Raw genomic sequence first — 72,089 nt, 5'->3', positions numbered from 1 at the left:
CTCTCCTTGTCCTCCCCATCCACCCATATGTCCCGTTGTCTCTCCTTGTCCTCCCCACCCACCCCTGATGCCCCGTTGTCTCTCCTTGTCCTCCCCATCCACCTCATATGTCCCGTTGTCTCTCCTTGTCCTCCCCATCCACCCCATATGTCCCGTTGTCTCTCCTTGTCCTCCCCACCCACCCCTGATGCCCCGTTGTCTCTCCTTGTCCTCCCCACCCACCCCTGATGCCCCGTTGTCTCTCCTTGTCCTCCCCACCCACCCCATATGTCCCGTTGTCTCTCCTTGTCCTCCCCATCCACCCCTGATGCCCCGTTGTCTCTCCTTGTCCTCCCCATCCACCCCATATGTCCCGTTGTCTCTCCTTGTCCTCCCCACCCACCCCTGATGCCCCGTTGTCTCTCCTTGTCCTCCCCACCCACCCCTGATGCCCCGTTGTCTCTCCTTGTCCTCCCCACCCACCCCTGATGCCCCGTTGTCTCTCCTTGTCCTCCCCACCCACCCCTGATGCCCCGTTGTCTCTCCTTGTCCTCCCCACCCACCCCATATGTCCCGTTGTCTCTCCTTGTCCTCCCCATCCACCCCTGATGCCCCGTTGTCTCTCCTTGTCCTCCCCATCCACCCCATATGTCCCGTTGTCTCTCCTTGTCCTCCCCTCCCACCCCTGATGCCCCGTTGTCTCTCCTTGTCCTCCCCACCCACCCCTGATGCCCCGTTGTCTCTCCTTGTCCTCCCCACCCACCCTTGATGCCCCGTTGTCTCTCCTTGTCCTCCCCATCCACCCCATATGTCCCGTTGTCTCTCCTTGTCCTCCCCACCCACCCCTGATGCTCCGTTGTCTCTCCTTGTCCTCCCCATCCACCTCATATGTCCCGTTGTCTCTCCTTGTCCTCCCCACCCACCCCTGATGCCCCGTTGTCTCTCCTTGTCCTCCCCATCCACCCCATATGTCCCGTTGTCTCTCCTTGTCCTCCCCACCCACCCCTGATGCCCCGTTGTCTCTCCTTGTCCTCCCCACCCACCCCTGATGATTCGTTGTCTCTCTTTGTCCTCCCCATCCACCCCATATGTCCCGTTGTCTCTCCATGTCCTCCCCACCCACCCCTGATGCCCCGTTGTCTCTCCTTGTCCTCCCCATCCACCCATATGTCCCGTTGTCTCTCCTTGTCCTCCCCACCCACCCCTGATACCCCGTTGTCTCTCCTTGTCCTCCCCATCCACCTCATATGTCCCGTTGTCTCTCCTTGTCCTCCCCATCCACCCCATATGTCCCGTTGTCTCTCCTTGTCCTCCCCACCCACCCCTGATGCCCAGTTGTCTCTCCTTGTCCTCCCCACCCACCCCTGATGCCCCGTTGTCTCTCCTTGTCCTCCCCACCCACCCCTGATGCCCCGTTGTCTCTCCTTGTCCTCCCCACCCACCCCATATGTCCCGTTGTCTCTCCTTGTCCTCCCCATCCACCCCTGATGCCCCGTTGTCTCTCCTTGTCCTCCCCATCCACCCCATATGTCCCGTTGTCTCTCCTTGTCCTCCCCACCCACCCCTGATGCCCCGTTGTCTCTCCTTGTCCTCCCCACCCACCCCTGATGCCCCGTTGTCTCTCCTTGTCCTCCACATCCACCCCATATGTCCCGTTGTCTCTCCTTGTCCTCCCCACCCACCCCTGATGCCCCGTTGTCTCTCCTTGTCCTCCCCATCCACCCCATATGTCCCGTTGTCTCTCCTTGTCCTCCCCACCCACCCCTGATGCCCCGTTGTCTCTCCTTGTCCTCCCCACCCACCCCTGATGCCCCGTTGTCTCTCCTTGTCCTCCCCATCTACCCCATATGTCCGTTGTCGCTCCTTGTACTCCCCACCCACCCCTGATGCCCCGTTGTCTCTCCTTGTCCTCCCCACCCACCCCTGATGCCCCGTTGTCTCTCCTTGTCCTCCCCATCCACCCCATATGTCCCGTTGTCTCTCCTTGTCCTCCCCACCCACCCCTGATGCCCTGTTGTCTCTCATTGTCCTCCCCATCCACCCATATGTCCCGTTGTCTCTCCTTGTCCTCCCCACCCACCCCTGATGCCCCGTTGTCTCTCCTTGTCCTCCCCACCCACCCCTGATGCCCCGTTGTCTCTCCTTGTCCTCCCCATCCACCCCATATGTCCCGTTGTCTCTCCTTGTCCTCCCCACCCACCCCTGATGCCCTGTTGTCTCTCCTTGTCCTCCCCACCCACCCCTGATGCCCCGTTGTCTCTCCTTGTCCTCCCCATCCACCCCATATGTCCCGTTGTCTCTCCTTGTCCTCCCCACCCACCCCTGATGCCCCGTTGTCTCTCCTTGTCCTCCCCATCCACCTCATATGTCCCGTTGTCTCTCCTTGTCCTCCCCATCCACCCCATATGTCCCGTTGTCTCTCCTTGTCCTCCCCACCCACCCCTGATGCCCCGTTGTCTCTCCTTGTCCTCCCCACCCACCCCTGATGCCCCGTTGTCTCTCCTTGTCCTCCCCACCCACCCCTGATGCCCCGTCATCTCTCCTTGTCCTCCCCACCCACCCCTGATACCCCGTTGTCTCTCCTTGTCTTCCCCATCCACCTCATATGCCCCGTTGTCTCTCCTTGTCCTCCCCATCCACCCCATATGTCCCGTTGTCTCTCCTTGTCCTCCCCACCCACCCCTGATGCCCCGTTGTCTCTCCTTGTCCTCCCCACCCACCCCTGATGCCCCGTTGTCTCTCCTTGTCCTCCCCATCCACCCCATATGTCCCGTTGTCTCTCCTTGTCCTCCCCACCCACCCCTGATGCCCCGTTGTCTCTCCTTGTCCTCCCCATCCACCCCATATGTCCCGTTGTCTCTCCTTGTCCTCACCACCCACCCCTGATGCCCCGTTGTCTCTCCTTGTCCTCCCCACCCACCCCTGATGCCCCGTTGTCTCTCCTTGTCCTCCCCATCCACCCCATATGTCCCGTTGTCTCTCCTTGTCCTTCCCACCCACCCCTGATGCCCCGTTGTCTCTCCTTGTCCTCCCCATCCACCTCATATGTCCCGTTGTCTCTCCTTGTCCTCCCCATCCACCCCATATGTCCCGTTGTCTCTCCTTCTCCTCCCCACCCACCCCTGATGCCCCGTTGTCTCTCCTTGTCCTCCCCACCCACCCCTGATGCCCCGTTGTCTCTCCTTGTCCTCCCCACCCACCCCTGATGCCCCGTTGTCTCTCCTTGTCCTCCCCACCCACCCCATATGTCCCGTTGTCTCTCCTTGCCCTCCCCATCCACCCCTGATGCCCTGTTGTCTCTCCTTGTCCTCCCCATCCACCCCATATGTCCCGTTGTCTCTCCTTGTCCTCCCCACCCACCCCTGATGGCCCGTTGTCTCTCCTTGTCCTCCCCACCCACCCCTGATGCCCCGTTGTCTCTCCTTGTCCTCCCCACCCACCCCTGATGCCCCGTTGTCTCTCCTTGTCCTCCCCATCCACCTCATATGTCCCGTTGTCTCTCCTTGTCCTCCCCACCCACCCCTGATGCCCCGTTGTCTCTCCTTGTCCTCCCCATCCACCCCATATGTCCCGTTGTCTCTCCTTGTCCTCCCCACCCACCCCTGATGCCCCGTTGTCTCTCCTTGTCCTCCCCATCCACCCCATATGTCCCGTTGTCGCTCCTTGTCCTCCCCACCCACCCCTGATGCCCCGTTGTCTCTCCTTGTCCTCCCCACCCACCCCTGATGCCCCGTTGTCTCTCCTTGTCCTCCCCATCCACCCCAAATGTCCCGTTGTCTCTCCTTGTCCTCCCCACCCACCCCTGATGCCCCGTTGTCTCTCCTTGTCCTCCCCATCCACCCCATATGTCCCGTTGTCTCTCGTTGTCCTCCCCACCCACCCCTGATGCCCCGTTGTCTCTCCTTGTCCTCCCCACCCACCCCTGATGCCCCGTTGTCTCTCCTTGTCCTCCCCATCCACCCCATATGTCCCGTTGTCTCTCCTTGTCCTCCCCACCCACCCCGATGCCCCGTTGTCTCTCCTTGTCCTCCCCACCCACCCCTGATGCCCCGTTGTCTCTCCTTGTCCTCCCCATCCACCCCATATGTCCCGTTGTCTCTCCTTGTCCTCCCCACCCACCCCTGATGCCCCGTTGTCTCTCCTTGTCCTCCACATCCACCTCATATGTCCCGTTGTCTCTCCTTGTCCTCCCCATCCACCCCATATGTCAGGTTGTCTCTCCTTGTCCTCCCCATCCACCCCTGATGCCCCGTTGTCTCTCCTTGTCCTCTCCACCCACCCCTGATGCCCCGTTGTCTCTCCTTGTCCTCCCCACCCACCCCTGATGCCCCATTGTCTCTCCTTGTCCTCCCCATCCACCTCATATGCCCCGTTGTCTCTCCTTGTCCTCCCCATCCACCCCATATGTCCCGTTGTCTCTCCTTGTCCTCCCCACCCACCCCTGATGCCCCGTTGTCTCTCCTTGTCCTCCCCACCCACCCCTGATGCCCCGTTGTCTCTCCTTGTCCTCCCCATCCACCCCATATGTCCCGTTGTCTCTCCTTGTCCTCCCCACCCACCCCTGATGCCCCGTTGTCTCTCCTTGTCCTCCCCATCCACCCCATATGTCCCGTTGTCTCTCCTTGTCCTCCCCACCCACCCCTGATGCCCCGTTGTCTCTCCTTGTCCTCCCCACCCACCCCTGATTCCCCGTTGTCTCTCCTTGTCCTCCCCATCCACCCCATATGTCCCGTTGTCTCTCCTTGTCCTCCCCACCCACCCCTGATGCCCCGTTGTCTCTCCTTGTCCTCCCCATCCACCCCATTTGTCCCGTTGTCTCTCCTTGTCCTCCCCACCCACCCCTGATGTCCCGTTGTCTCTCCTTGTCCTCCCCACCCACCCCTGATGCCCCGTTGTCTCTCCTTGTCCTCCCCACCCACCCCTGATGCCCCGTTGCCTCTCCTTGTCCTCCCCATCCACCCCATATGTCCCGTTGTCTCTCCTTGTCCTCCCCACCCACCCCTGATGCCCCGTTGTCTCTCCTTGTCCTCCCCATCCACCCCATATGTCCCGTTGTCTCTCCTTGTCCTCCCCACCCACCCATGATGCCCCGTTGTCTCTCCTTGTCCTCTCCACCCACCCCTGATGCCCCGTTGTCTCTCCTTGTCCTCCCCATCCACCCCATATGTCCCGTTGTCTCTCCTTGTCCTCCCCACCCACCCCTGATGCCCCGTTGTCTCTCCTTGTCCTCCCCACCCACCCCTGATGCCCCGTTGTCTCTCCTTGTCCTCCCCATCCACCCCATATGTCCCGTTGTCTCTCCTTGTCCTCCCCACCCACCCCTGATGCCCCGTTGTCTCTCCTTGTCCTCCCCATCCACCTCATGTGTCCCGTTGTCTCTCCTTGTCCTCTCCATCCACCCCATATGTCCCGTTGTCTCTCCTTGTCCTCCCCACCACCCCTGATGCCCCGTTGTCTCTCCTTGTCCTCCCCATCCACCTCATATGCCCCGTTGTCTCTCCTTGTCCTCCCCACCCACCCCTGATGCCCCGTTGTCTCTCCTTGTCTTCCCCACCCACCCCTGATGCCCCGTTGTCTCTCCTTGTCCTCCCCATCCACCTCATATGCCCCGTTGTCTCTCCTTGTCCTCCCCATCCACCCCATATGTCCCGTTGGCTCTCCTTGTCCTCCCCATCCACCCCATATGTCCCGTTGTCTCTCCTTGTCCTCCCCACCCACCCCTGATGCCCCGTTGTCTCTCCTTGTCCTCCCCATCCACCCTATATGTCCCGTTGTCTCTCCTTGTCCTCACCACCCACCCCTGATGCCCCGTTGTCTCTCCTTGTCCTCCCCACCCACCCCTGATGCCCCGTTGTCTCTCTTTGTCCTCCCCATCCACCCCATATGTCCCGTTGTCTCTCCTTGTCCTCCCCACCCACCCCTGATGCCCTGTTGTCTCTCCTTGTCCTCCCCATCCACCTCATAAGTCCCGTTGTCTCTCCTTGTCCTCCCCATCCACCCCATATGTCCCGTTGTCTCTCCTTGTCCTCCCCACCCACCCCTGATGCCCCGTTGTCTCTCCTTGTCCTCCCCACCCACCCCTGATGCCCCGTTGTCTCTCCTTGTCCTCCCCACCCACCCCATATGTCCCGTTGTCTCTCCTTGTCCTCCCCACCCACCCCTGATGCCCCGTTGTCTCTCCTTGTCCTCCCCACCCACCCCATATGTCCCGTTGTCTCTCCTTGTCCTCCCCATCCACCCCTGATGCCCCGTTGTCTCTCCTTGTCCTCCCCACCCACCCCATATGTCCCGTTGTCTCTCCTTGTCCTCCCCACCCACCCCTGATGCCCCGTTGTCTCTCCTTGTCCTCCCCACCCACCCCATATGTCCCGTTGTCTCTCCTTGTCCTCCCCACCCACCCCATATGTCCCGTTGTCTCTCCTTGTCCTCCCCACCCACCCCTGATGCCCCGTTGTCTCTCCTTGTCCTCCCCACCCACCCCATATGTCCCGTTGTCCCTCCTTGTCTTCCCCATCCACCCCTGATTCCCCGTTGTCTCTCCTTGTCCTCCCCATATGTCCCGTTGTCTCTCCTTGTCCTCCCCACCCACCCCTGATGCCCCGTTGTCTCTCCTTGTCCTCCCCACCCACCCCTGATGCCCCGTTGTCTCTCCTTGTCCTCCCCACCCACCCCTGATGCCCCGTTGTCTCTCCTTGTCCTCCCCACCCACCCCTGATGCCCCGTTGTCTCTCCTTGTCCTCCCCATCCACCTCATATGTCCCGTTGTCTCTCCTTGTCCTCCCCACCCACCCCTGATGCCCCGTTGTCTCTCCTTGTCCTCCCCATCCACCCCATATGTCCCGTTGTCTCTCCTTGTCCTCCCCACCCACCCCTGATGCCCCGTTGTCTCTCCTTGTCCTCCCCATCCACCCCATACGTCCCGTTGTCGCTCCTTGTCCTCCCCACCCACCCCTGATGCCCCGTTGTCTCTCCTTGTCCTCCCCACCCACCCCTGATGCCCCGTTGTCTCTCCTTGTCCTCCCCATCCACCCCAAATGTCCCGTTGTCTCTCCTTGTCCTCCCCACCCACCCCTGATGCCCCGTTGTCTCTCCTTGTCCTCCCCATCCACCCCATATGTCCCGTTGTCTCTCCTTGTCCTCCACACCCACCCCTGATGCCCCGTTGTCTCTCCTTGTCCTCCCCACCCACCCTTGATGCCCCGTTGTCTCTCCTTGTCCTCCCCATCCACCCCATATGTCCCGTTGTCTCTCCTTGTCCTCCCCACCCACCCCTGATGCCCCGTTGTCTCTCCTTGTCCTCCCCACCCACCCCTGATGCCCCGTTGTCTCTCCTTGTCCTCCCCATCCACCCCATATGTCCCGTTGTCTCTCCTTGTCCTCCCCACCCACCCCTGATGCCCCGTTGTCTCTCCTTGTCCTCCCCATCCACCTCACATGTCCCGTTGTCTCTCCTTGTCCTCCCCATCCACCCCATATGTCCCGTGGTCTCTCCTTGTCCTCCCCACCCACCCCTGATGCCCCGTTGTCTCTCCTTGTCCTCCCCACCCACCCCTGATGCCCCGTTGTCTCTCCTTGTCCTCCCCACCCACCCCTGATGCCCCGTTGTCTCCCCTTGTCCTCCCCACCCACCCCTGATGCCCCGTTGTCTCTCCTTGTCCTCCCCATCCACCTCATATGCCCCGTTGTCTCTCCTTGTCCTCCCCATCCACCCCATATGTCCCGTTGTCTCTCCTTGTCCTCCCCACCCACCCCTGATGCCCCGTTGTCTCTCCTTGTCCTCCCCACCCACCCCTGATGCCCCGTTGTCTCTCCTTGTCCTCCCCATCCACCCCATGTGTCCCGTTGTCTCTCCTTGTCCTCCCCACCCACCCCTGATGCCCCGTTGTCTCTCCTTGTCCTCCCCATCCACCCCATGTGTCCCGTTGTCTTTCCTTGTCCTCCCCACCCACCCCTGATGCCCCGTTGTCTCTCCTTGTCCTCCCCACCCACCCCTGATTCCCCGTTGTCTCTCCTTGTCCTCCCCATCCACCCCATATGTCCCGTTGTCTCTCCTTGTCCTCCCCACCCACCCCTGATGCCCCGTTGTCTCTCCTTGTCCTCCCCATCCACCCCATATGTCCTGTTGTCTCTCCTTGTCTTCCCCACCCACCCCTGATGTCCCGTTGTCTCTCCTTGTCCTCCCCACCCACCCCTGATGCCCTTGTCCTCCCCACCCACCCCTGATGCCCCGTTGCCTCTCCTTGTCCTCCCCATCCACCCCATATGCCCCATTGTCTCTCCTTGTCCTCCCCACCCACCCCTGATGCCCCGTTGTCTCTCCTTGTCCTCCCCATCCACCCCATATGTCCCGTTGTCTCTCCTTGTCCTCCCCACCCACCCCTGATGCCCCGTTGTCTCTCCTTGTCCTCCCCACCCACCCCTGGTGCCCCGTTGTCTCTCCTTGTCATCCCCATCCACCCCATATGTCCCGTTGTCTCTCCTTGTCCTCCCCACCCACCCCTGATGCCCCGTTGTCTCTCCTTGTCCCCCCACCCACCCCTGATGCCCCGTTGTCTCTCCTTGTCCTCCCCATCCACCCCATATGTCCCGTTGTCTCTCATTGTCCTCCCCACCCACCCTGATGCCCCGTTGTCTCTCCTTGTCCTCCCCATCCACCTCATATGTCCCGTTGTCTCTCCTTGTCCTCTTCATCCACCCCATATGTCCCGTTGTCTCTCCTTGTCCTCCCCACCCACCCCTGATGCCCCGTTGTCTCTCCTTGTCCTCCCCACCCACCCCTGATGCCCCGTTGTCTCTCCTTGTCCTCCCCACCCACCCCTGATGCCCCGTTGTCTCTCCTTGTCTTCCCCACTCACCCCTGATGCCCCGTTGTCTCTCCTTGTCCTCCCCATCCACCTCATATGCCCCGTTGTCTCTCCTTGTCCTCCCCATCCACCCCATATGTCCCGTTGTCTCTCCTTGTCCTCCCCACCCACCCCTGATGCCCCGTTGTCTCTCCTTGTCCTCCCCACCCACCCCTGATGCCCCGTTGTCTCTCCTTGTCCTCCCCATCCACCCCATATGTCCCGTTGTCTCTCCTTGTCCTCCCCACCCACCCCTGATGCCCCGTTTTCTCTCCTTGTCCTCCCCATCCACCCCATATGTCCCGTTGTCTCTCCTTGTCCTCAGCACCCACCCCTGATGCCCCGTTGTCTCTCCTTGTCCTCCCCACCCACCCCTGATGCCCCGTTGTCTCTCCTTGTCCTCCCCATCCACCCCATATGTCCCGTTGTCTCTCCTTGTCCTCCCCACCCACCCCTGATGCCCCGTTGTCTCTCCTTGTCCTCCCCATCCACCTCATATGTCCCGTTGTCTCTCCTTGTCCTCCCCATCCACCCCATATGTCCCGTTGTCTCTCCTTGTCCTCCCCACCCACCCCTGATGCCCCGTTGTCTCTCCTTGTCCTCCCCACCCACCCCTGATGCCCCGTTGTCTCTCCTTGTCCTCCCCACCCACCCCATATGTCCCGTTGTCGCTCCTTGTCCTCCCCATCCACCCCTGATTCCCCTTTGTCGCTCCTTGTCCTCCCCATCCACCCCATATGTCCCGTTGTCTCTCCTTGTCCTCCCCACCCACCCCTGATGCCCCGTTGTCTCTCCTTGTCCTCCCCACCCACCCCTGATGCCCCGTTGTCTCTCCTTGTCCTCCCCACCCACCCCTGATGCCCCGTTGTCTCTCCTTGTCCTCCCCACCCACCCCTGATGCCCCGTTGTCTCTCCTTGTCCTCCCCATCCACCCCATATGTCCCGTTGTCTCTCCTTGTCCTCCCCACCCACCCCTGATGCCCCGTTGTCTCTCCTTGTCCTCCCCACCCACCCCTGATGCCCCGTTGTCTCTCCTTGTCCTCCCCATCCACCCCATATGTCCCGTTGTCTCTCCTTGTCCTCCCCACCCACCCCTGATGCCCAGTTGTCTCTCCTTGTCCTCCCCATCCACCTCATATGTCCCGTTGTCTCTCCTTGTCCTCCCCATCCACCCCATATGTCCCGTTGTCTCTCCTTGTCCTCCCCACCCACCCCTGATGCCCCGTTGTCTCTCCTTGTCCTCCCCACCCACCCCTGATGCCCCGTTGTCTCTCCTTGTCCTTCCCACCCACCCCTGATGCCCCGTTGTCTCTCCTTGTCCTCCCCACCCACCCCTGATGCCCCGTTGTCTCTCCTTGTCCTCCCCATCCACCTCATATGCCCCGTTGTCTCTCCTTGTCCTCCCCATCCACCCCATATGTCCCGTTGTCTCTCCTTGTCCTCCCCACCCACCCCTGATGCCCCGTTGTCTCTCCTTGTCCTCCCCACCCACCCCTGATGCCCCGTTGTCTCTCCTTGTCCTCCCCATCCACCCCATATGTCCCGTTGTCTCTCCTTGTCCTCCCCACCCACCCCTGATGCCCCGTTGTCTCTCCTTGTCCTCCCCATCCACCCCATATGTCCCGTTGTCTCTCCTTGTCCTCCCCACCCACCCCTGATGCCCCGTTGTCTCTCCTTGTCCTCCCCATCCACCCCATATGTCCCGTTGTCTCTCCTTGTCCTCCCCACCCACCCCTGATGCCCCGTTGTCTCTCCTTGTCCTCCCCATCCACCCCATATGTCCCGTTGTCTCTCCTTGCCCTCCCCACCCACCCCTGATGCCCCGTTGTCTCTCCTTGTCCTCCCCACCCACCCCTGATGCCCCGTTGTCTCTCCTCGTCCTCCCCATCCACCCCATATGTCCCGTTGTCTCTCCTTGTCCTCCCCACCCACCCCTGATGCCCCGTTGTCTCTCCTTGTCCTCCCCATCCACCTCATATGCCCCGTTGTCTCTCCTTGTCCTCCCCATCCACCCCATATGTCCCGTTGTCTCTCCTTGTCCTCCCCATCCACCCCATATGTCCCGTTGTCTCTCCTTGTCCTCCCCACCCACCCCTGATGCCCCGTTGTCTCTCCTTGTCCTCCCCACCCACCCCTGATGCCCCGTTGTCTCTCCTTGTCCTTCCCACCCACCCCTGATGCCCCGTTGTCTCTCCTTGTCCTCCCCACCCACCCCTGATGCCCCGTTGTCTCTCCTTGTCCTCCCCATCCACCTCATATGCCCCGTTGTCTCTCCTTGTCCTCCCCATCCACCCCATATGTCCCGTTGTCTCTCCTTGTCCTCCCCACCCACCCCTGATGCCCCGTTGTCTCTCCTTGTCCTCCCCATCCACCCCATATGTCCCGTTGTCTCTCCTTGTCCTCCCCACCAACCCCTGATGCCCCGTTGTCTCTCCTTGTCCTCCCCATCCACCCCATATGTCCCGTTGTCTCTCCTTGTCCTCCCCACCCACCCCTGATGCCCCGTTGTCTCTCCTTGTCCTCCCCACCCACCCCTGATGCCCCGTTGTCTCTCCTTGTCCTCCCCATCCACCCCATATGTCCCGTTGTCTCTCCTTGTCCTCCCCACCCACCCCTGATGTCCCGTTGTCTCTCCTTGTCCTCCCCACCCACCCCTGATGCCCCGTTGTCTCTCCTTGTCCTCCCCACCCACCCCTGATGCCCCGTTGTCTCTCCTTGTACTCCCCATCCACCCCATATGTCCCGTTGTCTCTCCTTGTCCTCCCCACCCACCCCTGATGCCCCGTTGTCTCTCCTTGTCCTCCCCATCCACCCCATATGTCCCGTTGTCTCTCCTTGTCCTCCCCACCCACCCCTGATGCCCCGTTGTCTCTCCTTGTCCTCCCCACCCACCCCTGATGCCCCGTTGTCTCTCCTTGTCCTCCCCATCCACCCCATATGTCCCGTTGTCTCTCCTTGTCCTCCCCACCCACCCCTGATGCCCCGTTGTCTCTCCTTGTCCTCCCCACCCACCCCATATGCCCCGTTGTCTCTCCTTGTCCTCCCCATCCACCCCATATGTCCCGTTGTCTCTCCTTGTCCTCCCCACCCACCCATGATGCCCCGTTGTCTCTCCTTGTCCTCCCCATCCACCTCATATGTCCCGTTGTCTCTCCTTGTCCTCCCCATCCACCCCATATGTCCCGTTGTCTCTCCTTGTCCTCCCCACCCACCCCTGATGCCCCGTTGTCTCTCCTTGTCCTCCCCACCCACCCCTGATGCCCCGTTGTCTCTCCTTGTCCTCCCCACCCACCCCTGATGCCCCGTTGTCTCTCCTTGTCCTCCCCACCCACCCCTGATGCCCCGTTGTCTCTCCTTGTCCTCCCCATCCACCTCATATGCCCCGTTGTCTCTCCTTGTCCTCCCCATCCACCCCATATGTCCCGTTGTCTCTCCTTGTCCTCCCCACCCACCCCTGATGCCCCGTTGTCTCTCCTTGTCCTCCCCACCCACCCCTGATGCCCCGTTGTCTCTCCTTGTCCTCCCCATCCTCCCCATATGTCCCGTTGTCTCTCCTTGTCCTCCCCACCCACCCCTGATGCCCCGTTGTCTCTCCTTGTCCTCCCCATCCACCCCATATGTCCCGTTGTCTCTCCTTGTCCTCACCACCCACCCCTGATGCCCCGTTGTCTCTCCTTGTCCTCCCCACCCACCCCTGATGCCCCGTTGTCTCTCCTTGTCCTCCCCATCCACCCCATATGTCCCGTTGTCTCTCCTTGTCCTCCCCACCCACCCCTGATGCCCCGTTGTCTCTCCTTGTCCTCCCCATCCACCTCATATGTCCCGTTGTCTCTCCTTGTCCTCCCCATCCACCCCATATGTCCCGTTGTCTCTCCTTGTCCTCCCCACCCACCCCTGATGCCCCGTTGTCTCTCCTTGTCCTCCCCACCCACCTTTGATGCCCCGTTGGCTCTCCTTGTCCTCCCCACCCACCCCATATGTCCCGTTGTCTCTCCTTGTCCTCCCCATCCACCCCTGATGCCCCGTTGTCTCTCCTTGTCCTCCCCATCCACCCCATATGTCCCGTTGTCTCTCCTTGTCCTCCCCACCCACCCCTGATGCCCCATTGTCTCTCCTTGTCCTCCCCACCCACCCCTGATGCCCCGTTGTCTCTCCTTGTCCTCCCCACCCACCCCTGATGCCCCGTTGTCTCTCCTTGTCCTCCTCATCCACCCCATATGTCCCGTTGTCTCTCCTTGTCCTCCCCACCCACCCCTGATGCCCCGTTGTCTCTCCTTGTCCTCCCTATCCACCTCATATGTCCCGTTGTCTCTCCTTGTCCTCCCCACCCACCCCTGATGCCCCGTTGTCTCTCCTTGTCCTCCCCACCCACCCCTGATGCCCCGTTGTCTCTCCTTGTCCTCCCCATCCACCCCATATGTCCCGTTGTCTCTCCTTGTCCTCCCCACCCACCCCTGATGCCCCGTTGTCTCTCCTTGTCCTCCCCACCCACCCCTGATGCCCCGTTGTCTCTCCTTGTCCTCCCCATCCACCCCATATGTCCCGTTGTCTCTCCTTGTCCTCCCCACCCACCCCTGATGCCCCGTTGTCTCTCCTTGTCCTCCCCATCCACCCCATATGTCCCGTTGTCTCTCCTTGTCCTCCCCACCCACCCCTGATGCCCCGTTGTCTCTCCTTGTCCTCCCCACCCACCCCTGATGCCCCGTTGTCTCTCCTTGTCCTCCCCATCCACCCCATATGTTCCGTTGTCTCTCCTTGTCCTCCCCACCCACCTCTGATGCCCCGTTGTCTCTCCTTGTCCTCCCCACCCACCCCTGATGCGCCGTTGTCTCTCCTTGTCCTCCCCATCCACCCCATATGTCCCGTTGTCTCTCCTTGTCCTCCCCACCCAACCCTGATGCCCCGTTGTCTCTCCTTGTCTTCCCCATCCACCTCATATGTCCCGTTGTCTCTCCTTGTCCTCCCCATCCACCCCATATGTCCCGTTGTCTCTCCTTGTCCTCCCCACCCACCCCTGATGCCCCGTTGTCTCTCCTTGTCCTCCCCACCCACCCCTGATGCCCCGTTGTCTCTCCTTGTCCTCCCCACCCACCCGTGATGCCCCGTTGTCTCTCCTTGTCCTCCCCACCCACCCCTCATGCCCCGTTGTCTCTCCTTGTCCTCCCCATCCACCTCATATGCCCCGTTGTCTCTCCTTGTCCTCCCCATCCACCCCATATGTCCCGTTGTCTCTCCTTGTCCTCCCCACCCACCCCTGATGCCCCGTTGTCTCTCCTTGTCCTCCCCACCCACCCCTGATGCCCCGTTGTCTCTCCTTGTCCTCCCCATCCACCCCATATGTCCCGTTGTCTCTCCTTGTCCTCCCCACCCACCCCTGATGCCCCGTTGTCTCTCCTTGTCCTCCCCATCCACCCCATATGTCCCGTTGTCTCTCCTTGTCCTCCCCACCCACCCCTGATGCCCCGTTGTCTCTCCTTGTCCTCCCCACCCACCCCATATGTCCCGTTGTCTCTCCTTGTCCTCCCCGCCCACCCCTGATGCCCCGTTGTCTCTCCTTGTCCTCCCCACCCACCCCAGATGCCCCGTTGTCTCGCCTTGTCCTCCCCACCCACCCCTGATGCCCCGTTGTCTCTCCTTGTCCTCCCCACCCACCCCTGATGCCCCGTTGTCTCTCCTTGTCCTCCCCATCCACCCCTGATGCCCCGTTGTCTCTCATTGTCCTCCCCATCCACCTCATATGCCCCGTTGTCTCTCCTTGTCCTCCCCACCCACCTCTGATGCCCCGTTGCAGTTCAAGATGAAATCTCGGTTCCATCTGTGTGTTACCCCATTGCCCCTTTGTCCATCTGTTTGCCCCCCACTGCCCCTGTGACCACATTTGTTGTCCCCCCACCCTTTTGTCCATCCATATGCCCCCCTGTGTCCATCTGGGTACCCACTCCTGCTTTATCCTTCTGGTCCTCTCCCTCCTCCTTCTTCTTCCTCCTGCTCTATTATCTTGTGCCTCTCCCTCCTCCTTCTTCCTCTCCGTCCCCCCTCACCCCACCTGCCCTCCATCCCATCCTTTCCCGCCTTCTGTCAATCTCTGGAACTACCCCATTTGCCATCAGGCATAGTAATTGTAGTTGCCTGCCTTCTGCAGCCATCTTACCCGCCCCCCTTTTTATTTCTATTATTTAAGCACTTACTCCTATCACTGGCCCTTGACCTCTGATAATAGATTGTCTGTCCCACCCTCCTTCCTCTTGTTCTTCTCCCCTACCCCCTGCACTACCTTGTTCAGTCATTGACCCTTAAGGGAAAGAGAAGTGACTCCCAGGGCAGGAGAAGTGTCCTAGGGCAATGTCCTTAAAATGGTGTGCATGTTTTGGTACGTTAAAGGGAATCTATGTGCGCCGCCCATAATTCAGCAGAAGAAAATGTCGACTGCAATTACAGCAATGACATCTGCCCACCTGGCTCAGCTCACAATCCTGAAAACCTCACCCCTCCACCCCCCCCACTTACCTTTACTGCAGAGCACTCCTGTGTGTGCAGCCAACATACTTGTGCCCCTGCGGCGTCAGCTCTTCCTACTTACGTGGGCCGGTACAAATGCTGCTGGGTGCTTTTTTAAAATCTTATCCCCCGCTTACCGTAATGGTAAGCGTGGGACACCCCTGCAACCCCAGACCCTGTTACTGCTACCCCTGCTCTGCTTGGGCACAGTAATGAGGGTTGGGATTTTTGTGCCGCGCTCAGGCGCAGTTTTAGTAATGTCACAACAATCGTGGTGACATTTTGGTACGATTACCGTTAAAGGGACTACATCTCCAGTGTGAGGTAGTCATTGGAAGAAGGTAGGACTGAAAGGTGTGTAGTTGTTGAGTGCAGAACCGCTCAATAAAAAGGTGTGTGAGATTTCGATGAGTGTATGGGACCATTTTCAGGTGTGAGTCAATGGAAAAAAGTGGGACGGCGAGTGTGAGACTGTTACCTTTAATGTATGAGCATGAGTGGTGGATGGATGCTTGTAAAGGAAAGGAGATGTATTGTAAAGTGCCTGGTGATGATGTTATGTTATTTTACAACTATTTATAGAGTGCACGATCGCCCAAGGGCATCTTAGCGCTAGACTAGAGCAAGGGCTAAGGAGAGAGACGATTAGAACAGGGTGGTTTTCAGAAGATGATGGAACTGACAGTGATGTTCAATGCTCCCGAGCGAGAGTGGCAGGTTGTTTCACAATTTAGCAGCCCAACCGAGAAGGCACGTTCACCAACGCCTGATTGTTGGAACCTGGGCACTTTAACAAGACAGGCGTCAATGGAACGAAGGGCACGACTGGGAAGATCGGGAGTAAACTTCTCTTGTAAAAATACAGGACCTTGTCCGTGGAAAGCCTGATCTACGATACAAGCAGACTTAAACATGAGCCTCTTATCAACTGGAAGCGGTTGTAGGGCCTGCAGTGCAGGGGAGATAAGGGCCCATATGGGGATCCAGTTGCCACATGGGCTGCCAGATTTTGGAGCAGTTGCAGCCGATGTATAAGAAAGAGAGATCGGCCAGGAAGAGAGCAACACATTAATGAATCCGACTCAACACTAAGGGGACCACAACCCTGAGGCCGTAGTAGAGTCAGAAGATAACCACAGATTCACCAGAGGATGCTTAAATGGTAGTGTCCAGGCTAACATATGAGCCTAATCTGCACCTCCGTAGAGAGGGAGGCAGAAATCTTAACTACCAGATTCTTAATATAAACACATTGAAAAGTATGGGGGATAAAGCAGATCCCTGTGGAACTTGTAAGAAAGGCATGGCATCAATGTAAGAGAGACACAATGATCACAGTTCAAAGTGTTTATCCAACTGCAAAATGGGTGAAATGAACGCCTAATCTAAACCTAAATCTAAAATGGGAGCAAGCTACGACCATCAAATAATAATAATACAGTGCCAGTGGAGTATAGTGAAATAAAAAGGGCCTATACTAAGAAAACCTCTTGCCAATCCATACTGCTACGCTACAAAAGAGTGTGGGATAATGTTCACAAGATAAGAAAGAAGTGTTCACAAAGTAAAATGTCAGGATGTAATGGCTGAGGTCTCCCTTCCCCATGTTTTTAGCATGGGACAAGGCGGGACTCTCGAGCACAACACACTCCTGGGACTCCTAACGGGGCTTTTAAAAAAGAAAACACACACACATGGCAACAGTATACATGTAGAACTTTATTTACACACACAAATACACACAATTAGGAAAGGGAAGGGGTAGCAAAAATTGAAACATATACAGGGGAATTGGAGTTTTGCACAGGCTGGTCATCAGGGGAGGAAGGGATTTTCTTACAGGGAATGTGTGTGTATGGTAGGCTGGGGCAGGGGGTAGGAGTACAGGTGCAAGTGGGACAGTGGTATTTTATATTTTCCATTATTTGCCTTTGAACAAGTAGTTTTAAATCTGCAAAACGGTCATTCAATTGGTCGATTTTTGCCTCCCAGCTCACTAGTTCATTGGCCACATTTTCAGTATGGGTTTGTATGTGCTCATGCACTTGTGTAGTAGCTGGTGCGTCCGGGCCATTCCCTTCATTTCCTGTATGTACTGTTAAACAAAAAAACATGTTTCAGTTACATGCGAAGCAATGTGTATTAATTCTCTTACTTTTTAAAATGCACTGTGTACCATTGAAGTTACTGGGCCTCATTCCGAGATCGGAGGTAGTTATGGCGCTATTAGCGCCATGACTGCCTCCAATAACGGTACCGAGTCTGCCCTGGTTCAATGGGGACTTACCGGTCTATTCCGACCTTTGCGGGACCGGTAAGTCCCCATTGAAAATGGCAATCCCCATTCCCATTTGAGCACCCATAGGGCTCAATGGGAATGGGGAGGGTGCTAATAACGGCCCGGCGCATGCCAAGGCCGTTATTTGCGCCCTGGTCCTCTAACGGGAACCTCACCGGTGCCCGGTATCCCTTTGCGCCAAGGTCGGAATGAGGCCCACTGTCTTCACTCATTTCATCAAGAGGGAAATTCTCCTCAAGCCACTCCAGGGTGCTTGCCATTTCTTTGTAAAAAAAAGAGAAATACTTTTTACGAGACATGTACACAGGACAAACTGCACAGTTATATGAAAAAATATAGTGTACTTACCACATTCTAGTACGGTTCTGCTGTCACTACTTTGCACTTGTCCCGCTGACATTTGCCTCTCAATTTGTATGTACATCAGCACTGAGGTAATATTGTTGGAAGCACAAGTTATTTTCCTGCTTGGTGCATTCCATTATGTTGCACATCCTACGCAACTGCATTGCTGCTTTTATAAGTACAGATTTTGTATAACCTACTTCATTTTTCCTTATAATTCACTCATGTGTTGCTCTTTAAACATGTTCAGTTTCTTTGCTGCATGCTGCCATAATGTAAAACAACCCCTGAGCTTTTGGGCAGTGTGGATGCTGCCTGACGTCCGCGGACAGTCACATAGTCTGTGGATCCTGTGGTTATCAGCATTGGGCCATGGGGTTCAGTATGTTGTATGGTACATCTACACAAATTAAGGTTATCCTGGTAAAAACTATGAAATTCATTGAAAAAACATTGTTAAAGGGAAGTTATGGTTAAGTTGCGCTTATAAAAACCTATCAAATTCAGTGAAAATACATTGTTAAAGGAACATTATGGTTACAGGTAAAACCAACAAAAAAAACAGAAATTCGCTAGTTAAGGTAAGCTAAGCAACCATAACTCGTGCCACCACTGTCCGTGCACTGCTAAGACTAGCAACCATGACATCAAAGATGACATCACAAATGTCATTGATGGCATCACTGATGACATCACATGTCTGGCTCCTTGTTTTTTTTCAATGACATATCTAGGCCAGGTGGTTTTGTTTACTGACAGTCAGAAGCTGAAAATTCAAAAGGTACTGTATTTGCAGACGTTACCCTTCAGATATGTTCTTACAATACTTTCCTTAGGGTTCAGTTGCATCTTGTGATGCATATACTTAGGGGAAGAAGCAGGCCTGAAACACAGTTATTATTTCTGTACATCACACCTTAGTTTTTTGTATTTATATAGCGCTACGAACCCTCAGGCATCTGAATGCTGTTTATTATTACCCACGGTGTGTGGTGCTCATTTATCGACCTCGGAAGGATGAAAAGCTGAGTTTGGCCCCGCCGGGATTCGAACCTGCGTTAGCAGGCTCTGCACAGATGTCAAAACGAACGCTCTACTCGCTGTGCCACTTGACCAGCTCTGTGTGCCACTAGTAAAAAGAGCCAGAGCAGGAGGATCCAGCTTCCCTTATCTCGCACCATCACAATGGAATGCCCTACCTCCCACAATCCGAGGTGAGCCCTCCCTCATTGCCTTCCGGAAAGCTATGAAAACCATCCTCTTCACATAAGGTCACCATGTTCGCCAATCAACTGTCAGTAATGTAATAACCAAGGATGCATGAGCTGTAATGACTAATCTTTCTGTAGCAGTCAAAATGTGCCAACGACTGCTACCAATCCTGTACCCCCTGTAACTAAGCTTCTGCAAGTAACAGTGCCACAATGCCCCTGGGCTGTCTGCGCGCTATATAAATATAAATAAATAAAAGTTCGAATCCTGACAGTGCCAAACTCAACCTTTCATCCTTCCGAGGTCAATAAATGAGCACCACACACACTGGGTAATGATAAACAGCATTCAGATGCCTGAGGGTTCGTAGCGCTATATAAATACAAAAAACTAAAAAGAATTAAAAATTAATTGGCGATGTAGTACGTGTTATCTGAAGTGGGTGGCCCCCAGAGTAGAGCTATTAGATAGGGGCTCTCCAATCATGATTGGGGCGCATATATGAAATATATGTTCCTGTAGTGTTCTGTATATACAATGCACAGCACATGAGGGAAGCGCGTGCTGCAGCAGCGAGGTCGAGAAGGGAAGATTCCATCTTGGAAGGCACGGAGAAGTCAGTTGGAGAGGTGACAAGGAAGAGAGAGACTACATTTCATGTCCCCTAAACAATATATTAACTTAACGACAGTCACGTTGTAATTATCATTGTATGGAAATAAACATACATTTAACTCCATTTCAGTAGCCCCTTTTCTTCAATTCCGTAGTAGTGTGAACCAATGAACGTTAGAGACAGATTTGCAAAGTGTTTGTTATCATGAGATCAACAGTGACAAATCAGCACTTCATAAACTGTTGCAATCTATTGAAAACTTGGAGAACTTGAGTGACAGCTTGTCTGTTAATCTTGTTTTCTCCCCCAGCATTTTGTGTATTGAGATAACGGTTGGGTTACTTTGCATCCAGCATACTCCATCCTCTGTCACTTCTTTTGTTGGCAAATACCCATATCAAGGGCTGTGTCATTTTTTGGGCCTGGTGAACAAACTGCTCGAACCTCCAAGCCTTTTGTCGCTATCCAAACGATGCTCGAATTGACCCTGGTACTCTATTCAAACTGCATCCTTCAAGCACAGCATCGGACTGACTTTTCTGCACATTCCGTCATCAGCTCCTCTGCCGTCAAATTTCGACTATTAAACCAAAGCTGTTGACCTCCAAGACCTGCATCTCTTGAGCATCTATTCGAACCACACTGAACTTCATTGACACATACTTGCCTGCTGGACTACTACAACTGCTGCAATTCAATCCATATTCAATAATCGCACAACGCCAAGAAGTCTGGTTCACTGTTGTTGAGCCGCCAAGACACTGCAAAGTTATTATTGCCTCATAACTGCCCCAAGGTCCATTGTGGGGGCAGAGATTGGCTGGGTCACTTTAATCCTCTTTAGATTTTAAGAACTTATCCTTTATGAGTACATTGTGGTTTCTATCTGCCTTTCTCCCTCTGTCTCATTAGGAGAGTACTGCATCTTGCTAGCGTGCATGTTGTGTGTTCTTTCTGCAGCGGTGGGTTTTTGTAGTGTTTTCTATTTAGTTATTATTGCATATGGGTGCTTAAAAAAGTATATATATTTTGTATAGAATCTTGATTGGACTTTCCTTTATTTCTGATGGTGGTACTTTGTTATTTGTGTTGCACACCCCTCACACTCCTCTTGAAAGTATAGGTTTCAAGCGCTAATCCGGAAACACGTACGCCAGCAGGAAGCAGGCATAAGCGGCCCCGCGCAGCATAAAAGTGCGCGCTAACAACAAACAAGCTCAGACGCTACGATGAATATACCGTTCCTCGCAGCAGTGGTCATGGGACACCGCAGGAGGAGGAGGATAGCCAGGCCCCGCATTTTTTTTACCCAGGACCATCCTTTTTGGGATGCCTGATGACCAGGTGTATGGGAGGTACAGGTTTCCACCACACATAATCCTAGATCTGGTGAGGGAGTGGGAGGATGACCTCACACCACCCACCCTGTGTTCCCAAGCACTGAGCCCCTTGGAAAAGGTGCTCAATGTACTGAACTTCTTGGCTACTGGTTCATTTCAGCGGACAAGTGCCATAGTGGGGGGTGTGTCACAGGCCACGCAGTCACGCTGCCTACACCAGGTGTTGGCCATCATGACTGCACGCCCCTCAGTACGCAGGCACATGTACATACCCAGAACACCTGCAGAAAGGCAGGCTGTTGTCCAGCAATTTTACGGGGTGGCACACTTCCCCAAATTCCTAGGTGCCATTGATTGCACCCATGTGGCTCTATGTCCACCCAGGGCAACTGAGCATATCTATCGGAACCGCAAGCACTGGCATTCCATCAACGTGCAGGTTGTATGTGATGCCAGGGGAATCATGACCTCAGTATATGCCAACTATCCAGGGTCCAGCCATGATAGTTTCATATTCAGAATGCCACCCCTAAACCGGCACCTGGAAGCTGGGCGGCATGGCGACACATGGCTTATTGGTGAGTATAAATGCCTCTGCAGATGCATGCATGTCAGAAACTGAGAAATGGGAAAACCCCACTAATGACAACCATTATCACCTCCCCAGGGGACAGTGCCTACCCTCTGAGCACCTACATGATGACGCCAATTTGGAACCCCACCACACCACCCGAGGTAAGATACAACATAGCCCATATTGCAACCAGGGGAATAGTGGAGCGCACATTTAGAGTGCTCAAGTCACGCTTTCGCTCCCTTGACCGCTCTGGTGGGCAGCTGCTATATGCGCCCCCAGTAGTGTGCAGGATCATAGTGGCAGCATGTGTCCTGCACAATGTTGCAACCGGCGGGGCGTGCCGGTGGACATGGTGGTGCCCCCACATCCCCAAACACATGCACGCCCGCTGCGCATGGGAGGTGAAAGGGCAAGTGGTGAGGCAGCCCAGACCCAGCTTGTGGCAAATTACTTCACCTAAAATCCCACCCCTGCAGAGTGCACACAGGCCTGGCACATACCAGCTCACAGTCAGTGATGATGACAAAAGGGACAGTCAGCTGTCACAACCATACCAGCTTGAAATTTTTCCACCTGGAAGTGCTACATTGTGTGCATCCCTAGCTACTCAAAGACACCCAATGCTGTGTCACAAAAAGGCACTAATTCATGCAGCATGAATGACTACCCCCTTGCAAAATACCACATCAAAATAGTGGCATGTCACCCAACACCTCCCCAACACACCATGGCATGGCATGCAATGTGAAAGCAACCAAATGAATGCACAACACATGACACAAGTGTCACAAAGTGCACTGTCCTAAATGGAAACAGGCCACAGACAATTTCCTCTCAATAATGAATAAAAAAACAACACACATGAACAAATACTTACCAGCACGAGAAAGCATCAGTACATGTTCAAACAGTGGCAATATATGAGAATTAAAAATCAAAGTAGTGCAGGTGTCACAACCTCACTAAGGCAGCACATCGACCCCTTCTAACTGCAGAGTGTTGGTGGTAGGCAAATGTTTCAGTGTACTGCATACAACATGAACTGCATCTGCAAAGTAGACGGGCTTGTTAAGACACGAAGAAGGTACATGTATATAAGGAAAAAGTAATGGATGTAGAACCATACATAAATCCACCATGCAGTGGAGATTACTACAACAATACCCACCAGGGATGTATACACAGTTTTGACTACAGACTGTCCACACAACTTATGGGAGCCCAATGACACTGTGTAAGTTACTGTCACTTGGTCACACCCTTTGCAAGCCCATGGAAAGGGGAAGCAGGAGGGGTGTGTGTGTCAGGAACCCAAGCATCTAACCCAAAGACAGGACAAGCCTGCATGTGCCGTTCTGGAATACACAGTGGATGCCTACGGGAGCCACACAAAGCAACAAAAAAAAAATGGCCATGTGCGGACCGGGGGGAGGAGGGGTCTGGGTTTGAGGCCTCCCAGGAAGGACGAGGGGGCGAGGTAGAGGGTGCACCCCAACACCCACATGCGTGGATGTTGAGAAAAAACAAAAATACCTCCATGGGCTCATGGCCTGCACGGCTACGCTACAGTGGGAGAACTGCCATCGCTGTCATCACCCGCTGGTGGTACATTAGAAGGTGGGCGTCATATGGGAGGCAGACCACATAAAGCCCTGGCATGCTCCTCCATGGCAGCAAGCATGCGGGTCTGAAAGGTTTGGTTCTGCAGGATGATGATACGGAGATCCCCATGCAGCACCTCACGGGTAGCACGCATTTCTGCCTGCATGGCCTCACTTGATGCCCGGATCTCCTGACGGGTTGTCTGGAGCTCAGCTGAGAGTGTGCGTGTCAGCTGCTCTAGCTGCTGCTCTGACCTTGTACTCCGGGATACCTCAAGTTCACCCAGAGTATTTCCGAGGGAGCTGTGTTCTAACCTCAGGGCTTCCCTGTGGGCCTGTTACTCTACAGATATGGCTGTCCACAGAGTCTCCAGTCCAGCCCGTCGCTCCCTGTCGGACGCCAACATGCATCAAGTGCCTTATCACCTGCAAAAACATAAAAGAAGAGTAATCAAAACAGGCATGAGCACCATAGCCCACACACATAGGCATGACAAGGCAGACATCCAGTACATAAATGACACATGTCACACATGACAACAACTCTGGCATGCATGCACTGTCAATGAGTTGGAAGGGGAGGCAAAAAGCAGACACTGAGGACTCCAAGATGGAAAAGCAACACATGTGCTGCATGCTGGATAGCACTGGCATCACACATTAGCCTGTGAGTGGCATGTCCAATACACATACATGACACATGCCAGCACACAGATGGCACGTAGCATAGCCATGGCAGATTTGACAAGGACACCCAGATGGTAGCAAATCAGTACTGGCACTCATCCATGTGAGATGGACATCATGAAATAAAACATGCAAAATAGTGTGACAAAACACGCATGTGCCACACGCTGCAACAAAGCCAGTGTTCACTGATGCAGTGATGGCAGGCACATGGATACATCAATGGTTGGTGACTTCGACATGAGAGGATACTATTGTCATGTTGATCATTCAAACTGGCAAATGATAGTGTGCAGGCAATGTGTAGGTGCACATTACTCAATCAGCCTGACTGTTCAAATCTTTCCCCTAATAAGTCAAGAAATGTGGCCCATTGTGCGGTGTAATCTATGACAGAAGTATGTCACATTTGGGACAGTAGGCACAAAAATGTCTGGTAAGAATGGTAAGGATTTCATCAATCAGGCAGAATGAACAGGAAAACAGTATGAACAATGTTGTGGCAAGATGACAGTTGAAGGGCAAGTGCAGTAATGTGGTGCAAATTATCTACTGCGGTCAGAAGGGAAACTTGAAAACCCTAACCGAAGGCTGGGGTATGGTTTGGAGGCACCACATGCATGACCAATAGCAGTCATGACTACACAGCTTCACCTGGCACTCAATCACACCACATCACCCAAGCAACATACACATGGATTGCACACACATGCATGGTCACTCACCGGACATTGCTTCAAGATCTGGTAGGTCTCCCATGCCTTGGATCTGCTCCTCTGTGATGAAGGCTCCAGCGACAGACTCATGTTCAGTGAGTTGTTCCTCCTCTGGTGGAGACCCACCGCCAGTCACCAGAGTTGAAGCCAGCTTGTTCTTTGCTCTGCGTTTCAGGTCATTCCACCGCTTAGAGCAATCAACGGCTGTGCGCTTCACAAATCCAAGGGAACTAATGTGGTCTGCGATGGTCTGCCAGTGGGCCCTACCTTGAGCAGGCGTAGTCTTGCACCCTGCAGTCACCACCATTTCGCGGCCATGGGCCGACACATAGCCCACAAGTGCATCTAGTTCGGCATCATTGAAACTAGGCTTCCTTGACGTGCCGGAGTGGGGAGCCATGTCTGGGGTCCCAGCCTGTACCGCAAGAGCACCCTTCTTCCTCTTGGAAGGTGGTGCAGACCCTGAGTGGCTTACGCCGCTCTGGTTGGTAGGGGCAGAAGCGCAGGTGTACTGGGCACTGGAAGTAGCCAAAGGCACGATGACCAAAGGTCTCACTGCAGGCATTGGCTGCTGGGTGATGTTGGCAGGACCAACCTCGGTGTGATGAACTTGGACCGACACTGTCCCGGCTGGGAGACTCAGAGCTGGGGTGGATTGAGCTGCAGCTGCCCCTGCAGCCTCCTCACCCTGGCTACTTGGGGCAGCAGATGACATTGCTGCCCCAGATCCACGTGGCCTGGTGACAGCAACTTTCACCGCCACACGTGGCTTAGACTTAGTGACACGGAAGTCAGCCTGGGAGTCATGCTGTGCTGGTTCGGTTGACAATATGGGTCGGGTTAACAAGGCCTGAGCTCGGATGGTGTCAGCTACATCTCCCTGAACCATTGGTGGGGGGGCATAGGTGTCCCTGATTGGTCCTCCACACACTGGCCTCTTGGGCCACCTTGCACATCCTAGCCACGTCTCCTACCGCGCCCACCTCTTTGAGGTCAGCCACCTTTGCCTCCCTTACTGCTTGGTCGCCTCCTAACCATGGCACTGATGTTGTTGTGCATATGGGAGTTGCAGTAAACAATTGTCCTGGGCAATTTGGGTGAAAGGGGTAGGGTACTAGATGGAATACATACCCTAGTGCTCTAGCAAGGCTTACTGTGACCCCTGGGGGAAGATGACGGGTCACGCAACGCACAGGCACCCCGAAAACAATATTTAACGTGCACGCAACCCCTGGTAGACCACGTGCATGGAATGAAGAACCCGCACTACGCTGTGGCACCCAGAATCACAAAAATAAGTGTACGCGTGGTACACGCAGCCTACAATGACCTCTGAATGGGTATGTGACACACGGGGGCAACCACAGTTGAAAAATACGTGCGCGACTCACCGTCTGCCTGGAAAAATAACGTGAAAAAGACGCACGTGTGCGCGTTGGCAACACCCCCGCCAAAAGAAGAATTGAATGCTGTCTGAGTATACAGGGAGTACGAACTGGAACCGTTGTGAAGTATGATATGATATGATACATGATATGACATTTATAACGCGCCTATACACAAGTGTTTCTAGGCACGACGAGGCAAGGGGGGGAACAAGGGGAGGACAGACAACGATCCTACTGGGCCAAGTGTCATTCGGATCGCGCAAGTGCATGGGAAGGGGGGAAAAGGAAAAAGTGTGCGGGGGAAGGGAGAGGGGAAAGTGCAGTACATGGAAAAGTGGAATAAATAAGAAATAAATAACGGTCAGCTGGTGGCAAGTGCAAGGAAGTGCAGACAAAAGTGCTAGTAGGGGGACTGTAGGGATACAGAACGGTCCCCAGGTGCAGGGGTTGCCAGGGAGGCAGTGCAAGTGGGCAAATTGACGGGGCCTGGGCCAGAGATCAGAAAGGGTGGCCAGGTAACCCGGGCAGTTTCAGTCAGAAAATCAGCAGGGCAGAGGGGGAGAGAAAGCAGAGGCAAAGAGGAAGGTTTTGAGGTGCTTCTGGAACCGGAGATGGTTCTCCTTGAGTTTCAGGGAGGCAGGAAGGCTGTTCCAGAGAGAGGTCCCAGCCGAAGAGAGTAATCTTTCACCAACTTGTTGCTTGGATAAGCGACTGACACTGAGGGAGTTGGAGGCGGATGAGCGAAGAGCTCGAGAAGGAAGATATTTAGGAAGAGATATTCCTTCCTAAGTAATCACATGTGAACCTACAAGAAGTACAAGAATCACCCGCTCGCTCTCCACAAAAAGCACGTACAATAAAATGGCATCCTATGTGTACCTTTTAACCCAGCCCACACGTGCAACGTCACTTACGCGCGTACGCGCTAAGGCCCTTTCCTCCAATTGCACGCAGTGACACCCGGACGTGCAGTTTTTGCACGTGTACAATCAACATGCACCCGTGTTGAGGGAAACACCCTTGCGCGTCACGTCACAGACACGCTTACGCACTAAGGGCATTTCCTCGAATTACACGCAGACGTGCAGTTTTTTCACGTACCAAATCACTCCGTATCAAGCTGGCCACGCACCAACACACGGAAGACCACGCTCCTGCCCAGAAGGACATTTTCCTGCCACCCATAGCCCTGAGCACGCTCCCACCTGCCATCTGCTGCTGCCTGCTGCCCACTTGCCTTGCTGTTTGGTGCCTGCACGTCAGCCATCTGCAGGGGTGTGGTTGCTGTGACCTCCCCTGCTGGAACAGAAGACTCCCGACTGGTATACCATCGCTCCACAGCCCAGCCCCAGGACCCAGTTGCCCACCCACACCTGCCTCTGGGGTTGCCATGTCAGACACAACACCATCTGGCACCACTGGCAACCCCTAGCCAGAGAGGCAGAGGGCTACCAGCTTCAGTGCCAGTGAAGTTGGTATCCTGGTGGAGCAAGTCCTGGGGCAGTATGATGCCCTCTTTGGAATTTCACGCGCCGACAATGAAGGACGGAAGAGGATCTGGATGGACATCGTGACTGCCATCAACGAGGAGGGGGTGGCAGTCCGCGACATTCAACACGTCTGGAAGCGCTGGGAGGACTTCAGGTCCAGGACCCTCAAAAAGGCCCGGCGCTTCTTGAAAGCAGCCGATGCTAAGGGGTGCCGGGTCCACCTAACCAACAACCAGATGCGGGTCCTGCAACGTATACGCCCAGCGCTTCACCTCCAGGTCCTTGAGAGGCAGACCCGTCTGGAGTCAAGCGGTAAGTGTACATGTGTACTGATTGGACACTGTGCATGTTGAGGTGTGGCAGGAGTGTGCAGGTTGTACATATGTCTGTGTAGGGCCATGTATGCATGTGTATGTACAGGGAAATGAGCCTGCCGCATGTGAGTCCTCTCATGTGTGAGACACATCGATGGTGTATGTGTTGGTAAGCATGCTGCCCAAATGCAGGTGTGGGTGCACACATTTTTACATTTCTGTGTATGTACAGTGGCATGGTTGTGGTGTCACACATGGATGGTGGTTCCACCTGCATGTATCTGCACTATGTACATGTGCATGTGTGTGTATTTGACAAGTGTGCAACTGTGATACACCATGGATGCATGTGACACTGACATGTAGGAGGAGTCTGATTGCCAGATGTGACATGGATGGCAATGTTATCACTGCGACAGGTGGTGGAGATGTACAGATGCATGTATGTCTGGTGGCATGTGTGCATGTGTTCTGCACTCCCAGTGTTGCATGTGACGTGAGGCTCACCTTCGGCTGCTCATGCTGTTGTTTGTGTATGGATGGTGCTGCCTGGTGCAACATTCCTGTTGATTTGTTCATGTGTGTGAGTTGAAATGACATGTGTGTTGGGGAGTGTGATGCCATGCCTGAAGTTTGACACTGCCACTCATGTACAACTGTGATGTGTTTATCAGACCATTGTACAGTGCCCTGATGCCTGTGTTCTATCACTCCCTGTCTGCACCATCAACTGATGAAGAGGGCGGAGAGGGGGCTGTGGAGTAAAGCGGCAGGGATTCCACTGCCACGCGGACACAAAAGGCCTGGCTCCCCTCCCAGATTGTCATCTAGCCGGGGAGTGAGGAGTCTGGTGCCGCGTCCCAGGCCGCAGCTGCCGAGGGGAGGTCCAAGAGGCGGAGGTTGGAGGTGGACTCCTCGGCAGCAGAAGGGGCAGCTGAGACCCCACAGGGTCCGTTGGAGGAAGATGGCACATAGTCATCCAGGTTGGTGGGGGGTTTGGTTGAGGAGGAGGCCATGGAAGGGACAGACACGGGGTCTGGAGGGGGGGATTCCACTGGTGCTAATGGTGCAGTCCAGGGGCAGGGACAGGAGGCAGCACAGGCTGCCACGGAGGTGCCTGTGTGTAGTCCTGTCCCCGATCCTGTGACTGCATCATCCCGCACCAGCAGGGATGCCTACGTCCAGACCCGTTCTCAGGGAGGGGATGAGCGCACAACAACTGGCCTTCATCTCCCTGTAGATGTGGCAATCCGGGACCGTGTTGAGCCTGTCCTGGCTGGGGTGGCGTTGCATCAACGGGGCATGCGAGATGACCTGCAGTGTTTTTGTGAAGACACTGCACATCATCTCGGATGCCTCTTTGACCGTGTCGACCTACTGGGACGGGTCGCCAGTGCTGGATTCCTCCGTCTGCTAGACCTTCTTCCGAACCCCTCCTCACCTGAACCCTCTATGCGCCAGTCGTCCTCCGTGCCATCTTCCGGCCCATGTATCACCTGGGTATCCTGTGGAGCTGCCCCTGACTCAGCGGTCAGGCTGGTAGAGGACCCATCCCTGCCACAGTCGGGAGTCGGAGGTCCAGCAGGGGTGGCCACACCAACAACTGCACCCCAGCAGGAGGAGGACGTGCAGGCATCAAGAGCCAGGGCACAGGCACAGCAGCAGCAGGCTCTAGGTGGGAGCGATGATGGCTTGGGGCCATCAACATCAGAGGGGCAGGCATCGGCCGGAGGGCAGGAGGACCCTGGATTGGGAGTGTCTTCTGTGTGGCAGTGGTTGGGCCAGAGCATAGATGCAGAGCGGTGGCGGGGGGAAGAGGCACGGCTCACTATGGTCAGGGCGCAGAACTCCATGTGCAGGGCGCTGAGGCGGGCCGAGTGCCTCGAGGCAATTCGCAGGGAGTTGGAGGTGGACATGGCGTTATCCCTGCAAAACCTCTGGGCCATGATACATGCCTGCCTCCAGGACAAAGAACAGGAGTTCAATGATGCCCTGGCCCGGGAAATCGACAAGTGAGCCGTAGGACTTGCCTGCCGCCATTGTATATAGTTAGTTAGTGTTAGGTTTCATTTATGTTTTTCTTTCATTTGGGGCGTTGGACTATGCCCCACCTTTTTGTAGATAGTTCTTTATTAGGTGTCTTTTTTGTAGGTTTCATTTCAATAGTTGGGCTCATGGACCCTGGATTTGTTATTTGTATATAGTTGAACAGTGGTTTTTCATCATTACTTTTTTTATTTGACCATGGAGCAATGGATTTTACTTATTTCTTTCCCTTTGGATTTACTTTGTTGGACGGAGACTTTGGACACATCTTCATTTGGATTTATTTGGATTCTGATTTCATATATTTTATTAATTTGGGACATGCTGCATTTTATTTCTTATTTCCATTATTGTGTGTTTTCATTTAATTCCCTTCATTTTGTGTTCAATACATTTTTGTTTCGTACTTCGATTTGTGGTATTCTCTCATTGGTTTCATGCATGTCACAATGTGGGTTTTCACTTTTACTGCCACCCATTATGTGTGTGTGTAACGGACTTGTGTTGATGTACATACTTGCCATTTGGGCTGTGTCATGTAATGGGCATTTCAATGTGGGGTGCATGTAATGCTTGGTTGGGTGTTTGGACTGGGGTGGCATGGGGTGGTATTTGGGTGGCCATAAGGGCCAGGAGTGTGGATCGTGATGACGTGTTGGGTGACAGGGACATGAGTCGGGGCCTGCTGGCAGGTGCCCGTCACTGCTGGGTGGGTGGGGGTGCAGGGGGACATGAGTCAGGGAGTCGGGGCCTGCTGGCAGGTGCCCATCACTGCTGGGTGGGTGGGGGTGCAGGGGACATAAGTCGGGGCATGATGGCAGGTGCCTGTCACTGCTGGGTGGGTGAGTGGGTGGGGGGACATGAGTCGGGGCCTGCTGGCAGGTGCGCATCACTGCTGGGTGGGTGGGGGACATGTGTGAAGTCTCCCAGGGGCATGGTGCCATGCGGCCTGCCTGTGGGGAATGCCCAGGGGTGATGGGCTGCCTGCGGGGCATGGGGAGTGGAGTAGGGACACACCAGGGAGGGACCACACTGCCAAATCGCATGTGTAACTCCCTGCGCACACTCCAAATACACGTACCCCGCTCGCACATGGCCTATCGTGTGTAATACTTCCTGCGCACCCCCGAAATACACGTACCCCGCTCGCACAAGGCCTATCGCATGTGAAACTTCCCGCGTACCCCCGAAATACACGTACCCCGCTCGCACAAGGCCTATGGCTTGTACAACTTCCTGTGCACCCCCAAAATACACGTACCCCACTCGCACAAGGCCTATCGCGTGTAATACTTCCTGCGCACCCCCGAAATACACATACCCCGCTCGTACAAGGCCTATCGCGTGTACAACTTCCCACACACCCCCGAAATACATATACCCCGCTCACACAAGGCCTATCGCGTGTGAAACTTCCCGCGCACCCCCAAAATACACGTACCCTGCTTGCACAAGGCCTATAGCGTGTGAAACTTCCCGTGCACCCCCAAAATATACATACCCCGCTCGCACAAGCCCTATCGCGTGTACAACTTCCCGCGCACCCCCGAAATACACGTTCCCCGCTCGAACAAGGCCTATCGCATGTGAAACTTCCTGCGCACCCATGAAATACACGTACCCTGCTCGCACAAACCCTATCGCGTGTACAGCTTCCCGCGCACCCCCGAAATACACGTACCCCGCTCGCACAAGGCCTATCGCATGTGAAACTTCCCGCGCACCCCCGAAATACACGTACCCTGCTCGCACAAGGCCTATCACGTGTGAAACTTCCCACGTACCCCCGAAATACACATACCCTGCTCGCACAAGCCCTATCACGTGTACAACTTCCCGCGCACCCCCGAAATACATGTCCCTGCTCGCACAAGGCCCATCGCGTGTGAAACTTCCCGCGCATCCCCGAAATACACGTACCCCGCTCGCACAAGCCCTATCGCGTGTAATACTTCCCGTGCACCCCCGAAATACACGTACCCCGCTCGCACAAGGCCTATCGCGTGTAACACTTCCCGCGCACCCCCGAAATACACGTACCCCGCTCACACAAGCCCTATCGCGTGTAGAACTTCCTGCGCACCCCCGAAATACACTGTGCCGGCCCAGTAAACTTGGGCAGGGTTAGCGCGGCCCTTTGCGCTTCATTGGGGATTTTAATGCCTTTTCCTGTGCAAGGGGCATTCTTGGGGGCATAACTGGCGCTGCGGGATGTTCTCTGCGCCAGCGCTCAAAATGGCTTTGAAATTCCATGAATACGCGGTGTGCCAGAATGCTGTTTAGCGCACAAGGCTGGTGCACACTGGTGCATGCTGGCGCACGCTCCCTCTCTGCGCTGCTCGCGTGCGCTGCCTGTGCGCTGAAATCTATGAATTACCCCGTTAATAGGCTGTCAAAAGACTATTTTTGTATCAGTTAAACTGCTTGTGTTATGCTAAATCAATACTGTAATGAGTGTGGTTATTTGTACCGACCTGTGTATTCAGATTGGCTCTACTTGTTCATGATATTAGCTCTGTTATTTGTTCAATACAAGGCGATTCTATACAGATATATAAAAACTGCTTTTCAATATTTTTTTAACTTTGTTTTTTAACGTTGTTTTTATTAACATCTTGAACATACAAACAGGTGCCCAGTGATCCCTGGTGAACATACAAACAGGTGCCCAGGCGATCCCTGGCACTAGGACATCAACAGAGAAAAAAAAGTTTTCTTTTTCCTTTTTTTTTAAACCGTAACCCTCCCTCCCCAACCCACCATCCCTTCCACCACTCCCAATCCCCCCCCCCCCCGCACAAAAACATTCCAAGTTCCGAAAGATTTCTGGTTATAGAAGCTGTGGGAAGGACGATAAAGTCCAAGCTAAAACCACATTCATTGGTTATGACCGACAGCTTATCGTAGATAAAGATAGCGCTTAACTTATTAAGCCATTCTGCTTTGGAAGGGGCGAAGGGGCTTTTCCATTTTTGAGCAAGTGCCAGTCTCCCTGCTCTCAACATCGCCCCTACAACTTTCGGAAAGCCATCCAACTCGGCGTCCGGCATGGGCGTTCCCAAGAGGACCTCCAGAGGGAGCAGGGACGGACAGGTGCCCGCTATATCCTTGATCCAGCCAAGTAGTTCGGACCAGTACACCTGAATCACAGGGCATTCCCACCAGATATGCTATCAAGTGCCTCGTTACGAGCACCTCCTGGGGCACAACAGGGATACATTTTTGAACATTTTGGACAGAGTAACCGGGGGGGGCGGAGCCAAGAGTGGAGTACCTTAAAGCAGTGTTCCATTGCCGAGGTGTACAACGCCCCGGAGAAAATGGTTTTGAAAATTGCCCTCCATGTTGGGTCCTCCAAAGCCATGCCCAGCCTCCCCTCCCATATTTTCTTAAAAGGCTGTCTACCCTCCAAATCCACCATAACCAATACATTGTAGATCCTGGAAAGGGAGCCCTGCCTTGTCGGGGATTCAACTAAGAAATGTTCAAAGGGGGAGAGGGGACGGTACGAATCAGAGACCCACCGAGAGTGGGTAAGTATTTCTTTCAGGCGTAGATACTCAAAGACAGAGGGAGAGTTGTCACCCAACTTTTCGGACAATTGACGGAAGAGTTGGGCTGCCTTCTCTAGCCTTGCAATATTTTTGTGAATAACCACATATAAGCGATCACTCAACTAAAAATCAAACAATGCCTACTTGGTCCTTGATAGTCGTAGAGACAAGAGATCACGCTTCGTGTCTAGATGAGTTTCATTCACGTAGCACCTTTATTATCTGAAAGCAATAAATGACCTATGAGTCTAATTGATAACCTTGCTCTGATCATACCACAACACATTGCATTGAAAGTATATTGATGTGTATTTAAGCACAGCTAGCATCCAATTTGTCAGATTCTAGATCAATGCTAAAAGGCATGAAAGAACACTGGAAGTTCCAATGGCTTGCAACATGAGGGTGTAATAACTGCAATAACATCTCACTTCTGCCAGGCAGCTTTATGCTTAGAAGACTGTTCTGATAAGTAACAGAAAAGATCAGAGGTGCTAAATAATTCTGTATAATATTGAGCTGTCTTCCTAATGCCAATTGGCACTTAAAGAATGATAATGGCCATGGGCACATTTTCAGGCTACATGCAACTTTGTTTCTAGAAGGTTGCCATTTCTCCTCCTTGCTACGTCTGAAGACCACGCACAGGGGAAGTAAACATGTATCCACTATGTAGGTGTCTGGCATTAATTTAATATTTTCTTAGATCAGAAGCCAGCTCATGTATAAGCCACCTTTGAGACTACCTCTTACCTCTGAGACAATGGATTAATGTACAACAAAGGTATACTGTAGTAGGGTATAATATTATGGCTACAAGTAAAATGATATAATATTAAGGGTACACTTTGAAGGGGATACAGAGGTTTGCAAGCAGGTGACACAGTTTGGAGAAGGAAAGAAATATCCACTTTTGATTAATGTAGTCAAAAGCAATTGAGGATTAATATAACTGAGATCACTATGCGCACTAAAAATTGTAAAAGTGAAGATTGCCGGTGGGTAAGATTGTATCGCCGAAAATGTAAGATGGATATCTGGTATCGGATTGCAGACCATGCTATAGCAGGTAATTCTGTAGGAATATGGACAGTAATAAGAGGTGCGAATAGAAGGGGACTGATGATTAATAGTGTCTCTGAGAGTGATTGGCATAAACATATTGAGTCAACATTGGGTGCCATGATACCAGCGGATCCTGAGATATTGATATCGCTTGAGACATAGGTATGTAAGTCCTCAGTAACTGACATAACTAAGATTGTAGAGAAGCTTGATCATTCTCGTGCAGCTGGTCCTGACGGCACCTGTAATAGCCTGATTAAACTCTGCCCTGGCATATGGGTACAAGCACTGTGTATCCTCTTTAACCATATTGGGGAAGGTGGAGAGATTCCCACGTCTTGGAGTGAGAGTCATATTCTTCCTGTCTATAAGAAGGCCTGTTGGGCTAATCCGTCCAATTATAGGTCGCTTGCCATGTCAGACATCCCGGGGAAAAAACTTTCAAAAATATTGTTGTGTGAACTGACTGAGTGGATTCATGGCAATGGAATCTTACCGCCAGATCAGTTTGGGTTTTGCGCAAACTATAACACAAGACACCATTTTATGATTTTGTTATCAGCCATAGAATATGTGCGGGTTGTATGACAAACATCAGTCTACGGAGCATATATTGATTTTAGTGTGGCATTTGATATGGTGATGAAAAACAGGCTATGGAGTAAACTAATTGCCTGGCACATCCGTTGAGGTTTGTTGCACATGATTATGCTTTTGCATAAAGGTTCTAGCATTAAGTTTTGTCTGGATGGTCGGGGAAAGCTGTCTAAGTCAATCCCAATGTGTAGGGGTATTAAACAAGGCTGTATAGTGGCAGTGACACTATTTAACTTAAACTTTGCTGACTTGGCTGCTGTATTCACCAGTTTGAATCAAAGTGGGTTCTCTGAAAATCAGCTGGTTAGGATATGCTGATGATCTACATTTATAGGACCACACACCTAAGGCCCTTCAAACCATGCTTGATGCCCTGGCGGTATATACAAAATTCAATGGCCTTCAAGTAAATATCTCTAAAACTAATATCATCGCCTTGACGGGCCTATGTGCACATATAATGATGCGCCTATTGAACGAGTCAAGAGCTACACATACTTGATGGTCACGATTAATGAGAATTTAAAATGGAGTCAACATTGGGATGAAACAAGAAGTAAGTGTATGAAGACTGTACACACTGTCTGCTCTTTTATTGGGAGAAATGGTGGTTTTTCGGTAAAGACAATAATGGTTTTATATACAGCAAAGATTGTTCCAGTCTTGATGTGTGGAGTAGAAGTATGGGGCCACAACATAAGATATGAATTGTGTAAATTTGAATCTACAATACTGCGCATTCTCTTCTGTAGCCAAAGATGCTATTTATTGAATTTATTAGATTAGAATTTGATCTTAAAGGAATTTGGGTAGAGTTTATAGGTAAGGTTGTCATGTGTTATGAAAGAATGTCGCACCTTGAAAATGAAACTACTATGGTTAGTGATACAAAAGCATTTGCCAGATTGGACAGACCTGCTCAAATGGGAACGCTGGGTAAAATGATGTTGTTACATCATACATGGCTCGTGGGATTTGAGAGGAAGCTCAATGGCAATGGCACAGAGCTAAGGGCAGGCAAATGCTGGCTTGATCGGAAACTAGCTGATTATAGTTTAGAGAACAACTTAGTACAAATGGAAACAAAAAGAAATAGTACAATATGGAATAGCTAGGTTTGCCACACCAAAATATGCTTAGGCCTATCCACATAGCGGAATTGTGAGACAGTATTTATTGCTCACATTTAATAATAGCCAAGTGTTAGAAATTAAGAGTGCAAAAATTGCTTGGTTCAATATATAAGTTTGGAAACGATCAGGAGACATGTGTAAAATCCTACAATAATGCAATGAACTGTGTTGACAGGACTAAACTGTGGAAAACATTTATAGAAGGAAATTATATTAATTTTGTATACCATATGGTTACATTTTATTGGAAATGCAATGATATTTTCAGCGAGTTGTCACAAGGGATATTTTAAGGTTATGACCGAATTTTGTCCCTAAATGTATTTGATTGGTAAAAATTGATTTGATGATTTAAGGTGAAAAGAGTTGCAAGGAAGGAAGGATGAAGTTATTCTTTTATTTTTGTTTTATGTGGACATTAATAATTATTGTGTTTTTACGTATTTATATGTTATGCTGTGTGATGTTTATACAAAACCAACTTGGCTATGAGTATATTAACACAATAAATTAATGTATTCATGTAGAGAGTGTTTATTTTTAATCAAAGAAACATTTCTAGCAGAATCTAGATTCACATTGCCATTACACATTTGCAAAACATCAGGTGTGTACACCTCCCTGATGGCTTCTGTCACAAATGCCATTGTGAGCTATTTGTGCAAGGGCCTTAGAGAAACCATGAGGTGGTCCAGACAGATGGAATCAGTCATTTATGTGACTACCTTTGCCCTCAGGAGCTTGATTGAGAAGCACTCCCTGCATTTCCAGAGCAGGCTTGTCATGTAGCGTTGGCCTGGCGAAGTCAGATGCCCATGTGTTGGTAAGGCCTCGCAGGCATGTCTGCCTGTGGCACATGTTTCTATCTTTACTACATATCACACACTGACACATCTGGTAGCCTTAGATAAGGAGAACAGCGTAAGAAACCAAGCCACCTTTGCTATAAGCACAATCACACCAATCCATACTCAACAACATAGCAGTCTACTGCGCTCACTTACGGCAAAGGTGGAGCACCAGGAACACCACCAGTGAGCTGCTCTCACAAGGATAGCACACCGTCTCTTTGTTATTTTGAGATGGAACCGCCCTGTACAAATAGGTTGTGTTTTGCCTGTAAGTCTTTGATGATGTCTTCTCTTTTTGGTGAATTTCTAATGATCGTATTTTTCACTCTGCAGATCATTAAGCGGGATGTCATGGAAAACCCAAATGAAACTCAGGTGACAGAATTTGTTCTGTTAGGATTTTCCTATTATCCACATACCAAGCTTGTGCTCTTTGCGGTGCTCCTGGTAGTTTATCTTTTCACCCTCACTGCAAACAGCCTCTTCATCCTAGCGACTGTGACTGATGCTCGCCTTCACTCCCCCATGTACTTCTTTCTCTGTAACCTGTCATTTCTGGATCTCTGCTATTCATCGGTCAGTGGCCCTATAGTCCTGCAAGGTCTAATCAGGGATAGGCTCACCATTATCTATGCTCAATGCATCACTCAAATGTACATTGCTCTCTCATTGGGTGAAACTGAATGCTTCCTTCTGGCAGTGATGGCGTGGGATCGCTACGTGGCTATCTGTAAACCTTTACACTACCAACAGATTGTGAACACTGGTGTCTGTATCAAACTTGCAATTCTTACGTGGGCCGGAGGGTTTCTTATGGCACTGTCGTCCGTGGTCTTCCTTCCAGATGTTAATTTCTGTGGCCATTACATAATCAACCACATAACCTGTGAAGTAGAGGCCATCTCTCGACTGACCTGTGTGGACGTCCATTACTCTTACATTTCATCTCCTGTTTTGGCTCTTCTCAGTCTTCTGATGCCCCTGCTCTTAATTCTCTTCACCTACGTCCGGATCATCACCACCATCTTGAGAATTCCGACGGCGGAGAGCAGGCACCGGACGTTCTCTACCTGTGGGTCTCACCTGGTGGTTGTGATTCTCTTCTATGGGACAGCCATGGTGATTTATTTGAGGCCCAAGTCAACTCTCTCATCAGAGAATGATAAAGTATTGGCTTTATTCTATGGCCAGGTGGTTCCATCTTTAAACCCTCTCATCTACACGCTGAGGAACAAGAAGGTGACGGAGTCCTGGAAGAGACTCTACAATCAGACCATTTTCTGTTAAACATTCAGAGCTCATATTCATCTAGGCGTGGACAAGAATATTCCAATCAAAAGCATATATCTTTCTTTTTACATTTGAATGCATTTGGTAGTTGTATTTAGTGCATGCATTGTAGCAAGCCATTTGGGAATACTGAAGAAAGTAGAGCGGGAGTTTCGAGAGTTCAATGCATGTACGTTCTGCATTAACAGGACAGATACGTTTGAAGCCCCATTTGGGTGCGAGACAGTATGAACAATGCGCCCTTGTTAAAATCTTTTTTATTTTTTTATTTTTTATTTTTATTGGTTTATTCAAACCTTTAAAAGAGACCAATGATAAATACATCTAACAAATCACACATGAAAATAACATAATTAACACCTAAAAAGCAAGGCATCATAACAAAAACAGTAAAAAGTAATATAAAACCAAATGAACACTAATTTAAGCAAAATAGCACACGAAACCGGAAGCACGATTTGAGTCCACTCTTAGTTAGATTTAGATAGTTCTTCTTCAATATTTTTTAGGAGAAATGTCAGAGCATACGTTAGTTTATTATTAGCTACCGTGAAACATTCCTCCCACCATTCTTCCATTGAACGATGAGCTCTATTTGACACAATTGTTTCAAACAGTGTCATTCTTATCGCAGAGAAGGCTTTGCAAGTGAGAATTAGATGTTTGATGTTTTCTTCATAATGATTACAGAATCTGCATTTTGGATCCAGCTTCTCATATTTAGGCCATCGCATGATTACTTCATTGGTCTTAAATTGATTCAGCCTGAATTTCATGAGCAGAGTTCTTTTTTGTTTGTCTGGACACTTTTCAAGATATTTGTACATAGAATTGTAAGCTTTCCCTTCCGAAGGAACATTTTTCATGAGCGAGTATTTTGCTCTGTTTATGCCGGTACTTATCCAATCATGTTCCCACAATTTTTTCTTTACGGCATCAGGATTTTCAGCCAATGTGACCATGTCACTGTTTATGTCTGTTAAGATTTGATGACATTGGTTTGTCCAAGCCGCAAAGACTGTGTTCGATTGTTTGTTCACCAATTCATGGAGGATTTTCATTTGTGGCGCACCGCTGGGCAGAATTATCTTACAGAAAATTGACAAGGTATTCCAGGTGACCTTTGCATTTATTGAAATTAGCCCCAGTTCATATCTGACCACATTCAAGATTCTGCCCCAAAAAATGTTTTCAATGGTGTCCCACAAGGTAGATGGACTGTAACGCTCACCTGATTCTCGCAGAGGCGCCGGTCTTGACTGGGCGACTACTGTATCTTCAAAGGTGATGTGTAGCACCCGGTTGGCTCTTTGGGCTGGACCTCTGTGCACTGTATGCCTGACGTGTAGAGTAAGATGTCTGCAGATAGAAAATATGGGGTTGATGAACTGGGGTTAGTGGGGTGTCCCTATCTCTTTCCTCTTCTCCTCTCCTGTAGACTCCCAAAGGTTAACGCTCTCACCTTAGGTAAGTGAATGCCGAGCTCTCCATCTGCCTCGGGGCAGGGTGCTGTAACCAGTTTCTTCACTGGGTAGGTAGCGCAGGCCTCTTGACTTCAGAGGACTGCTGTCCGTCGTTTACTGCACGAACGGTAAGTTTCGAGTCATTCAAATGTCTTTAAAGTCTTTAGTAATGATGTCTCTTGTTTTGCAGGGTTCCGGCGATGGCGGATGACGGGCTGAAGTGAGTTGAAGATGGAGCCCGTGTGATGAATAGAAGCGCCTGGAAGCACGTAAGTAAGCGCTTGTTGCCTGCTTCACGATGCGCTCTAACTGTCTTTGTATTTTGCAGGTACGAGTTCGGAGCGGCTGCAGGGTGCCGGAGTACCCACTGGATTAGATGTGGAAAGGAGTAATGGCACGTGAGTATTAAAGTTCCCCAATGTATTTAAACGCACCTTGTTTTGTCTTTCAGATGCGAGATGCAGCGCCGAAGGCCTCCGGAGCGTGCAAAGAGTTGGTAAGCTTTTGTCTTTCAGATGCCGGAATGCAGAGTGAAGACCTCCGGAGCGCACGAAGAGTAGGTAAGCTTTTGCCTTTCAGATGCCGGAATGCTAACCTGTTCTTTCTTGTCTTTATAGGTGTTGCTGAAGACTGGATTCAGGATGGTAAGCCTTTGCCTTTCAGATGCCGGAATGCTAACCTGTTCTTTCTTGTCTTTATAGGTGTTGCTGAAGACTGGATTCAGGATGGTAAGCCTTTTTCCTTAGGCCCAGGACCGGATGCAGAAGACACGATGAGCGTTCTGCTGCAGAGGTTGCAGAATAACGCAAAGCAAGATTCATCCACCGGGTGTGGTTTAAATAGCCTCCTGTAGTGCTTAGGTGTCTCCTTCCACAGCCACGCCTAAGTAAGAAAAGAGTTCCTGGTAAGAAAAGAGTTCCTGCCTTCCAGAAGAGTTCCAGTGTTCTGAATCTAGGGAGTGGCTCCAGCCCCACCCAACAGGAAAAGTAGTTCCAAACAGAAGAGGATCAGAGGCTCAACTGGCAGGCAAGTAAGCAGCATGGTCTGCTGAAGGTAAGTCCACCCAAGCATTATGAGCCCGGCGCTTCCAGTGCTGGGACTGGGCATATTTATGAGCCTGGTGCCACTGGCGCCAGGACTGGGTCCAAAAGGTCCCAATTGGGACTGGTTGGCACTCGGAACCTGGGTTATGGATCTGCTTCCAAGGGAGTTGGGAAAACCCTGACCTTTTGGAAGCAGAGATCATGACATGGACATCCAAAGGCAGTTTCTCTGCCATAGATTAAAGATGGCACAGCCTTTTGTTTATAAAACTTTATTGTGGGTACCAGCGAAAATTTACCATATTTTCTATCAAGAACTGTGGCTTGGGCACTTAGTTGTCGACATTTAGCTTTAGTTTTTTTTACCCAAATTTGATCGTTTATGTTTGAATTCAGCCACATGCCTTGATATTTTAACTGTTTCACTTGTTGCAGAGGTTCGCCATCAAGATGCCATTTGAACTTCTTGGATGCACGTTTGGTAAGATCTTGTAGTGTTAGAACGACAGATTTACTTGGATTTATATGCAAACCATTGTCGCCAAAATATTGCTCCATCGCGTGACGTTTCCGTTGCAATCCAATTGGTGGAAGATCCATTAACACTAGATCGTCTGCATAGAGGATCCAGTTTAGAGCGGAATCATCTATTTTGGGATCGAATCCTTTTGTTTTTTCAAAAATGTCACCGATGTCAGAGATGAAAGCGTTGAAAATGATGGCTGCCAGCGGGCACCCTTGTTTGACCCCGCAGAAGGTAGGAATGGGTTTTGACAGGGTGCCATTAGCGTCCAAACGAATGCAGATTTCAGTGTTGGTATGTAGATCTTTAATAGCAGATAGAAGGCTATCAGGACAATTCCAAGTTTTTAATTTTGTCCAAAGCATTTCCCTGTCAATGCTATCAAAAGCATGAGACAGGTCAACAAATGCAAGATACACTTTTGAGCCTTTCCTAATCACATCCATTTTCAATAGATTGATGAGCATAAGATTTAGGCAGCATCCAACGCCCTTCACAAACCCGCTTTGTCTAACATCTAGATGTTTAGTAAGAGCAAGCCATTCCATCAGTTTGTGCTGGAGTTGTGTCGCATATATTTTGCCTATAACATCCAGCAAGGCGATTGGCCTATAGTCCTTTGGATTTGATCTGTTGCCTTTCTTAAAGATAGGCACAACAATAGCCTTCTTCCAAGAGTCAGGTGTTATGCCTTCTGCAACAATTCTATCAAATAAGACCTTACAGAACTCTGCCCAGCCTTCCGGATCAGATTTGAATATAGCATTAGTTAAGCCATCCGGGCCTGGCGCACGAGAATTTGAAAGTTTTTTTATGTTTATCAGAATATCATCCTGATCAAAATGAATATCCCAACATGAAAGGGCTGGCATAGGGGGATCAGGGGTATTTCCCTTTTTTGAGAACAACATGGAGAAGTGCTCAATCCATTTTTTTTCGGTAACCATGTTTTTTTGCGGGGCCAGTTCTACACCAGATTCGTTATTGATTATCGACCAAAAATCCGAAGAGTTTTTTCTTTTAAGCACTTCATTATATTTTCTGTGTCATGTTGTTTCATCAGGGCACGATGTGCAATTGTCCAATTCTTGTACTTTTGTTTGATCTTTAGCTGATCGGATTTGCTGTAATTTTTAAGTTGTCGTAAGGCCCTGCGCATTTCCTTCTTTCTCATGGCAGTTTCATGAATATAAGTATGTATGTGCTTATAAGACTGGGTACCATTTGGGTTTCTCACGGTCTTATATTGTTCCAACAGAGGAGTATAATCTACACCCAACAAATAAATATGCTTTTCATAGTCATTCTTCATTGTGTTCACCTGCTGTGAATTAAGTTTTAGTCTGTTTCCACTGCAGTTTGGCATTATATTATGATTCCTTTTCAGGAAAGACAATTGCTGGGGCATTTCAAAATGCTCTAGGACCATTTTGTGGTCACTGACTTGCCTGTTAAGGACTTGAAGATTTATGATCTGTAGCGATTAGTTTTCTGATGCAAAAATGTAATCCAATATAGATTTTTGATTATTCCTTTGCCAAGTCGATTTGGCTGGTATGTCTCCCTCGACATTACCATTTAACCTAGAGAATCTCTGTAAGGTTAGTTCTTCGCACCATTTTGCACCAGATTCTGTTTTCTCTGTGTCTCATTCTTGTTTCTCTCTATGAAGTCCAAATTAAAATCTCCACATATAATTATGCCTGCAGAACTGTCCTCAATCATTAATTCATCGATTAAATCGATAACTTGTTCGACAAAGGTCAAAGTGCCTGCCTTGCAATGATGCCAATACAAGTTTATGATGAAAGATGTCAGGTGTTTGGTTTCGTTAGTATTGTTCCTTGTGATTGTAACAACTTGGATGTACGATGATACATTCTTAGACTCCATCACTCTACAACCAGATGTTTTTTTACAATTGTGAGAAGACCTGCACTTGGGCGACCTTTGTTTCCTTTGATAGCAGGATTAATTGCTATTTCGAAATTCTCCGCAATGGGGCAAATGACCAACCAGGTTTCCTGCAGACATATCAAGTCTACTTCACTTGCCCACTTTTCTCTAGAGTTGAACAAGTGAGTTTTATTCCACGAGACAACAGCGAGTTGTTCATCTTTTGGCTTCTTTGGGCATTAGTTCTGGGTATTATTTGCCAGAGTGGCTGCTAGCCAATTCCACTCACTATTAACCACTTGACTCTCCTCTTTTTCATTTATTTGTGTGATCTGCTGAGAATGTTTTACTGTGATTCGAATTTGGTCAGCTTGTTTCATTTTTTGATTGCCGGGATGTTCTTGCCGGGACAGATTGAATTGTTTGTAGTCTAATTTCCAGCTTTCATTTACCAAAGTTTGTATTTCAGGCTGAGTTTCCTTCGGCGGTGGATTAGGCAAAGATTTCGTAGTAAGAGCCCCATCCTTTACTTCTTTAGCCACAATGGCAGTATCTATTTCTATAATGTCAAAGCCACAGGGTAACAATGCTGACGCACCCTGCAGCAAGGTTTCACACACTAGTCTGGAGTTTACATATAGGAACAATTTGTCCAGAGCAATGTCATCCTTGAATTCTACGGCCTGAATATCACTAGACTCTATGGTACATAACACAGGAACATGGTGAAACAAGCTTAATACATTTTTCTGTTCATTATTAGGCTTTCGTGAATGTTTAATATTCTTTCTAAACTTAGACAGTATTTCGCCTTTATTTTGTGGACTTTGCTTTTGTCGCCATAATAATTACCATTATTACCTTGAATCTTAGGAGACCTCACTTTCCCTTTATGAATGTTACTTTCTGGAGGCATGTTAGCGCACAAGGATTTTTTTTGCAGAGCAAACTTCCATCTTCCATTTTTTCTTTATCTACAAATATTTCAGTAGAAGCCGTATGCACAGGTAAGGAGTTGTTCTCTTGCTGCATCATCCTTAATGAGGATTATTTTCTTTTTTCATCTAATGTTTGAAAAGAGCTCTCTATCTGTTCATGAGGGTCAGAAATAGCCATTTTCGGTTTAGTCCCCCATTCACACAGACGCCCTGTTGATGGTACACAGTCTTTTCTTATGGACTCTACAGGCCCCATCAAGTTCTGTCTCGGAACAGGCTCAGCCGCCACACTTTCTTTATCGCTTCGCATTTGTTTATCTTCATGTGTGTCTTCGTGAGTTGAGAGATTCATTAATATCTCAATATCAGTTTCTTCAGACCCCATTTCTGATTCTTGATCAGAGTGGAAGGTCACAGGGATTTGCGCTTCTGTGTGGTTGTCTTTTAGGGGCATTCTTTTTTGTTTTCCTTTATCTATACTAGCATCTGATGTATTTTGCAAAGCGCCACAACCGTTAGCCGAGACGTCAACCGTAAGTGATTTGAGATTTCTTAAGAATGCTCGTGCGCCATTTGCTATTTTTCCTTTTTTTAGATTTTTAGATTTCTTCTTTTGGGGTATTCCTTTTCTGTTTTGCCGAGTTCTCTCTTTTGCAAATATATCTAACATCCCTTTTATTGCTAGCGTATTATTTTCCTGCAGAACTTCAGTCTCTTTTGGGGTACCTTTCAGCATATTTTTTGAATTCTCAGTTGTCATATTTTTTGTACCTTGAACTTCATTCGAGCCGACCTTCATGATCGTTTTTGTTTGGGCATCCTTTCCATTTTGTGGATCTTTTATTTCAATGATTTCATCCAATTGAGGCCCCTCCAAGCCTTTAGCATTTGTATTGTCGCTCAAATGGGGTTTTGTGGCACAAGCACACTCATTTGTGGATTCATTCCTATCACATTTGGCTAACTCCAGTTTTTTTTCTTGAAGGCCATCCACTAGGATCTCACACACGGCCATTGGTGCAGGAGAAGACTCCTCTGAAAGCGGGAGGCACCTTTGCCAATCCTTCTCTTTATCTTTTTGGGCGAGCGTGATTGGATTCCCTTTTTCTTTATCTAGTGATAGGTGGCCTTTCTTTTTCTGAGCCAATTCCATATTTCTGCACTCTGATTTTTGCTGAGCTGTTGACAGTTTTTTTTTTTCCATAGTAGCATTGTTCTTACCACTATCTAAATGTTCACTGCTGTTCACACTCTCCTTCGTGGCATCTGAACAGGGTTTATTAAGAAGCTTCAGTGTTTCACGCGCAACTTCTGCCAATAATCTTTTATCCTCACTTGAGTTTCGATTAGCAGCCAAAATCAAGTTCAAGAAGTTGTCATTTAAGGTCTTATCATGTCTCAGATTAGCATGACTTATTTGTTGTTTAAGTTCCATATTAGTTACTTTAGCATTTAACAGAGCTATCAGCGTTGTTAAATCTTTGATGTTGCCATCCATTTATTCATATAATTTGAGATAGGGGGATAGTGCTATGTTCATAGTGGACATAATTACAGCTTGTAAATCCGATGTCTTTGTTTCTGCCATGTTTGTTTTGGTTTGTGGATAGGATGTTTTCTTTTTCCATTGCACACGTCTTATTTTAGGAAAAGGTTGTTCAATTAAGGACGAATTGTCAGTAGAAGATGTGGAAGAGGACGATATAGTAGATGAACTGCTTTTTCTTGCTTTGGCAGATGTTAGGGTCTCATTTAGACCTTTGCTGTCTAGCAACTCCTTGGATTCCATTGCAGGGAATCTTATGGGCGATTGCAGCATATATTGCTGCCGTTGATTCCTTGCCTGTGAACAAGCAACCTCCCCCAAAGGACTAGTTCCGCTTCTTTTCCTTTTGCGTGCTGGACTGTATATGATTTTTGATACACTTTCTTCATCCGGAAGGTTCTTTTCAGCATCAAAACTATCGGCATGTACTGCCTCGAGAGACACCAGCGGACCCACCAAGCCTTCATTGTTTGGGATAGGTATGGTCTTTGATTCATTGTTTGAACGGTTATTAAAGTCAAAATTCATTTTTATTAGATCTTTTAGTAATTTGTCTGCAACACTAAGTGAGTTCCTTCTTTCATTGATGTCGATTTCATATTTATTAGTAGTAGTTTGCACTTCTGTTGTATTATAGTCACATAATAGAAGCTCATTGTCATCTCTCATTTGCACTACACTTTTTCCTGTCATGTGTTCTATCATGAGTTCCATTTGGCCATTGGCTTTAAGCACGGATGTCTTGAGCTCATCGTGTTGGCCCAACTCTTTGCTTACTTGCATTTTTCTGCTTCTTTTAAAACTCTTGCAAGAGCCTTGCTCTCCGCATAGCGCCTCTCCAAGAGGCCAATTGGCAGTCGATTCATCTGTCCGCTGCACAATTTTGGCAGCCAGGTCACGCAGTTGTGGGAAGGCAATTACTGATGCCGACTTTTTAGTATTCATGTTACATTCAATAAGAAATTCGGAGCACAAGTAATATTTGCATCCTTGTACTCCATTTCTTGTAGCGATGCTCCCAGGGGACATAGTGCCAGTGGAATGTGGAGTTCTATTTGTTTCAGTAATAAAGCAGTCATTATCACTTTCATTTGCCATAATGCTCGCCATCTCAGCACAAGTCCCACCAGGCTCACCATGCTTACCAAGCTCACACAAACAATCCACAACATTACCTTCCTCAGTTTCTTGAGGACTCGCAAGCATGGACCCCCTATTAGCACTCCTAAGTCCGGAAGCACTATAATCATCCAAAAGTTGCGTCTCAGTTGCACTTAGCAAATCTAGAGCACTTCGCTCTATTGAAACAATAGTTATATCAGCGCTTACTTGGGTTGTAGCAGTTTTGCTCCTTGGCGCAAGCTTTGAAAGCTTTGAAGGCGCACGTGCAGACAAAACTCCACGTTGCAGACGAGAACGGGTCTGCTGTGGTTCCGCAACTTCACTCGTTTCCATCAAAATAATAGAAACCCAGCAGGAGGTATTTTTTTCCAACCCACTTAAGGTGCAAGCAGCGGCACGGCAAAACAGGAAGCATCCGCAGCTCCCACGACACCAAAGACACACAAGACTCTGTGCCGACTCTGCGCCGCTCCGCGGGTTTGGTGTGTATTTAAGTCTAAAGCTCCGCCTCCTGGCAGCAAGCTGAAAGAAAGACTCTCAAACCAGGAACAGCGTAGAACACAGTGCCTCAATACAAGACACACAAGACTCTGTGCCGACTCCGATACGTAGTCACTGAGGATAGAAACAGGGCTTTCAGAAAAGTGGGGGATAACCTAATGGAGCAACAAATAATATATAATAACTGCTTGTGCACCCAATGAGGTTTTGAGGTTCCTTTTGGATCTGGATGAGAATGGATCCAGGGGTAAATCCAGTGGAAGGGCTTTCGAGACTTTAGGATCCAGGGACACTCAGTGTCCTACCTGCTGTGATCTGCTTTAGTGCAGTCCTATCAGACACTGCACCTCCAAGAAGTCTATGCAGGAGAGTGATTGACAATGCCTGAGTAAGCACAGGATAGGCTTCAGGGGGGTGCCATCTTGTGAATGGTGCACATAGATTTGTAGCGAACCAGCTGCTCAATTAGGAGCCAAAGGGGGGATCCTAGATGGGATATATTGATTTTTATTGATTTTTATTGATTGATTCTTTACATTTGTAAAGCACCCAAATTCCGAGGCACCAGGGCGCTGTTTTGAGACCAGTTACATGATACAATCTTAGCAAACTAAGTAGTACATAAAGTTGTGTGGCAAGCTTGATAGGCACCTGGAAGGCAAGGTCAGATAAGGGTGGTTAAGAACCAAGGGAATCTGCCGGCCCTCAGACCTCAGACCTCAGAGGAGATGCATAGATCGAACGAACAATAGGCTTACTTCTCAGCAGTGATGTGTGGATGCGAGGAGGCACAGCAGTTTCCTCTGCCTGGATAGCCATGTGGGTGCCAAACACGTGTGCAGTAAAGTGCACAGGCCCAAATTCGGCTGTCAGGTTGCTGATCTGCAAGAACGGTAGCTGACGGCGTGGCCCATTTCTGTAATTCCTGTTTCCCTGGTCGGTGTGAATGTTGAGGTTTTTCTGCATTGTCATGCGGACGGACAACTCCTGATAACCAGTGAGCATGCCTGCCACGTGAGGCACACACCTGTGTAGGCTGTATGTTCTAGGTGCTGTTACCCTGGTGGCCACATTGAAATGGTTTCGAATCGGTGTAAACATAAATGTAAGAGTCTGGCCCGCTGACTAGCGGGGCCCTGGATGGCCATGTAACTGGGGTAGTCTGTGGATCATGAGGGTGGGACACACTCCGATCCCATGGAGTCAGGGTACTCGACAGGGGGTCTAGATGCAATTGCTGGATAATAGGGTGGGTCACAAGTGGTCTGGATCTGCGCGGGTCAATGTCTCCTTATGTAATAAGGTGTTGATCATTGGATCCCATCGTTCAGGCCATTGATGTGGGCCTTTAAACAGTGGATGCAAGTCTGCTCCAGTTTTATGAGTTTGGCAGGGTTCAGAAAACCGTATTGGTCGGGCTTTAGTTGGTCTTTCTCAATCCATGTGATATCATCAGGCCTATGATTATGTTCCTGGAAGTGTTGTACTAAGGGGGAATTAGCTGTGTGAATTCTAATTTTGCTGCGATGATCCCCAATGCGAATGGCAATCTTTACTCGTGGTCATGCCCACATAAAATAATTCACATTGGGCAGGAGAACACGTAGATTACATATTTGGAATTGCAGTTGGTGAAATGTCGTAAAGTCCAGTTAAAGTGTTGATGTATGAAAAGGCTTGGTATTTAGTGAAGGCGCACCCTGCGCAGTTGCCACATTGGTGGTGCCCTGATACCCCTACATGTGACATTTGTCCATCTGAAGTGAGGGTGGGTTGTCTTGTCCCAATCCTGTGGAATCTTCAGTGGGCCAATTTATCCCTGATGGTAGGGCCTTGCTTGCGTGCAAATAGTGACATTTGTGCGGTGCATCCTGTCGATGTTACCAGGCACCAGTATTTTGTGATCAATTCATGTATTTAGTTCGTTTGAGCTGACAAGATGCTCACACAGATAACTCTGTCTGTGAGTTCCAGTGGCAATTTTGACTTGAGCCAACGTCAGTTTGATTTTCTCAGGTGATATTTTCTGAAGGACATGCAGATGGAAGTTGGTTTTTGGGAGGAGAGGTTGACGTGTGTTTTGATAAGTAGCTGCTCATCCAGATGAAAGTGACATTCACAGGGGCAGGGTTTCCAAATGGTTGTGAAGCAGGTTATCTCATTTTCATCCCAGTTCATGGTAAGATTGTTATAAATTAGTCCGTTCTGGATCAGTTCCACGCAAGAAGTAATGGAATCAGAGCGTGTGCTGCCAAGGGAAAGTAGAATACAATCTATCAATCAAGGAAGGAGTTAATAAGATCAGCCAGTAATGGCACACCCACTAAAGTGTCAGTGGGAGAAGATGGAGCCATGAGGTACCCAACAGGGGATTTGTGAAGCGGGGGAAATTAGTGCATGAATTTGTGCATCGGAAGACCAATCCTGAAGATAGCGAGGTAGCCATTTTAGTGACATACCATCAATGCACATCACTGTGCGTAGCAGCGTGATCCCTTGGGCAGGGTTAACTGTATCGAAGGCCACACAGAATTCTGGAAGGGTGAGGACAACCTAGGAGTTCTGAATCATCTCGCTCAAGGAGAGGTGGTTTGTCTCAATGATTCTCTGCAGGGTAACTCAGAGACGAGGAGGTAGGCTTTTAGTTTGGTATTGAACAAATCAGTGTGGGAGTTTCTCGGATGTCCGGGGGAAGAGAATTCCATGCAAGTTGAGCAAGAAGAGAGAAAGAGCAGAAGTGAGAGGAAGCACAGGGAAGGTGAGGTTCCACAAGTGTAGTCAAGGAGGCAGAGCAGAGATTACGAGAAGGCTTGTAGAGTTTGATAGAGGATAGATAAGATGGTGTCTTACCGTGGAAAGATTTGTGAACCAGGAGAAGACATTTAAATCTGGCCCTGTTTTGCATCATCAGCCATCCAGCCTGCTGATGGTACGAGGAAGTAGGTGTCAAGTGAGGGAGTTCCACGAGAGTCCTGGGTAGCAAAGGTTATGATTCTGTTAAGAGGACAGAAGTCATAGTTGGGGAGACCAAAGAGGCCATTGTTAAGTAGGGCAGTTTAGAGAAGACAAGAGTGGTTAAGAGATGCTTGGTGGTATTGACAGGAAGGAGGTGCCTGGTTTTCCTAGTATTTATGAGGTTGAGGCACGCTGCCGTTATAGTTTTTCAGATGAAAGTAGAGAAGGAGTGTGATGAGTCCGAGATGAAGCTGAGGTTTCTAGCTGGAAAAGAGTAGGGGAGAGTGGCAGGTGGGAACTAGCTAGGTAGGGGAAGATCTGAGAGATCAGTTCAGGAAAAGGGAAGCAGATGTGGGCATTGTCTGCAAAGAGTTGCTACGAGAACCAAAAGGAGGTGATTTGTGCCCCAAGGGCAGTGGCGTAGAGTGTAAAGCAGACCCAAGACAGAGCCTTGTGGAACACCGACAGTTAGAGAAGTGAGTGGAGAGGTGATGTTGCTCCAGGAGATAGAGAATTGGCGATGCCCCAGGTAGGTTTCAATCCAGGCAAGGTCTTGATCACACAAGAAGAAAGAGATTATTAAGGAGATCAGAGTGATCAACAGTGTCAAAGACAGCAGACAGGCCTAGGAGAATTAGGACAAAGGATAGGTTGGAGTGTTTAGCAGAGGAGATGAAGTTTAAGACATTCATGAGAGCATCTTCCGTGGAGCGACAGGAGCATAAACCTGTGTGTAGTGAGTCTAGAAGGTTGTGGATGTGTTAGAACCTGATAAGACAGTTGAGCACAACCCTTTCCAGCACTTTGTGTGGAAGGAGGGACAAAGGTGGATGTTAGTCGGTACATTTGTGTCAGCCTCCTGCTTTTTGAGGCGAGGGATGAACATGGCCATTTTGGAAAAAGAGGGAAAGCAAACAGAGTTGCAGGACAGTTTGAAGAGTTCAGTGAGGTGTGAGGCCACTGAAGGGGCACTGTGCTTGACAAGCTGAAGAGCAAGAGGGTCTTATGGGCTACAAAGGGGCTCGGGCTTCATCAGTAGATATAGGTACTATTGACAGGATTTCCCGGGAGAGGGGGTAACCTGGATCTAGATTGCTTCTCAATACTATATTTAAAATTTCTAGTACCTTATTCTTGTCGGCAGAAGGATTTAATCAACTTTGTAAAGGGGTGCTTAGTTCTGTGAAAATTCTTAAAATCTGAGCTGACCAATTTTGGCTTAAACAATCCTTTTTTTGATAGGATAATCTCTTCTTTTCTTCTCTTCGGGGATATATGTGATGTTGAGGACAGTATACACATATGTATGCTGTGAGTGTTGTGAAGTCTGCCATCATTGCTCCAACCCTCTTTTTGTGATCATACTTGGGATTATACATTTTTCTTTCTGAGTGGCGCTGTAATGCCTAGTGTCTGATTATTTAGTTACTGAGATGATCCCATAGAAACATCTGCCCACACCACGCTCACTACTCAACAGGAACAGCTATCTGCCGAGAAGCCCCCTCATTCCCAACATCTCATGCTCGGAAGATGTTCTGGTGCGCCTCATCAAACAGGGCTGCAAGGAAGAGAAGGAATTACCGTTTCCTGAAAAGTGGGAAAGGGGGTTACCAATACTTCCCTCTGTGTCTTTAAAAGAATTACGACTGCTGTGGAACCCATAATCCTCTGCCTAATCTTAGCACTCAAAAGAAGGACAATTGAATAGCTAGGCGCTATAATCTTTGATTAATCACAATCATGTTCGATTTCAACTGTGCTGTTCAGAAATGTAACACTAGCTACATTACAAGTGAAATAAAAAAGCAAGCTAGACTTGTGTAACTTTTAGCAGTCTAATTGGCGTACGTGTGAAATTAAACTAACAGCTAAACACTGCTGAGATGAATGTTACAGACAGGACGCCATTTTGTGGTTTGGAACGAAAGAGACACAGCACATGCATTGTGGTAATCCAGTGTGAAGTGAGCCTCCTTTTTCATTATTTTCACCTCTTGAAGTTTTGAGTTTTATTTTGTTTTCTCAAAAGGTAAGAAAAGATAAACAAAGTAGACAAGATGTCCAAACAAGGGGAATATGACCAGAATTTTGATAGTACACATGGGCGTTTCTGTGCCCACGTAACTCCAATTCAAGTGTAGAGAAGGAGCCAAGTATACCCACCTCCACCATCTCGTCCATATTGCCTATATGTTGGGAGCCAGAGTGTGAGACATGTGCAGTACCAGTGAAAATACTGATACCAAGGGGAATCCTGGAGGCAAGGTTCCCATTGAGAAAGCCATACCTGCATACGGGGCAGTATGATGGTAATTTGAATAAAATCCCAAAAGAAGCAGAACAATGAATGGACAAGCGGATTGGTGACCTCACACGAAGCCAGACTAATTCAAATAGAAGAGATGCAGAGACAAGAGAAGTGAATATAGTCTATAAGGCGTCAAGACAGTATCAAGATAAGTAACACCTCGGGCTCGAGATGAGGAAACGTATGCTACAGAAACAATGAAGATATCAAGTTATTTTACACGTGTACAGATGCAAAGAAACGCAAGCAGACAAAGTGTTCTTGAGGCTCGTTATGTAGTGAATAGATTGCGGCATGCGCCAATGTATACATATATAGGAATAAAATGAAGAATGGATGTTTCCACAACGTGTTATAGCAGAGCTGGACTAGAGAAGGAAGGCCTTTTCCAGTGTGTCACAGTTAAAAAACAACAAAATTGCAGAAGTGAATCTCAGAAAGGCAAGGCTGGATAAGGCCCAAGAAGCCAAGGTCTTCTCAAACTGGGATGAGCAGACATTAGTTACAATCGTGTGAAAGAATGAAACTCCTGTCCAGAAGGCATGGACGAAAACAAGGAAGACATCAGAGGTCTATTAAAAAATAGTATTTTAAATGTACCAGAGCTCAATTTTGTGGTCTTCAGTCACATGAAGGGATGAAGTTGGCCAAACATGATGAACCACACCTACGCAGAGAGGCAGAGTGTGCCTCTACTCCCCTGGTTCTCCAGGGCAAGGAACATTTCCAAGGCCAAGTTCAAAGCCTTAATTGACGTACAGAACACTCAGGTGATAATAGATGATATGCTAATTGGTGGGAAGCTATGGTTATGACCAGCTTACCAGCACCTGGAAGTCTAGCCTGTGTGCTGCTAACGTGGGTGGAAAAGTACTGACGGATGCAAGAGTGCCAACCAATTATAGGGGGCTGCATGATTAAGAGCCCTATAGTGTGTGTAACCAATAGGACGTTGTGTATTTAGTGACGTTCATAGTGACTTATTCGTGGGGAGGGCTGAGTTGCCCCACATGATGTTAAGGAGCCTATCCCTTTCTTAGACTAGTATGGAACATATACCTAGATGTTTATTCTAAGCCTATCATATTTCCCACTTTTGAAGACGTTAGTAAGTGCGTAAGTTAACGTAATCAATGACGAGTTTTCACTTTAAGTAAAATGTTTTTTCTGAATCAAATTGAGAGAAACCATGCTATGAGACATCCGTTGATGTCCGTTGTACTCCCTGTTTTAGATTATTGAACTTAAAACAGTAAACATTTGCCAACTTCCTGAGTCGTTTGTATTATTGATACTTGCGTACCTTCTCCATCCCCATTCATCTCAAAGTATTGCTACCTCATCTTAAAGGGCTGGGTCGGTTGTTCCGGTACACGTGGTAGTGGAGAGGAAGGTTAAAGAGCCATCGACCTAATTAAGCATTGGGTTCCTGGCAATATTGTAGGTCCTCTGCCATTTGGCATTCAGCTGAAAGGACGTGAGGCTCCCTGTAGATAGCGGAAATATTTTTTTAAATGAAGCCTTGCAAGCATAGGTGACGCAGATACCTCGGTTTGTACAAAATCCCCTCCCGAATTCTACAGGAAGCTGAACAGGCGGAAAGGTTGAAGCGGCTGATAAGGAGGAGGCGATCCTGCGAGTCTGAAGTTGAAAAAGCGAATGGTGAGCAAAACTGAGTGAGGTGGCAAAATTGTGATGGGCAGTGAGTGGAGAAAATGATAACAAGTAACAGAGGAAGGTTGGGGTAAAGACAACTCAAGACGATGAGTGTCAAGTTATTAACTAATTGACTTGAGGAGAGGAGCCAAGCAATTAAAAATCTGTGAGACGAGGAACATCACAGTAGAGTAAGCCCAGTGTCCTGCATCATAGCACGTAACAGAAGAAGGCCTACCTAGAGTCCCATTAGCGGATGACTTAGGCCACTGACTCATTTAAAGACTTGCCTAAAGAGAATGACTCACATCCCAATCAGGGTATTTTTTAGGGGCAGGTTAAGTCTCGAGGATCGTAGACTGAGATATATGTGGCCGGTCGAGTATGTCAGTTTATTTGTTTGTTTTATGTGTCATATGGATATATACGTGTTGAAGAAATATTAGACAAATTTAAGAGATGTGAAAAGGAAAAACACCAGATTGAAGAATTAATTATTTATTTGTTGAAATTACCTTGATGGTGTTTAGTAAATAAGTAGATTGGAGTAAAACGTGATATAAAGGGTTTGGAGCTGCGACGATTGGTGCATGCTCATATTGTATTATTTTTCTGAAAAAACATATTTTTGAAAAAGTGCAAAGTGTAAAGGTGAGTATCAACAGGTATCACAGGTGTGATGTGTCAAAATGGAGGATATTACTCCACTTACACATCTCTGCAAGCAGTTGCCAAAACTCGCACCCGAGCTTAAACAGCACAGTGCGGAATGGGTCAAAGGCACGGCAGACAAGATTTTTATGCCATGACCACAAGGAGATCACTTTCAAAGGCAGTTTTACAACACATGACAACATATTTGCATGCAGCATACATGGGAAAGAAGTTAGATAAAAGATTAACGAGCTTAGAGGTCTGAAAAATGTACCAGGAGGAAAGAGAAGAGCCACTTCCTGAAGAATGGATACTTAATATATGCAAAGAAAAGGGTGAGAAGCCTCCTGCTCCTCCCGCCACGTCTGAAGTAAAAGGAGACAGTATAAAAGGTGATGGAGTGTAGGGTACAGCAATCCGGCATATGAGTCCAGGGATGTCATTTGGGGGTCGCCAGCTGAGGTCTCCCTTGCTACCCCTTTGGTCCCCCTTGCTGCCCCCAGAAAAAAAATGTGTTCACTTTCTTTTTTTGTACTTTTTAAAAACAAATTTAAGCTTCTGGGCTGTGGCCAGTGTCATGTGGCTCTTTATTTTTGGAGTGGTGGACTTTCTTGTTCAGGCCTCTTACTTCGAACAGTGACGCTAAATAAGAAAGAATAGGAATAACACTGATTTAGTCTGTTCTTAAACACCTCAACTCAGCCTTTCACCCTTCTGAGGTCGATAAATGAGTACCAACACAGGTTGGGTGATATTGTATGTATATTTTATCTATATAAAGCGCTTAGTGTAAGTGTTATATAATAAAACATCATCATCATTTGGCCTTGGACGTCGGCATGCATTCACAGTAATTTGGTAATCTGGTCCTATACACACTGATATTAACAATACATATGGCGATCCATTCTTGTATGAAATGTATATAACATTATAGTGATATCGCAACCATATTTTTCGTAGTGTACTTAGGAACAAGTGTGATGTTCCTTCCTGTTTTGTCAAGGGGTGAAAGGTCGTGTTCCATCGCTTTCCGTGATGTCACTTCGAGGTGGGGTTCAGATGACATCACTTTCTGTGATGTCATCAGAGGTCAAAGGTCATGTGATGTCACTTCCGCTACCCCTGTCATTTCATTGAAATGACGTCCCTGTATGAGTCACCTGCACATAGCAGCAACAAGGGTACCGAGAAGATTCCTGAAAGAGAGGTGATCTCTAAAGTCTCAAGGGACAAAGAGAGAAAGGACAAGGAGAGATGTGACCGACCAAGTACATCCTTAGATATAGGAAGAGAAATAAAGAGATGGAAGGGAGAAAGGATATGGCTGATGAGGTAGCGCTCATACAGAACGAATGGATGGGTGGTCAGATTTTGCTCAAACTTGATGCTAAGGCCGGCAAAGAGAAGATCGGGACGAACAATACAGAAAAGATAAGGATAGAGAGGAATGAGTGAAAGAATATGGGACACACAGGAAGGATAGACGAGTACAGTTGTATCAGGATGAACAACTAAAAAAGCAAGAAAGGGCAGAGGAACAGAGGAAATATGACAACAAACGGAGGGCAATTGAAGAACGAGAAAGGCTAGAAAGAAAGAGAGAAGAACAGGAATAACAAAAGTTAAGGGATAAAAGGATACAAACACGTAGAGACGAAGAAATATGAAGGGCAAGTGAGAGAAGAGATATGAAAAGGAAGGAGGAAGAAAGAGTGAGAGAAGAAGCAAGGAAACAAAGAGAGCTTGATGATGAAATAGAACGAAAGAGACGGCAGAGAGCACGCGATATTGAGCATGTAGAAAAGGAGTTAATGGAGCCTAATCCAGTAGTAGCAATGGCGGACATAGAAGAATTCTTCCCAATACATGAACCAATGCAAGGTTCATCTAGAGTAAATCTAGAGGATGAGTTTGATTCCAGAAGCATTGGGGATGCAATCAATAAAGTCTATCATGATATGAGGACTAAGAAAGGACTGAAAGGAAAGGTTAAAAATGATCGACTCGAAAGTACGCAGTTGTACGACAGAGAGGGAGGCTCATGTATTTTTGAGCCTAAAGAGTGGTCTTTAAATAGACTAACTCTGAAAAGAGACAAAGAGGAGGGAAGCCATACAAGTTCAGGACAGGATATGTCAGATGAAGACAGGGAAACCTTCCTTGGGGAGTAGGGCGGTAATGCATGTGGTCCCGAGGGATGTTCTCCGATGGACAAGGAAGTGAGATGGTCAGATCTAGATATACCCAAATCGAGGATGTCAGAATCTCTGACGCGACTATATCAATTTAGAGGGAGGTCCCATAGTGAGTGGGGAACTCACCACCGTATGTGAGTAGATTAAGATCGCTGCCAGGAAGGAAGCGGTACGGAACGATTGTCCCTGCTATGGACAGACAGACGATGGGGGATGAGTGTGAATTTGGGATATCACAGTTTCCTTTGTCAGAAAAAGGAGGAGCCAGACCACAATATATACCATGGCCACAGATGGATAAGGACAATTTAAGTTGTAAACCCCTGAGTTTAACTTTTGGTGCTGGGAAGTGGATACATGAGTTAGAATAAATGACAGGAGGAAACACGTTAGCTGTAGGAGACATTAAAGGTCTTCAAGCGGCTATTCTTGCAGAGAGAGCAGACGATGTTTGGTCGAGAGCAGGATACTCGAGTGTCACTATGCAGAACATGGCTCACGATGGAGCACCATTTAATAAATGTAGAGAGGCAGTCTGGAAAGCACTCAGAGTGCTTTTTCCGGTCACATCAGATATGGGAGCTATAATGATGAAAAAGATGCAGGAAGGGGATGATCCTCTTGTTTATATTCAGAATTTTCACAAACAATGGTCTTTGGAAACTCACGAGTCTTGGGGGAAATCTATACCTGTATTTTATCATATACTATGTCAAGGGCTGCCAGAGCCAGTGTAAAAGCAGCTCAAGAAGTTAGTGGGCATGGAAGCAAAGCCATGGTCATAAATTCAGTTGACCACTGCGAATTACTGCAGACTGTTGCAGGAGAAAAATCGAAAGAAAGATGACGCTAGAAAAGGCAAAGAAGCTAAATTAGTGTAGATAAAATTGTCAAAATACGCCATCAAAGGGGTGATGTTGACTAGCGGAGAAGGGTCGAATTCACAGCAAACAGCAGGTATCCCACAGGTGAATAACCAAAGACAGTAGAATCAAAGTAATAATGGATTTGTACCACGAGGTAGAGGATGTTTCTGAGGTAGAGGCTTCCAGAATAATCAGGGAGGCTTTCAGAATAATCAAGGACATTTCCAGAATAACCATGGTGGGTTTCAAAGCATGCAGAAAGAGCAAATTAGGAGACTTCCTGTATGTTGGACATGTGGCATGTCAGGACACCTTGCACGCATGTGTAGAAGTCAAGGGTTTGTGCAAAACTGACAATTCTCAAGAGGGGGGAACATATACCCGCATGCATACACTCAACAGAATGGAGAGGGGTTTTCCCAAAATCAGACAGTAAAGCAAACACAAGTGCCGAGAATGCAACCATGTTTGCAAACACAACAGACAGTAATGAATCCGCCGCAAGGGCAGTCACAGCATTCACCCATACAGATACAACAGGGCACGAGTATAGGACAGTTAATGACTCCTAGGATAGGGGGGTGTCACTGTTGAAGGAGGAAATCCTTTCACAGGTACAGGAATAAGCATATACCCACAATAGGACAGCTCACTGGGAGACTTGATGTGTTCAGTACTATCTGTGACACCCAATCCTCAAGAGAAACCGAGGGTTGACGTCAATATAGCAGGCAAATCCTTTTCTTTTTTAGTAGACACGGGGGCAACGCGCTCATGTATACGAGAGGGGACATTTATGTTATCTGGAAATACCATGAATGCTCAAGGTTTCACAGGAGCTACAAGTAGAATTCCTTTTACTGAAAAATTTCCAGTCTCTATAGGAGAATGTGACATGTCTGTACCATAATTGTATTCGAGACAGGCACCTGTCAATATATTAGGTCGAGATTTAATGACAAAATTGAACATGACGATTTCATTTACTGATGAAGGCACAGTATGTTCAATGCCAGGAATGCATTATTTAAACATGAGTGAATGTATTATGGCATTCACAGGACACATGGTCATACGAGGAGTACCATTAGAACCAGAGGTTTTTCATCATGGGGTACGCATTTTGTTAACATGTTTACCAAGTTTAGTGGGTAAAGTACCTGACAAGTTTTTATTCAGGCCCAGTATGCCTATGGATGAAGAGGGAGGAGAAGTATTTTCCTTAGAATTGCAAGCAGCCATAGTGCGGGGAGAAATGGCTATGCTTGATGGAACTGATTATGAAGGAAGACGATGGTGCACAGTAATTACCATTGGGGACGATTATAGATTGACGTCACTGACGAGGATGTGTTTAAAGACCATCCATATGATGATGAAGTAGTATTTGAAATGAGTATTACTTATTGGGTGAGAGCAGTCAAATGCGAGGTTACTCAGAAAATGATGTTAGCATTGAAACAGCCTGAGTTTTTCGATGAAGATATGGCAAAGTGCCAGCTTCATTGTGGACAACAGGCCCCTATGACTTAAGCCTATTGAAGGGGGCTGGAAAAGTTAAGATTACATTGAAATCAGGGACAATTTTACCTAGAGCACGACAGTATCCTATGTCTCGAGAGGCAGATGAAGGTATTTTCAAGACGATATCTGCAATGATGGAACAAGGTATTTTAGTGATGTCAGAGTCACTGTGTAATACGTCAGTGTATCTTGTGAAAAAAGTAATGGGGGTCATGGCGTCTAGTGCAAGACCTTTGCCCGATTAACCAGATTGTAGACTGCGAGTTTCCTCTAGTTCCTAATCCTGTGACAATCTTATGTAGTATCCCTGTTGAGGCACGATGTTTCACAGTGATTGACTTGAAAAACACGTTTTTCTCAATCCCATTGCATAAGGATTCTCAAGATCTGACGTCATTTATGTTCCATCAGACTAAGTTAAAAAGCATGAGATTGCCTCAGTGGTACTGTGAGTCTCCATCGATTTTCAATAGGGTCCTACAGATGGACTTATTGATTTAGAAAGTGTTGTGTTACAATAAGATGATGACATATTGGTCTGTAGCACCTCAGAGGAAGAGTGCAGAAGTGATTCAGTTCAGCTGATTATTATTCATGCAGAAAAAGGATATACAGTGGACAAGGAGAAATTGCAGTATTGTCAAGAAGAAATGTTATACATAGGGCAGTTAATTTCGCATGAAGGAAAGAAAGTTACCCCTGAGAGATCTGAGGCCATTTTGAAAACAGCAAAGCTATACACGATAAAGCATATGCAAAGATTCTTGGGACTATGCAACTATGTAAGAGCATGGGTCTTTGATTATTGTTCATATATAAGGCCCTTGTTGACAGGCTCTGAAGAAGGCACAGGCGACCCAGGAAAGAATTGTCTGGACTGAGGAAATGGAGGAAGGGTTTGATGCATTGAAAAAGGCAATTTGCACAGCTCCAGTTTTAGGGATTCCCAATTATCCTGAGTCATTCTTTTTATTTTTGCATATGAATGGCACAATTATGACAGCAGTACTCACGCAGAGAACCACATTGGGGTACAAGCCTTTAGCATGCTACAGTGGGATTCTAGACCCAGTGATGAGGGGTCACTTCCCTGTGAACAATCTTTGGCAGCCGCTTCGTTTGCCATTGAGAAGGCTGCTAGTATAGTAATGGGATGTTCCATGACGTTATTTGTTGAACATGCCTTGTTTGCCATTTTGGAAAAACTGAAAGGTACATTAACTTCTCAAAGGGATTCTGCCTACGAGGTAGCTGTATCGAATCCAGCGATTAAAGTAGTCAGATTCAGAATAGTGAACCCTGCCAACCATTGGCAGAAAACAAGCATGCACATGATTGCTCAAACTATGAGGAATTCTATGATAAGATCCCGAGGGTAAAATAAAATACTTTGGCAGCTCGGGAGATTCTCTCTATTGACGGTTCTTCCAGAATCGATCAAGATAATAGACAGAGGTATACAGGTGCCGCTGTGGTAAAGCACAAGGCAAATGGGGAGTTTGAAGTATTGATAAGTGCACAACTACATCGCACTTTTTCGCACAGGCTGCAGAGCTAGTGGCACTGATTGTCGTGCTCGAGACCAGGAAGTAACCGTGTACAGTGACACCAATGTGACATCGACGGTACACACAGGGCTAGCACATTGGAAGAGGAGGGGTTACCTCAGAGCGGACAGCACTCCAGTGCAGCATGCCGCCTTATTGGACAGACTCATTAAAGCACTACAACTCCCAGTAGCCATCACAGTCGTTAAGTGCACAGGTCACACTAAAAGGGCAGACTTTATCTCATGTGGAAAACAAGCTGCAGACGAGGAAGCGAAACGAGTTGCCTATTCTGAAGACGTTATGAAGTTTGATACACCTGATGTAAATTAAAGTATGGTGGTAATGATGAGTGTGTCCGACTGTCATAACAACTTGTCCAAGACTCAGTTAATGGAAATTCAAGGGGAAGCGCTGCAGGATGAGAAAAACCTGTGGACGTGGAGGGGGTTTTCTTTAACTCCTTCTGAATCATTGTGGTGACAGTAGAACACTGGTAAACTGGTGATGCCTGTAGCCTTATTAAGGGTGGCGTTAGAACAGCCACACTACCCTGCGCATTTCACTAGAGAGAGCCTCGCTGCAAAAATTGAAGAGGAATGGCTCATTCTGAATTTATTAGAACACGTTGCATTTTATGTAGTGAACTGCATCGTATGTCAAAAGTTTACTGCTGGGCACACATTGTATACAGTTAGAGGAGTTATCCCAAGACCTAATGATTGTAGCAGCAAGTCCCTTTTCAAGATGGATTGAAGCTGTTCCATGTACATATCCAGATTCCACCTGTGCTGCGAAATTCTTAGTACGAGAAGTATTTCCTAGATGGGGAAGATGTGAAGTATTAAGATCAGATAATGGCTCTCATTTTGTCAATGAAATCTTTGAACAGATAAGCTTGTTGCTCAGTATAAAGCACAAGTTTTCATTGGCTTATCACCTGCAAGCGAACAGAGTCTGTCAGAGGCTCAACGGCTTCCTTAAAGAAAGAATAGCCAAATTGAAGCTTACCTTGAAGAAAGGAAGGTTGCATTGCCTACCACTGGCATTGTATGCATTGAGAAATCAACCAGGTTCCGACCACCATCTCACGCCCCATGAAATAGTGACAGGAAGGCAAATGAAGACACCCCTCACACCTCCGTCTAGAACTAGAAGTGATGCCCAGACAACAGCAGAATTGTTAGGAAAGGAGTTACGTGATTACTTAACATGCATGACTTCAAGTATCTCTGTCATTTCAGAACAGCTCAAACGGAAGGGATGTGTGGCTCAGAACACAGATGGAGACAATCCATTGACCAGATCTAAAGAATTACGTCTTCCCAAACTTTTTCCCAGAGATCAGATCCTGATCAGGAACTTTACGCGAGGATGGCATGAGCCAGGCTTTAATGGCAAATTCATTGTAGAAGACATAATGCCGTCAGCATTGAAAGTGCAAGGCAGACGTGTCTGGATATTTCTTGGAGACGTAAAGATCTATGCTGTAGAACTCCCTTCACACCCACCTCTATCAGAAGCAAGCATCAGGGAAGAACCTCAGAACGTGCAGACAAGATCCATGATGAGGTAGAAGGACGCAGAAACTGTAAAATAAACAGACTTGGAATACTTTGGACTGTGGCTTGTTTTGGGACACTCTTTTAAGTTGCTAAAAAAAGGAGTGAAAGAAGGCTATTTGATCTTGAGCCACAGGATCTTGCTAAACATTGGACTGAGATATGCTTAAGTCTTGATCGGGAAGGAAAGAATGCCAAATTTGGATTTCCTTTTCGACAACTGAAAGAGGGAACAGTTCCCCGATTCCTTTCTCACTGAGTTTCTCTTTGGAGGCGCCCGTGGTGGTGCCCAATGACAACGTTCATTGGATCATCCTTTCTATTTTTCTCTACATTCTACCTTCTTGCCCTTCGTTGGTGGGGAGAATTACTGACATTTGTAATTGCCTGCAAGATCCTTATCCCAATCGTGAGGAGATTGCACACAGCTATAATAGAGCAAATTCTCCAGCTTCCTGAGTACAGTAGAGAAAACACGAATGCCCCTATCGAATGAAAATGCTCTTAGACTAGTAGGATTGGTTTTCCACTACCTAATTAAGGAATGCCAACATCTTGTTGGAAAACAAACTCATGTTCGCACGTTTTTGAGAGATCCGAGGAATACAGTGGCACTTCATGAATTACTACGCAATATAATGGAACAGTTTAACCTATATTCTGACCGAACACTGAGAACCGAATGAGACTTTTGGAGGAAGAGATCCAGGACCTACCAGCTGTGGTGTTCTACTTCTTGCCGGAGAGACACCCACATTTTGTTTGGCGAAAGGACAACTGTTTTCTATACATCAGGAACCCTGTTAATCGTCCTGTGATCAGCCAGCTGCTTGAGGAGCTTGTTGAGAAAAATAAGATATTGCCAGAATTTTGCATGATGTTGCCTGAATAAAAGTTGATTTTTCCTTCCTTAAAAAAGATTGAGAATGGGCAGCATCAATAGTAATAATGTTATGGCCGACAATGAGAGACCTCCACGATGTACAAGAAGGTACTGTTGTAAGAAGTGGGCCTAGCTATATGTCATTTATACATGCATTTTGTTTATAGTCATACTTCTCTCGCTTACTGTACACACTGCTTACTATTTGGATCCAAATAAGGTAAAGATTCCTGTGTATCTTCCTATGCAGAAGGAGGGTACAGATGTGGCAACTACAAGGCAGCCGAGACCTTATGTGATTGTCCCCCCTCCAGTAGATTGTGTATACATTCTTGGGTCTATGACAAATGTCACTAGACATCTTTCCTTAGAAAAAGTTGTTAAAGAGATTGTCCTTGAGCACCAAAAAGGCTCATAAGGAAAGGATCCTCTAGCAGCAAACCTATACAAGTAGCACATGTAAAAACAACAAGTCCCTGATAAATGTTCCTATGATTGGTCTAGTGAGAAGGAATTATGCTGACATACTTCATGAGATGATTATAGAAACTCATAAGAAAAGAATGAGACTGAAGAGAAGTGCTAGGAAGGATGATCATGAGTTAAATGGTTACCTGGATGGTACAGCACACTTGGGGAATAACATAAGGTATCAGCATATGAAAGAAGTAGGAAGGAGGACTCAAAGGAGGAATTCTTTGTATGTGCACTCCTGCCTTATAGCATGGGGAAGTCTAAAATCCTCATAGCTATTGAAATAGATGTCCAGGCAGCACATTGTCTATCACACATAGCAGTCTGCCATACAAGGGGTTGGTGTATGGGCCGAACAGCCTATCTAAAATGGGAAACTGAATGGACAGATCTAGAAGATGATTATGTCCAAGATACAAAGACAAGGTTAAGAGCTTACATCAATAATCACGTGACCAGATATGAAAATCGTGGAGCGAAAGGAGCTGGAATCAGATGGGAAGTAAACAGAAGACTGGAGTGTCTAGGAAAATCTGCAGAAGAAATTGGAAGATGGAAGAACAGAGGACAAATGCATATCTGGGGATCAGTGCTTTCATCAGATGGCTGGGAAGATGGAGTGGTCATTTGCAGAGCCTGGGTGGTCATTGGTTTTTTTCAGCTCACCATTGACATAGTGCAGAATGAATGTACACCTTTATTGCCTAGCCTTGCCAAATTTCTCACATGCATCAAAAAAAGATAAAGGAGGACCCTTGCAGATAGTGCCTTTGAAAGTGCAAAATTGTGCTTCCGAAACAATGGCACAAGAAAAGTTGGAGAGAACCGGAATTGTGGTTGAATCTTTAATGTACCAGGAATGAGCACTGGAACAGCAGTGCGAATGGGTCACTACTGGGCATGTGGATCTAGAGTTTATATGAAACTGCCCAAGGACTGGGGAGGACAATGTTCCATAGTAAATGCTCATGTTCCAGCGTTGGTGATTCCTAAAAGTGACCTGAACACTGACAAATTTACAAAGCAGATGCTTACCTGAGGAGGAAGATATCTATGGAGCTGATAAGTACAATGAAGAGAGAGAACTATTTCTCAGCCAAGTCCATAGAAGCTTTTGTTGCCATTCCATATGAACACAGACTGTTCAGCCAGACTTCATCTGTGGAATCAAAAAATAATATGAGGCCGGGAAGCCCAAAAAGAAACACACCAACACAGGTCACAAAGAAACATACAAGTGCTTTATTTAAAAGCTACAACAGCTACCAAGTCAATTGACAAACGGATAGCTATTCGGCTCTCAGAATAACATAACGAACTTCAACGAGGGTTCGATGTGTTAGTGAGAGAGCACACATTGGAATACCCGGGCTTTTTATACTATTTGTCCAGCCCTTGGCCAACCCTCTTGCGGGTTAACCATTCTGCGAAACAGGTCTTTGGGTTCCTTGCCAGGTCAATCCTTTAATATATGCATTTCGATTAGTTTCACTGATATAGTTGCACATGTACATATAGGTCAACGGTAGGACAAGGTCTCAGTTCGCGACCCCGACAAGTGGCCTGCGGGCATATTAATTATTCAGTTGTACGGAGGTCACAACGGCCAGAATCTTACTCAGAATGTTGTTTGGCCTCCATTTTGATGTTCAGGGTGACTTCTACATAACAAGAGAACCTAAAATGGCGGCTCAATCCAAGATGGCGACTTACATTACTTTCTCTAAGGTCAAGACCTTGCCGTGGAGTTTGTTCGCACATGATGTTTAGACAACTTGGCGTAGGCCAATACACATACAATTATAACAATAGGAGGCATAATATTGTTTCTATTCCGACAAACCCTCCTTTTGGCCTATGCCAAGTGCTAATATCATTTCTAATGTCTTTGTAAATAACTCCATGCATTGTCGTCCATACATCTTGAATCGTTATCCGTAATATCTATAGCCATTAGGTCATTCACCAGAACCTCTTGAAACACAAACTCTTTAGATGCTGTATCTGGGGCATACATCTTGTGCCCTATCGTACTCACTGCCTGAGCGCAACATCCCCCTAGCATTGCACATATACTAGGTAGACATTGGATACAGCAACAAAGGAATAGCAGGATTCCCAAAATAACCAGTATAACAGAAAGCACCTTCCAACCCCAGGATTGTAGAGAATCCCAGAACCAAGCACTAATACTCCAATCTCCCACAGGAACATGCACTTCTGAACTAAGGACGTGCAAATTCTGTATTGCTTTAAAAACTGTCGGTGAGGAATCTGGTACAAAAACACAGCAAGCGGACCCCACTAATTTACATACTCCACCACGTTCTGCCAGAATGACATCTAATGCCATCCGGTTTTGGAGCGCTACCAATCTTATTGCTTTCTGTTCAAGTGTCATATTGTAGAGTATATCCGTGGTCCGGTTGATGGTTCTCTCCAGTACTCTTGCTAGCCCCCTAATATTCTCAGAATTTGCTATCTGTCCCCAAAATGGCACAACTGATTTTGTTATATCTCCCAATATTTGCCCAGGGGTATCTCTATTCTCGTCCCGCCGTGGGCGAGCCTTAGAAACTTCCAATGTACTAGCTATGAATACCCCAGGTAACAGGATTCCTAAATAACAGGTTCCCTGCCAATCCTTGGGCAACCAGGGAAATGCTGTACTACCGCAAATGAAATAGACAGGCCCCCCTACATATAGAGGCCTGTTCTCCCCCGGTCAAATTTACAATGTTCACACAACCTTCAAAATCTCCCATTGACCGAGTGCTATTTCTTTGTACACAAAAGGGGACTGAATTGGGGCAATGGTTAATAGAGTAGGAGGGAGGCACAGCGTCCTTATTGCCTATCGGAGCCATTTTAAAGGAAATTAGAGTTTGGAAAGGAAGAGACAGTTTATCAGATGGCCTAATAGAAGCAACATTAGGTTTACTTCTATTTACAAAAAGCGAGCATCCCAGGGGAGTCAATTCACGTTTCTCAAAATCATTTAAATTAGTTCCATCAAAGTTCTCTGAGATGCTGTCATTCCAACGGCCAAAGAATAGTGCTCTAAGAGAGGCATAGCAAGCAGTCGTTAAAGGTAAAGGGTGAATATACCATCCTAGTCCCTTGTTCCCATGTTGCGGTGAATGGGTGCAAATCCAGCAATTACTCTTATTAAAAATGGCATGCGTTGAATTCATTATTATCATTAAAGTGTTATTATGGTACTTTCGTCTATGCTGGGAGTCCCTAGGTGACAAAGTATGAAGGTGTACAGAGGGAGTCAAAGCAGTAGGTACAATTTCAATTGGTAGAAGAGGCTCTAGAGGATAAATTTCTTCGAAGTACCAGAGTCCCACGGCAGTAACTATACAAAATTACTATTAACACAACACAGCAATATGTTTTCGGGGCCCAGGCACATTGTTCATTGTCCGAGTTGGTCACCCCCTTATTTACAAGTCCAATGCGAGCAGCAGCGGTGGAGGTGGCAGGCATCATAGTTTATTGATCGACGACCCCAATGTTCGTTGCTGGAGACACTACGGTCGCGCGACTTCTTAGTCCTTCCCTAACCCTAGCCAGCAGAATCCCCTTTCTTTCAAAAACTTTCTTTTGCAAGAACAAAACTCTTAAGGACTCTTTTTCTTCTCCAGATGCACAGGCAAAACCCGTACCGTAGTCCTATTTTCTTCGTCGAAGGTCGTACCTGGTGATTCCCGGTACTGTTTGATCCGGAAATAAGGTAACGTTACTTCCTGAGGGAAGCAACGTATCAGAGGCGACGGAAGTCGTAGAACTTGAAACAACGTTTTCCGGAAGTGACCTTTCCAAAGACTGTGGAGACGAAATGGACTGTTCCCCAAGCTCCACGGGCTCAGAGAGATTCTCCGACACACTCACATCGCTATTTGCTACTCCAGGATCTGAGATTGTAGCATCAGCAAGGGGTTCTGCTTCTTCTGTAACGGGTGGCGTCGGGTGAGGAAGTTTCTTGACATGCGTCGCGTGGATCCAATGCTTCTTTCCAGCCACCCGCACCGCTGTCTGGGTGACCAACAGCACCTGGTAGGGTCCCCGCCAGCGAGGCACGAGACAGGAAGACCTTTCGTAGGCCTTCACCAGGACCCAACTTCCAGGCTGAATATTGTGTCCTGGGCCCGTAAACCGTACAGGTAAAGCTGATTGAACCTGATGATAAATGAGATACAGATTTTTAGTCAACTGGTTACAGTAGTCTACAAGCAATACATTTTCAACCTCCCTCAGGGCTTTGGGCTTCGGAAGACCCTAAATATTAGCAGGTCTCCCCATCACTATCTCAAATGGAGAGAGCCCAGTCTTAGTTTGAGGTGTGGCCCGCATAGCTAACAATACAATAGGTAAGGCGTCCGGCCATTTCAGTTTGGTGCCGGCGCATGTTTTAGCAAGCTTATTCTTTAGGATACCGTTATGTCTCTCTAACAACCCAGCACTTTGAGGATGTCTAGCCGAGTGAAATCGCTTTTCAATGTGTAACGCTGTGCATATCTGCAAAATTACTGCTGCAACAAAATGGGGACCGTTGTCCGACCAAATACTCTTGGCAGCCCAAATCGTGGAAAGAATTCCTTTACCATAGTCTTTGCAGTGGTCATGGCAGTAGCATCCTTAACGGGGAAAGCCTCAACCCATTTACTAAAATGATCACAATGACATATTTTAGATTGTTACACCGTTCCATCTCAATAAAATCAAAGTGGATGACCTCGAAGGGAACAGAAGGAGGCCCAAAACTACCCCTTGGAGTTACTGTCCCCTTCCCCACATTGTGCTGTAAGCAAATCATACAATTTTGAACATAGCACTGTGACATCTTCAACATTTTATCATTTACCCAGTCTTGTTCTACCATTTTCGTGATCTGCTGAGCACACATATGCGTAGGACCGTGTGCCATCGTAACCATTGCTAGCACATATGAATCAGGGAGCAACCATTTCCCTTCAGATGTGTCCACCCAACACCCATCTTCATCTAGTTTCCCCATTCCTTCGGCCCACTTTTTAGACTCTTCTATCGTGGCATCAGCTTGGATATCTCGTACAGACCCAATACCCTCATCCATTACATAGGCATCATTTGTTTCTCTTAGAGCATACATGTCTGCGCTAAGGTCTGTCGCCGTTTGCCTGGCTATCTGGTCAGCAAAGGCGTTCCCTTTTCCCACATCATCTATGACCTTACGATGCGCTGCACATTTCATGATTGCTAACTGACATGGGAGTGCGAGTGCCGAGAGCAATTGCACTATCAGGGGGCCATGCTGAATCTTGGTCCCATGTGAGGTTAGGAACCCTCTTTCCGACCAGAGCCTCCCGAAGTTGTGAGCCACCCCAAAGGCGTCCTGGCTATCAGTATATATGTTTACTGTATGCCCTTCAGAGAGTTCACAAGCTCGGGTCAACGCTATAATCTCTGCGGCCTGCGCGGAGTTATGCGGAATTCTCTTAGTTTCAACAAACGTACTCAATGTAGTAACTGCATAGGCAGCTGTAGATGTACCATCCAGGAGTTTGAAGCAGGAGCAATCACAAAACAGCTCTCCTTCCGCATTGCCCAAAGGAGTATCTATAAGGTCTATCCTGCCCTTCGTTTCCTTTTCAGTAGTATACAGGCAGTCATGTGATTCTTCGTCACTGCAAACAGTATTTTGCGGGAAAGGTAGGAGTTCAGCCGGATTAAGAACACAACACCTCTTAATTTGAATGTGAGGGGCAAACAAAGTTAATTCATACCTCGTCAGCCGTGCAGAGGTGAGGTGCTGTGTTTGGGTTTTATTCAATAGGACATCTACAGAGTGAGGTACCATCAGGATTAAATCATGGCCTAGGACCATTCCCTCACTCTGTTTTACAGACGCGGCAGCAGCAGCGACAGCTCGCAAACATCTTGACAAAGCGCATGCGACAGGGTCAAGGGCGGAAGAGTAGTAGCCGCACGGTCTATTCTTCCCTCCGTGTTCCTGTGTTAACACAGCCAAAGCACATCCATCACATTCATGCACAAACAACACAAAGGCCTTGTTGTAATTTGGAGTACCCAGAACCGGTGCAGAGCATAACGCGGTTTTGAGAAGCTCAAATGATCGTTGATGTTCCGACTTCCATGGCAGCGGCGAAGAAATGCCCTTCTTCGTCAAGGTCAACATCGGTTTTATCACTAGTGAGAAGTTCGGGATCCACAGCCTACAGTAAGAAGCCATATCTATTAAGGCTCTGACTTCCTTCTGTGTATTTGGAACAGACATGCCAGAAATGTGTTTTATTCTTTCAGGTGTCAATCTTCTCCCCTCCTTTGACAGGATATAGCTTAAATAGGCGACCTCCTGACAACAATATTGAAATTTCTTAAGCGAAGCTTTGTGACCATGTTCAGCCAAATGAATAAGCAACAATACCGTGCCTTCTTTACAAGCACTTTCAGAATCTGCGGCTAAAAGCAAGTCATCGACATACTGAAGCAGTGTACAAGTAGATGGCAATTCAAGGGTGTCAAGCTGCTCTTTCAAAGCCCTACTATAAATGCTCGGACTTTCAGTATAACCTTGAGGTGCACGAGTAAATGTGAACGAACGTCCCCCCAAGGTGAACGCGAACAAATATCTACTCTCCTTGTGTATAGGAATACTGAAGAAAGCATTCTTCAGATCCACAACACTAAAGTGTGTAGCTGTAGCAGGGATCATAGTTAGTATCGTTGTCACATCAGGCACAATTGGAAATTGTGGGGCGACAACTTTATTAATAGCGCGTAGGTCAATTATGAAACGGAATGGGATTGCATTGTCGCCTTTCTTGTACACGGGTAAAATCGGGCTGTTACATAAACTACCTGCAATCTCTTCAATCACTCCTCGATGCACAAAATCGGAGACAATGCACTTCAAAGCACGCTCACCCTCAACTGATAGTTTATATTGCGGAATGCGTGGTAGTTTAACTCCATGTTTCAAAACTATTTTAACGGGTTCAACCTGTAGTACCCCGACATCATTGTCGTCAACCGCACACAAACATTCCGGGACAACGCTAAGCTCAGGAGGCAATGGCCGAGTCAAAAACTGAGAACTTGGAAGTTGCTGTGGTGAAACCATCAGTCGCACTCCGTCAGAGGAACAATGAATTACTGCATTTAGTTTCTTCAACAGATTTAATCCCAGCAAATTCTCTCCACAGTTTGAAGTCAAGAGGAATGGACAGTGGTCCGTGAAGGGACCCAAAGAAACAGGCACCGGCGAAGAAACCGGACAAGCGACTGGTATGCCAGAAAACCCTACAGAAACATTAGTTTGCCCTGACAGTGGAATGTTTGGAACCCGAGAATGATCAATGGAGCACTTCTGTGCTCAAGTGTCTATCAAGAACTGATGTTTCCTATTCCCCACTAACAATTCAACATAGGGACCTTTTTGACTAACGGGAATAGGTGAGGGTTCCAAACCCTGCTTCGGGCAATCCTAACAAAATAAAATGTCGTCGGAAGGAAGCTCTTCAGAAAGGTAGGCAGCAGAAGGGTGATCAAATATGTTTCTCGTGTCCACACTCGAAGCCTGATTTTCCCTTGAAAAAGGTTGCTGAGGATCTTGTGAGAACTGACCTCTATCAGGGCCCCCTACTCCAGGGCGACCTCTAGGTCGTCTACCCATGCTCCCAAATGTGTTGTTTTACCTTTGTCGAAGGACGGGACACTGTGCATGCCAATGACCTTCCTGGCGGCAAAAGGCACATTGATTAATATTCACAGGACCCAAGGGAACGTTCCCTTTTGGAACATACTGACCTCTGGTCTGTGAATTACCTCCTCTGTGATTTCTAACAATTTGTTGTAACAATACTTTAGTCTTCAAATCTCCTTTCCTCTTCTCCATTCTCTCTTTTTCATTATTAACACGGTTCTCATAATACTGAGCCATGTGTAAAACTTCAGATTGGGATTTCGCCTGCCAAGCGC

This window comes from Ambystoma mexicanum, chromosome 4p, assembly GCF_040938575.1.
Source record: "Ambystoma mexicanum isolate Mex_15411 chromosome 4p, UKY_AmexF1_1, whole genome shotgun sequence".
NCBI lineage: Eukaryota > Metazoa > Chordata > Amphibia > Caudata > Ambystomatidae > Ambystoma > Ambystoma mexicanum.
Note: the sequence above shows the minus strand (reverse complement) of the source record.